The sequence below is a fragment of the Paroedura picta genome, chromosome 6 (assembly GCF_049243985.1).
Source record: "Paroedura picta isolate Pp20150507F chromosome 6, Ppicta_v3.0, whole genome shotgun sequence".
NCBI lineage: Eukaryota > Metazoa > Chordata > Lepidosauria > Squamata > Gekkonidae > Paroedura > Paroedura picta.
Genome location: NC_135374.1, coordinates 105,252,227 through 105,324,315, shown reverse-complemented (window position 1 = coordinate 105,324,315; position 72,089 = coordinate 105,252,227). Strand labels below are relative to the sequence as shown.

The window sequence follows — 72,089 nt, the reverse complement described above, 5'->3', positions numbered from 1 at the left end:
GCAGTGCTCAGTTCCCTGCCACCAAGAACAAAATGTTTGTCGGATGCATAAATGCCAACAGTGTAGTAGATATATGTTATTATTATTAGATACTAGTGGCCAAGCCCATTGTATTCAAGAATAAAATGGGTGCTAGATTGGGGGGGAGAGTAAAGAAGAAGAACTTTGCAGATGGCCTACCATTACCCCAAGGACCTGGAAAGGCTGCAGGCAGCTGTTAGGGAACTCACTGGCAGGGGCAGCTCTCATGCAGCAGGGATCTGCAGCCTCCAAGCCTCAGAGGGAAGTGGAAGGAGGAGGGGGCGGTCAGTGGTGGGGGACAGAAGGCAATTGACTGGCTGCTGGACAGGCAGGCAAGCCGGTTGGAGGAGGAGGCACTCAAGGGTGGGACAGCTGCCCTGAGTAGGTGTTAAGCGCTGAGTGGCAATTAAGCCATGAGACACGCTCCTCCTCCAAGACCTTACCAGAAATATTTAGTGAAACAGATATGCAGATATATTATTGTTTTAATAAATTGTTTTAATAAACTGACTACATTAAGGGACGCACTATTGTTTTTGCAGACTCTTGAATGTTACCAAATGTCATCCAAATGGCTTAAATTGAATAATCTTTAGTCATTCTGTAGGCTTCTGGTACTGTGACTCCTCCTAAATATTTTTACTTGATATGAAATACTCAAACCTGGCTCTCATGACTTGACTCACTCATGTTATATATTCTTGTTGTTTTTTTTTAAGATAACCTTCCTTTGAGATGGTAAATAGACCCTCTTGTGAAGGGCCATTCCCTTCAAGTATCCATAGCAGAATGAAAGCAATAAACTTACTCACTAGAAACCACAATATGGTGTGCCAAGTGAAAGCTTTCACTGTTGAACACCACTGTGCATCTCATCATACAGTATTAATACATTACTTTCACATACCCCCTCTACCACCCAAGACTAATATTTGAAGATAAACCGATTATGATATTCAAATGCTCAATTTACACTGCATGTGTTTGACCAGGATCCCTAATTACATATGAAATGTACATGGAAGGTCTCATTTCACAAGTAAAAGGAGGCATGAGTGGAATGCTCTGGAATTTGTTACCCATTTTCTGTGCATAAATTTTATTCATTTATTTATTATATTTATATACTGCCCTCCCCTGAGGCTCAGAGCCGTTTACATAGAATGTAGAACAATACAAGGAACTTAGTTTTTCCATAATGTACAGATAACCACCTCAATAATAATATTAACATTAATAACTGTAACAGAGATAACTTTAACAGTGAAAACACCTCCAAGGGATGTCTAGGGCTGAATCTGCCCTTACTTTGTTTATTCCATTGTCAGTACTGTTGAATAAAAGATCGATTTGAACTCAGGTCTTCTTCTCTCCCCCCCCCCATGAAACAGAAAAGTGTTCTGCACATGTTTAGGGAGGCTCAGAAGGGGAGGGGGGAGGCAAACACAGCTGAAGCCTCTTTCTTTGTTTTCTTGAAGAGGGAGTGAGGATTGGAGGAGCCAAGCACAGACGGAGCCTCTTTCTTGAAGGGGGGGGGAGAGAGTTGCAGAGAGCAGAGGAGGGAGAAAAAAATCCAAGACACAATTCTCTACCGACAGAAGGCTTCTGCTGAGAAATCAGGGGCTTCCCCTTTAAAGCAAGCTTGTCACCTGGGCAGCTTTGGCCAATCAGGGCTTTTCTACCATGGAGCTCCAGCAATCTGCATGATTTCTCATTGGATTCAATCCAATTCTGAAAATATTGAGGGTTATTTCCCCTCCTAAATATTTCAGGATAAAGGTAGGGTCACTCTGGATCAATCATGCTTGTTGCAGAGGGAAAATTAAAATCAGACCAAATGAAAATGGAAATCACATTCAGTGGAGATGGCAGGGACTGGAATAAAAGCTCCGTGCAGCTTACACCCAAGAGGGAGGGAGCAGGGTTTTTCTCAGCCTCAGCCAAATGCCTGGCAGAAAAGCTCCCTTTTGCAGGTCCATCAGGGCACTGATTTCCTCCGGGAGCTCATTCCACCAGGTGGCAGAAATTTACTCTCACACTTTGCCTAGAAGTATGAACTGATTATTTGCATCCCATGACATTGTATCTGAGGAAGTGTGCATGCACACGAAAGCTCATACCTTGAATAAAACTTTGTTGGTCATAAAGTTTCCACTAGACTAAATTTATTCTGCCACTTCAGACCAACATGACTTCCCACTTGAATCTTTTGTACAAGTAAACCTTCTGATTTTAAGGGGAAATCAGAAGTTTCTTGATTTGTTGCTAGGTTTAAAGTGACAACCTGGTGTTTCACAGACAACAACCGGACTATTTCAGTTAAAATCGATTTAAAATCAATCTTATTATTATTGAAATAATTAGATAAGCAATAATCAGAAATATACAGCTTACATTGGCACAAGTCGTAGTCATTAAGAACAAGTGAGCACTCCATGGGATTCCTATTGTACCTAAATTGAATTTAAAAATGTATTGCAAAGTCTAAGATTCTTACCAAGAGTTTTGTTTTGTTTTTTTGCAGAAGAAGGGCCTGTTTGCAGAGATCAATGCATTATGAGATATTATCAGATTATACAGAGTGTAGTTTTGTATCAAAGATCATATACCACCTGACTTTTACCAGCTAAAGACTGATGTTCCTCTGAACTCTCAATGATACTTTCCATCTAATTTCAGGCAGGAAATTTTGTAATTTTTTTGTATTGTTCTTTCTGGTATTCATTCTGGGCATAGAAGCATTTATTCATGATCCATTTTCACAGTGGATTACAGACTTGGCTCATTCCAACCAGCTGGATATATTGTTCAAGGCTAAATGCTATGAACTAAAGTAAGTTCAGGTCTTTTAATATTAATCAAAGTGAAACAAATGTAACAGAAATTCATATAAAACTAGTTGTGTGCATACAGTGTCATCAGGCTGCAGTTAGGGGTGGGCACGAACCGGGAAAGTGTGGTTCGTATCAGTTTGTCATGTTCGGCCAAACAAGAACCATACCCAATAGGGAATTTCATTTGTGAACTGAACTGATTTGTGCTTTGGGACCCATGTCAGTTGCTTTAAATGTGGTTGGAAGAAAGTCCAAAGAACAAGTGAGCAGCCTGCTCCCCACCACTCAGCTGTTTTTCATGCTTTCGTGGAAGTCACTGATCCTTAAAAGCACACACACACAAATCAAAGGGTAGAAATCAATAACTGAATTGAAGGTAGATTCGATTCTTTTGAAAGACAACCCCCACCCCCAATTTGGAGGTAGGAAGGTTCATAGAAAAGTTGTCAGTCTGTTAGGTTCAGACAGATTGCAGTCCAGGTAGTCAGGTGCATTAATACATTCTCCATGAAGCTATGGACACTGCAGAGTCCTGGAGATAAGGCCAAGAAGAATACTAGAGGGCTGAAAGAAAGGGGGAGGACTGCAGCTTTCCTCCAACATGTATGGAAGACTGTTCCATATTTTTAAAATAGGCTTATGAGTTTTATTTACAAGAATAATAATTGAGGTATGTAAGAGGAGGGTTTTTTTGTATTTTTGTTACACTTCTGAATATTTATGAATATTGTAATGACACATGTAATGGCATATTTAGGAGCTTTGCCACTGATGGAAATCATTGTTTCTGAAAATGAGAGTGAAATTCTGAACCTCATTCTGGCGCGGTCTACGTCTTTGCAAAAGACTTTATGACATTGGAATTGTTACATAGTATTTTATTGTATAGCCATCATCCTTCCTTTTTCTTTGTTACCTTCTCGTGGGATCAACTGGTTTTTGGTTTTGCACACCCTTCATCACTCCCATGGAGAGGAGCAGCTGACCGTCCTGAAGGTCAGCTTCTCAGACTTGGACTTTGGGGGTAATTGAGATGACTACATATGTGGGCCAGCATCCCCTCTCAGTCTGTGTTGGGAAGCTGGGCTTAAACACAGTTCCCCACATTAAAATAAAACTAGATAGAAGTAGCAGGGCCATTGACTTGCCAAAGAAATGCCCCATCAATCTCCCCACCACCATTCTGAATCCACCTGCACCAAAATAGCTCTACAGAGCCCTGGTAGGAGGGTAGCTGCATTACAGGACAATGTTGAAGGTAGTGTCCTCAAATTCACTCCGTTCATTCACCAGCCATCCCAAACAAAAAACACAGGTTGAAATTAAAACCATAACATGAAAACTTTTCTTCATCTTGGTGGCGATCAAACAGGCAGAGTAGCATAGTGAGACCTGTGTGAAACCAGAAGAACCCACAGAACCACCATAAATGATGAAGCTTAACTTGTCCTCCTTCTTTGCAGGGATAGGAGGTGAGAAACTGAGAACATGTGGTGTTGAAGGACAGCTGCAGCACCTGGGCTAGGGCTCCCCCACTGAGGCAGAGATGGTTGATGAGCTGCCGTCAAGAGAGGAGGATCAGAGTGGACACAACCCCCTCCCTTTCACTTTCTGAGGCCTTCCCTGAGGAAATGGCATATAAGGGTTCTCTGTGTTTCCCCTTGGCTTGGGAAGAAAACAAAACACCCCTAGGCGACTGTGTATTGGGTTGATGTTGATTCTGGTGGGCTACCAAAAGTGTCTTCCCATCTTGAGTGCTCTGATGGGCTTCTACTGCCCTTAGCCCCTCCTCCCCCCCCAAAAAAAAAAACACTTGTAGGATTCTGAGGTTTACCCTATCTGGTAAAATATATTTTGAGCTTAACATATACAAATTATGCTACCACCATTTATTTATTTGTGAGATGTACAGCTGTAGACATTTATAACTTTGTGCCAACTGGGAAACTTATGTGGAATTGCAACAAGAATCTTTGTAAGTTCATCGTACACTGTGTAATTGGCCAGAGGATCAGGAAATTGCCATTTTACAAAGAACAGGATGTATACCAACATGAGATGATTTAGCTGAGAATTCTCACCTTACTGCAGTGCTCCATTCGGGGGACCACTGGGTTAACTAAAATACCTTGTTATATCACAGTGTTTTCTGGATAACTGGGGGAAAGAAGGGGGGGACTAAGGAAAAAAAGAACCACCCAACAACATTAACAGCAAAAAAAAAAAAAGCCCATGGGAATGCACCGACTCCCAATTAAAATTGTTTGCTTCTCATGTAACATCCTCCAAACAAAACAGCTGCTATCAGTAGAGCTTAAGGGCTGCTGTTGTAGGTCAAAACCTCACAGCAACTACCCAGGATTTTCCACTGAAGAAAATAGAGCAGAAAGGACTAAAAAAAACTCTGCAATAACGCAGCAGAATTTGGCTGCATTTTGTAGGGGAAATATTTAGCATGTCTTTTGCAATGTATGCTCACTGCTAAACAAGTGGACAATACCCAAGGAAACCAACTTATATTTGGCAGACAAATCAAATAAATAAGGACAGCCTGCAAAACTCTTTCCTCAGTCCAGCTATGTGGCCTAAATGCATGTGTCCCCACCTGATAGATAACTGGCATTAAGGCCAATTAACCCTTGGGAAGCATCAAAGGGAAGCTTTGATTTAACACAGTGGTTCTCAACCTTCCTAATGCTGTGACCCTTTAATACAGTTCCTCATGTCGTGGTGACCCCCAACCATAAAATGATGCAAGTGTTCTTTCACAGAAATTAAACCGAAACTTCATGCAAGTGTGAAGATCCATTCTTCATGATTGTATATAATTTCCCCCCCCCCCCGGGGTTTCTCATTTCAGTCCTGCCTCTTGTCCCACCATGCCGATCTCGCTCTTTTCCGCTGCTCCAGACGGACAAATGCTCTATCTTGATCTACCCCGCAAGGCTGTTTTGTGGATGGCACCCCCCTCTGGCCAAGCTGCTTGCCCTGCTGTGACCCCTGTGAAAGGGTTGTTCGACCCCCAAAGGGGTTCTGATCCCCAGGTTGAGAACCCCTGATTTAACATGACATTTGATTGGCTCAATTACTGATGGTTTAAAAGGTATACATGTCCCAGCATCTACAGACATTTGGAGCATGGTCAAGGACATCATATTCCTCTTTTTTTAAGTCGAGGAGGACATTGGAGGGGGATTTGTTTCGAGGTGGTGACTGAAATTTGTCCTGAGACTTCATCTCAGTCCACCATTCAACTGTTTCATTATGTCCTCCTTTGGTAAGAGGCAGCGGCCCAAAGCAAACACAGCACAGATTTTTTGTTGTCTAGATCTCTAACAGCATACAGGAAGATGTCAGCCATTCATGCCAATCCGAAATGTTTACATCAAGACAGGGAGAGCCATATGGCAAACTGGGGTTGTAATGGCCACCAGTGTACCAAAACTGTCCTGTCCCTCCCCCCACAACATTGTGACTCTCAAATGTGATATTGCTTCATTAGAAGACACCCTTTTTGTTTCCTAAAATAAAAGATGCCTAGCAAGTAAGAGTCACACAGAGGATACTTTGCTGAGATGACCCAGTCTGTTGTTAGCAGGGGCAAGAGAGTTGCATGCAACCTCCAGACTTCATGGACACACTGCCAGTAGTAATTGAAGGAAGATCCCAAAAGCCTGAGTGAACCTGCAAAGACCTCCTGGATGAACTCTCATTGGCCAGTTTGTCTGTTTCTCAACATAACTTACTCCACACGGTGGTAGAATAGGGAAGCATGGATGGAGCCCTGAGCTCCTTAGAAGTTGGGTGGGGTGTTAAAAAGTGACATACACATTCACTGAACAGCTTGTGCAACTTCTTATATGGGAGATCTGAGACAGAACGGTTGTGAGATGTATGCTTATTTAGAAAATACATGTGCTGTTTCCGTGGGTGGTCACAAAGTTTAATAAATGAATAAAAGCATAAAATAATGGTAGATGCATAAAAAAATCCAGGGGCAAACAAGATGATGCCAATCACAAGCAAGCCATGCCATAAAACCAAAATAAATCATAGAATCATAGAGTTGGAAGGGGCCATACAGGCCATCTAGTCCAACCCCCTGCTCAACCCAGGATTAGCCCAAAGCATCCTAAAGCATCTAGGAAATTTGTGTATCCAACCTTTGCTTGAAGACTGCCCATGAGGGGGAGCTCACCACCTCCTTAGGAAGCCTATTCCACTGATGAACTACTCTGTGAAAATGTTTTTCCTGATATCTAGCCTATATCATTGTACTTGTAGTTTAAACCCATTACTGCACGTCCTTTCCTCTGCAGCCAAATCAGCACTGAGCAGCTCAAAATTATATTCATAAAACAGTTCCCAGGCTACAAGCAATACTCCCAGAAAATAATTATGCAAAGGACCCCATTTCCTCTATTTATTTTATTTATTATATTTATATAGGGAAGGGAAATGAACCCAGTTCTTGGACTAATGGAGGAACTAGCTGGCCACTGTATGCAACATTAGTTCAAAAGAAATTCTGTCTCAACATCCGGAAGAAGTTTGTGACAGTTATAGCAATTTCTCAGTGGAACAGGCTTCCTCGGGAGGTGTGGGTTCTCCATCTCTGGAAATTTTTAAACAGAGGCTAGATAGCCATCTGATGGAGAGGCTGATTCTGTGAAGGCTTAGGGGGGTGGCAGGTTACAGTGGATGAGTGATAGGGTTGTGAGTGTCCTGCATAGTGCAGGGGGTTGGACTAGATGACCCATGTGATCCTTTCCAACTCTATTATTCTATGATTTTATGATTCTATGAACATGATGCTGGTCTAGATGGACCACTAGTCTGATCCAGCAGGGTTCTTCTTAAAATTATTTACTCATTGAGGCTCATGGATCCTACTGGATTCCCAAATGCTCTGGTGGATTTAGGAAATTCAGACATGGTGCTGTGTTGAGACTGTGGTGAGTCTAGAATGTACAGCTTATTAAAGGTATCAACAAGTTTGCCTAGCATTGACTCATTCCATCCTTGGGACAGAATGCAAATTCCTAGTTTATCAACAAGTTGCATGGCCTGAAAAGAGCTGGGAAATGCATAGAATGGCCATGGCAGAAAATTCACATGGAATTAGACAGAATATGCAACATAGCCCAATGAGATTCTTCTGAAATGGTGAAAACTATAAATATTGTTCTCTACTATTGCTGGAACAATTAGTTCATGATTTCCCCAATAGTTTGACTTATCTTGACATCTGCCAGCTTCTAAATCTGAGCCTTAATTGACTCAGGAACAAATGTGATATTTCTGCAAAGTTTCTTTTGCATAAAATATTGAAAATGTGGGCTTATCTGAATGCTGGTTATAACATCAGAAGAAAGTTATGATAGAGGAGTATACAAAGGAAAAATATTCAAACCATTTCAAGTTTGGAGTGACCCAATTTGGACCATTAAAGTGCTGTCTGAATCCACTGCATCAGATCCGGGTCAATCAATGTTGATGTCTCTGAAATTATTTGGCCATTAAAATCAATAGAGCCATTGAAGTCAAAGGCAGTTTTCAGGTTTCCATCTTCTCAGTGGCCTGGGGAAGTGAGAGTTCGAGTTAGAGCCTTAAAACTTTCAGTGTAGCTTTAGGAGCCTCTTCTCTGATAACCACCCCAAGCATCAAGTTTGGATCAGGGGTCCAATTCTAGGGGTTCCCAAAGAGGGTGCCCCATCCTACTTCCATTGTTTCCAATGGTGAGAAAAAAATGAAGGATGTAGACAAAGTAGAGTGAATCCAGAAGAGGGCAATGCAAATGGTGAGGGGCTTGGATACCAAGACTTATGAGGAAAGGTTGAGGGAGCTTGGTCTGTTTATCCTGAAGAGAAGACAACTAAGGGGTGATATGATAACCATCTTCAAATACCTGAAGGGCTGTCACATAGAAGATGGAGCAGAGTTGTTTTCTGCTGCCCCAGGGGGTCAGACCAGAACCAATTGGTTGAAATTAATTCCAAAGAATTTTTTGCTAAACGTCTGGAAGAAGTTCCTGACAAAGTTGTTCCTCAGTGGAACAGGCTTCCTTGATAGGCAATGGATTCTCCTTCTTTGGGAGTTTTTAAGCAGAGGCTAAATAGTCATCTGACAGAAATGCTGATTTTATTAACATAGGCAGAAGATGAGTGGGTGGGAAGGAAGGGATGTGCCAGTATTTGTCTCTTGTGGCTCTTCCTTGCATACCCAGGGAATTGCTGATCACCACTCTGGGATGGTAGGTGAATTTCCTCCAGGCCAGGCTGGATTCTGGAGATTTTTGGTGGGGGGATCACTTGGGTTCACTGTAGGAGGGCAGGTAGTTGTGAGTTCCTACATTGTATAGGGGGTTGGACTAGATGACCCTGGATGACCCTTTCAATCCTATGATTCCATACTACACGTCCACAAACTTGATATCAAACTCAATACAATGAGAACCATCAGTGGATGCATTAAACTGACTCCAACCTATTGGCTGACTACAAGGGGACCTTGCTTCTTATGACTCAGATCCCTGGTACTGTGCATAAGCCTGTCGCCAGATTATACTGAAAACTGCTGTTACAGAGAGATATTTGAGGAATTAAATAATATGAATCACTATCATTAGAAGATGTTACATTGATGGACAGGTCACTGAGGAAAGATTGGTGTTTGAAAATGGGTACACTATCTGGATACTGTTTTGCCTTGACCCATATGCAACAGAATAAAAGCAACAATAGAATAGAACAACAATAGACATTTTAGAATTCTTTATTTAGAATGCCGTTGGAGTTGGGCGTTTTTCTTCTTTGTTTTGCCTCATTCTTTACCAGCTTGAGTCACCAAGTTAATTTCAATAACAGATTGATGTAGAGTACATTACACTAGTTTAGTATTAATGTTACCATGGCATGATTCTAGATCAGGGGTAGTCAACCTGTGGTCCATGGACATCTGGAGGACCACAGGTTGACTACCCCTGTTCTAGATGACCTTATCAATAGAGTCCAGGTAGGGGGAGCATCTTCAAGGCTAAAGCTGCATTAACTCACTTCACCAGCAGTAAATATGGATCCAATTTAGCCCCTAAGCTCTTGACCAAGTCAATATCAGCTGAACTCCATCAAAGGTGAGTTGGAAGTATGTCTTTCATATTACCAGAAATGCTCTTACACACATGTCCTGTGAAACTAGTGTATTAAGCCGTGGGGAAAAAGCAGAGTGAGAGGGAGGTAACCTAGCATTAAAGGATCAATTTTGCCAATGTTTTACAAGGTAATTATCCCCTTAAGAACTCAAGGCAGACATTGGTAAATTGTAAAAATAATAACAGTCTATATTAGACAGAAAATAATAAAAAGCATAAATACATCTAACACACTTAGCAAGCAATCATATAGCGAAAACTAGAGTGGAAAAAAGAGGTTCCAGTATAATTACCTTTCCATAGAGATGATAGGCAAGAGAAAGCAGGCTGCATGGGGAGCTTGCAGGGTGTTCTAGATGTGTCCCATATCCAAAATACACAAAGAGGGCTTGCTAAAGCCACTGTTTATATAGAGTTTGTGTGTGTGGGAGGGGGGGGGCTGGCCTATATGATACAAGCCAGGCATAAGGCAAGTAGAAATTTCCACTGAACCTGGTGTTGGGCAACGGCTGGCTCAAGCCGGAGATGGCTGTTGATGGCCTTAGACAAAAGGAACCGTCTTATTGACTGGATGATGGGCTTAGCCATTGGCAGAGCACCCAAGTGTGAGGAGACAAAGAAAGCGGCCAAGAGCCCCTGGCCAAAGCAGTTCTGGCCAGATCACACTATCAGCAAAACTATGGGGTGAGGGCATTTGTGCTCTCTGCCATCCTTGCATCAGTATCACATCTGAAACTCCTCCGACTTTCCTTATCAAACTGAAAGTTCGGATGCAGTCTTCCTTCCTGATGTCCCCCCTTCCACTCAACCATAACACTAATCTGGGTCTCAAGCTACTTTTCTCCCCCGCCTGGCTGCCTCTCCCCCTCCCTTTCAACTTTTGACACATTCGAGGTTCAAACGCAAGTTCAGTGGTCACCGTGGCAAGAAATTGTTTTTTTCTAGTGGGATTTCTCCGGGTGAGAAAACATTTTTCTGGGAGTACCTTATTTGTCAGACTGTATTTGTGTCGCTCTCTCCCATGCATAATGCCGATCATCTCTGGGCTCAAAGGAAGAAGGACGAAAAACCCCGCTCCTGCCCTACTGCCAAATTATTCTTCACAGCTTTCTTCTGTCCCTCCAGGGCTTCTGCGGAAGATTTAAGAAATGAAAAACCTTTACACGCTCTGCCTCAAAATGAATATCCAACCCCTGTGATCAATGAGTTGCGGCACACTCCTGTTGATAGCATCATCAGCCCGATTGTTGACACAGTCGGCAGAGGACCGAATCTTTGGGATGATGCATGTCAAATGCTGAAATCAGACTGGCTTGCTGTCCCGTACGGCAAAGGGAACAATTTGTTTACATGGCACTACTTATCGTGCTTCCTGTTGCCGAACGGATAGAGACAGATTTCCTACTAAGCTCTTTCCCTGGGCTCCTCCATGCTTCCTCGTGACCTTATGGAGTTGATTTTTGATTGGATTTATTTGATTTTTATATCGCCCTCCCGGTGGCTTGGCTCAGGGCGGTGTGCAACGACATATATAACACACAATAATGTCATTAAAATGATGACTTAAATTTTAGATTAAATTGTAAGTTAGAACTGTTAAAAACAATGAAAAATAAGTAATGGCCTTCAAGTTTGCAATGTCTGCCTCAGCAGCACAGTTTCTGGAACCCTTTCTGGTTTCACCAAAGCCAGACTATGAATAAGACTAGAAGTCTTATAACAGGAGGAGGAGGAGGAGGAGGAGGAGGAGGAGGAGGAGGAGGAGGAGGAGGAGGAGGAGGAGGAGAAGGAGAAGGAGAAGGAGAAGGAGAAGGAGAGAAGGAGAAGGAGAGAAGGAGAAGGAGAGAAGGAGAAGGAGAAGGAGAAGGAGAAGGAGAAGGAGAAGGAGAAGGAGGTTACTGCTCAATCAGAACAGCTTTATCAGTGCTGTGGCGAGCCCAAAGTCACCCAACTGGTTGCATGTGGAGGAGCATGGAATGAAACCCGGCTCACTAGATTAGAAGTCTGCACTCCTAACCACTACACCAAGCTGGCTCTTGGTGACAGGCCGAAAGTCATGCATAGCTTTGTTTTGGCTAGCTTCCTCCAAAGATGCTGCCTGCAGTGACCTGCAGCTGTCAAAGGAGCAGGTATCTGTCAGCCTGCTGAGCTACAGCTGATCCAGCATGGGGTCTGGCAACTGGTCTGAGGAGCTACTGCAGATATTTCGGGTCCTGCGCAGCCTGCTCTTTGGCTGTGCTTGAGTTGAGCACACAGGGCAGGCTGTGGAGTTTCTGCCTGAGAGTCTTGAGCCACCTGCTCTTCCAACTCCTGCTGTGGGGTCTCTGCCTGTGACATATCCCCACAGCTCAGTTCACCCCCCGATGACTCCCTGCTGATCTGTGGTGGGCTCATAACACCAATATTCTTTGACTGGGATCTTTAAACTTCTTTTCAATGTTTTTTTTTTCTTTTCTTTTTAATTTGTTGATGTATTTTCCACATTTATCAACAGGGCTCACCAGGGGATCAGACTCAGAGGATCAGGCTGCCAACTTTTGATGTCTTGGCTACTAGCCATGGCAGCTAAGTGACATTCCCCATATGCTTTAGATGTCCATGTTTACAGTACTAAAGCTGCCATTTTCACAAATAAAGTAGAAAAACTAAATTTCCCTGCTTGCAAATTCTTGGGTTTTTTTCTCCCTATGTTGATTCCTCCTTCTCAACTTTCTAGAATGATTTTTATATATCGATACTGTGGTGGGTGTCACAGGAAGAAGACGCGGCCAGCCATGGCTCTGGGTGCATGCGTGCTAGGATCAGCACACACAGAGGCAGGCTCATGGGGCACCAATTTAAGTGCCATGTGAGGCCACCTCGAGCTGCCACCCAGACAGCTTCGATCCTACCCACCCTGGTTCTGAGTGGTTTGAGGTTACTGTTCTTGTTTGTTATTATCATCACAGCTCTGGTTTAGGGCAAGGAAAGGAGCCTCTTGGAAGGGAGGTCAGTTTGATTACTGGACCCTCTGAGGCTGGGGGGTCTCTGTAAGAGGCTGGCTGTAAAATGAGTGTGGCATACCTGGCTGGGATGCCAGAGGCTAACAGCCAGGTCACCAGAGTAACCAAATGAGGTCAGCACCCATTGGTTCCCATTCAGGTCACTTCCCAGGGTAGGTGCCTCAATTGGCAAGGGACCTGCTCTCCTGGCTGGGAAAGGTGTGGGTTCTGTGGTGCCACTGAGCCCTTGGTTGGAGCAGCTGGATAGCTGTGGGGGTCAAGCTGCCTTGCCAGTGGGAGGAAACAAAAGCTGTGGCCATGTTAGCTCTAATCAGTAGTCATGTGTCTTATTCAAAGACAAAGGCCAACCTGCTAGTCAATGTATATCTCTCCTCTTGTTATTGTGAGCCTGCTCAGTAAAAAAAAAACCCAACATAAATAAAAGAGCAGCAGTTGAGAGAAACACTTTCCACAGAAAGTAGATTGCCAAGATTGGAAGCAAACATTTCAGATAGATGATTTTTGTCACCTTACCAGAGAGAGAGAGAGAGAGAGAGAGAGAGAGAGCTGTAATGGTGAAGTTAAATAACACCCTTCTCAGCATAACCCCCACTTTATTTTTTCCGCACTCCTCACAGAACCAAAACACTTGACGGCCGTTAACGCTGAGATACAAAACTCCTTTTGTCAAGAATGTGAGTTCCCCGAAGGCCTAACAGCCAAGAGATGGAAGATTCTGAGAAGACCATAGGATAAAAAAAAAAAGCAAAGTGTTACTGAGCAACAGATTTCTGCATGGCAGGACCCTCCGTTGTTCATAAAGCAGTCCAGTGATATGTCACGGTAACGTGGGACGGCTGCATAGCAACCTGACTTTGATTTGCAGTCACAAACATTGTATGAGGCAATTTATTCAGAGCCATTCATTCTGTCCTTTCTTCCTCTTGAAAGAATTGTATCCCATGTAGAATCAGCCATGAATCTTTAGGGAATTGTGGGGTGGTTCCACAAGCTTTTGTGATGAATTTGGCCATCCTTGAGTACCTGTCAGGGAAGCTTGCATCCTGATCACACGTCACAGAGATGGAGCTCCTTTTTTGGCAGACCAGTTCAAGTTGCTTGTGGATAGCCCAGATCTGTTTGCTGGATTGCTTTCTGCACACAAATGTACACAGCCCAGCAGCTTCTGTTTGTGAAATAAATTGACATCTACCTCTGCTGCTGTGCTACAACCTTCACATTTGTATAAAGGTAAACTTACACTCATGTACAAAGGAGCAATGGTAGGGAAATAAAAGCATGTCTCTCACCTTTTGGTGTCCATCAAAGTCTACCTCACATAACAAATTTAATGAAAGCTTGATTCCACCTAATGCCAAGGTGCAAAGCGACCTTGAATCATAAAGAAAAGCAATCTATCAACCGTGGTTTGACTGCCTTGAAATACTGGCTCAATAGATCCACAATGGCATAGCAAGGAGAAACAGACTTGTATCATTAATATGTTTTATATTTATTTTTATTTATTTATACTTTCAGTTTCTATTCCACCACTCTCGGCCAGCCCATGGCGGTGCACAACAAGTTTAAATGGTGCACAAATATTAAAACCATACAATAATGTTTTTTAAAAAAATAATACAAATAAATAGGTCTACTTCACCACAGAATTAATACAAATAGATTACAGAATTTACAGAATTAATACAAATAAATAGGTCTACTTCACCACCAACTCCACGATGTTATCATCTAATCAGCAGGGGGGGTGGGGTGCCTTAGTTTAGAGGAGGGGCCCATGAAGACATTTCTGTCCATTTCTTGGCCTTAACCAATTGCCTGGTGGAGGAGTTCCATCTTGCAAGCCCTGTGGAACTGAGCCAGCTCTACCAGGGCCCTGAGATCTTCTTTGAGCTCATTCCACTAGATGGTCAAGGCCAGGTGGACTTCCCTCAGGCCAGGCACAACCAACCTGCTGATATTTGAAGTGCAGAGTCCTCTCCAGGGGGGAATAGGCAGACAGGGGGGCCTTCAGATACACAGATACTGAAGACATTCTGCTCTAACTTTCCAGATAATGTTTCAAGTGGTTTCACAGAAATGTTTAATAGCATGGTGGAGGAGAAACAGCATTATGGTGCCCCCAAAACCAATGGCCAGGGAGCATAAGTCTCCTAGCAGCCCCTTCTGGAATCTACTCTCAATTTTTATCTATATTTTTTGATTAATGCAACTGTGATGATGCCTCCTACACCTTGTTTGCTAGGTGGTCCAAAAGGCTACAGTATCATTGAAGGTGACTTGTTGCTTGGGCTCAGTCCACATAATTAGACAATGCAATTTCGATTCACTTTAGAAGTAGAAAAATCCAGCTGCAAAAGCACTTTGAAAGTGCACTATCCAATATGTTAGGAATGGGTCCAGCCTCAGGAAGCCCATTCCACAGAATGTATGTAACAATTTTCTATAGAATGGGCTTCTTGAGGCAGTACAAAACTACTATCCATGCTTGAATTTGTGAAGCCCTGTAAGATGTTTGGATTCAAAAAGCTTTTTAATGAGGATCTGGGAGAGCTATCATTCATTTTGTGTTTCAGAAAAGTTTGAGAGACATTTACTTCAATGGACTTAGAAGGGTGTAACTCGGTTTAAGATTGCACTGATTGGAACCTCACCTCTGTAACATGGCTGCTTTGTTACAATGAATGGCTTTAAATGATGTCATTTGTAATATCTGATGACTGTGTTCAGTTTTTAATACAGTGGAATGAGAACAACCTTAAGCTTATGTGTAAAGGCGAGATAGATGGTCCCTACTAACTGGCAGGCTGACTAACTATCTAACTAACTAGGCTAGTTGACTATGCTTTCTCTAACATACATCTTTTATGAAGCATTGCAAGAAACTTTTTTTAAGAACTTGCAAAATCTCTTTAATATAGATTCAGGTAGATAGCTGCGTTGGTCTGTTATTATGGTATGCATGCACACTTCATCATATACATGTACACAAAAGCTTATCCATTTAATAAAATTTTGTTACTCCTATATATAGTAATGAGTGCTGAAAGTAAAGTACTGATTAGAAGGACTGAAAAGTTCCACATTATGTGCTGATTTTCTGTTTTGCTTCTCTGGTATAAAACTGAGACCAACATGGCTACTCACTTGAATCTACATCTGAGTAATGTCACATTCTCCAAACCTCTTCTTGTAAGCGAGGCCATATCCTCCATGACAGTCTGTGGCAGGGGTGGCCAAACTGTGGCTCACCAGAGGTACGTGGACTAAAATTCCCATGAGCTCCTGGGAGGGGTTCATAGGAGGGGTTCATGGGAACTATAGTCTATGGATATCTGGAGAGTCACGAATTGGCCACCCCTGATCTATGGTCTTTATCACTGAGATTGGGTAAATCTTGGAGATGTGAAATCAAATCCTGTGGAAACCTACCTCACTAGGTATTGCCCCCATGATCTGGCATTTGCTAGAGCAGGGATGACAACAATATAATGTTCAAAAAAGCTGGTCTTTGGGGCCTACACCAAAAACCTTACTTAGAAGTGGGAGCTATAATAACGGCTTTGGAATCAATGAAAGCTGAAGTGGAACTGTCCATCTTCACTGCCGCTAGAAGACAAGTTTTTTTAGGTAAAAGAACAGGGAGAGGGAAGCTCAGAAGATTTCAGCTTTATGAATCTTTAATGAATGAGATTTGGGCTCAGATGGGGAAAAATTAGAGGAGTGGGTTTCTGATGAGAGAGGGAGCGCTTTTGTAAAAGAAACTCAACACATACAGAATGATCAGCCACCTCAATGAACTTTTGTTTCTTGTGTCCAAAGAGTTGGCAGAATTAAAATATGTAAAAAGGACAAAGTGCTGGAATGCTCAAAAGGAGAAAATAATTCTATTGAGAAGAGAAACAATTTTGTACTGAAAGAAGAGAGAAAGAAAGAGAGATCCCTGACTTTCTGTCTAACTGTTCTGTGTTCTTCATTCTGTCTGATGAACTATGATCAAAAGGGCAGGAAGTCTATTGATCCAATCAGGACCACTGGAGGAGGATTATTATAAAGCATCAGGACGTTTCTATTCTAACTATGCTGAATACACATGTCTTTCATTGCTCCCTATAGGGTATTCTTCATATCTCTTTGAATCATGCCCACTACAAATCTTGCATATTTCAACACAAAACAATGCAAGTAATTGTGAGTTTACTGAATCATTGTGTATGAAGCCTGCCATGCTCTGCTTTTTAATGATCACATTGACACCAGTTTCTTTTGCAGATCATACAAGCCCATTTTGCATTTTTCAGACTGAGCTGTTTCGGTGCAGCAATGTCCGCTGCTTTGAGACAATAACAACAAAAACAGATTAAAGACTCATGGAATGAAGTCCTGCACAGTTGCCGGGAGCCAACAGTGACAACAAAAAAAGGCCCAACTGAATTGACATCAAAGAATGACAAAGACTTTGGAAAGGGAACATTCATAATTTGATCTATATTTCTTTCAGATGCCATTCAAGCCTGTGGTTTCCTAGAATTTAATCAGCTTTACCCAAACGGTGCATCACTCAGATATCTGTTGAGACAACATTAAAACAAAATGTTCTCATTTGTCCTCACTGACATTTATAAGCGCCATTAAAGTCTAAATCAGACATGACACGCAGCCATCCAGATCTTGCAGTTTATTCTGCAAAATAAATAAATAAAAATTTAAAAAATTTGCTAATTAGTCCAAATCTTTTGACCTGTAACAACAGCCAGCTTCGAAATAGGACAGTCACAAATGTAGATCCCCCCCCCAAAAAAAATTGGAAACAAATGAATTAAAATCCATGGGAAACAACTGGGCATACTGCTACAATGCCAACACCCACCATGCCTGATTCCTGCTTGTCTCCTGTTTTTTATGTCTTCCTGGAACCCTTGACCTTTTGGATTACCCTTTCTTGATTTTGCTTCTCTTCTTGCTTGACCCAGTTACCTATGACCATATGCTCAGCTGGCAGCTCTTAGACAGCCCTACACAAGAGTAGATTTATTTTGAAAGTCACATGGTTATAACATAATAGCTGCCACTTATTCACTTTTTAGCATTGCTTATAAGTTGCTGGGATATTCAAATATGGAGTCCTAGTGCTTAAGCTATAATGTCTCACTTCCTGCTCTGCCCAAAGTAGATGGTATCTCTCAGAGGTACCATACTGGCAGCATTTCAGTTTTCTTCTACACTCTATTAGGTGGCATAAGGAGCCAGGAGAGTTCCATATGGCCACCTACAAGGCCCAACCCCTGGGGCCTACTTTCTAATAACCTCATCTTCAGAATCCTTATGTGTTTCAGTCATATCAAAGCAGAAGGAGACATCTCACAGCAGAATTCTTTTATTCTTTTTCTTGGAATGGAACTAACATTATTAAGACAATTTCCCACATATTACTCCATTGTGAATTATATACTGATGACAGAAAGAGCATAATTACTCCCCTGCTAGCATGATATAAGCATTTGAACAACCCAGAAAGTACAGAGTTGTTCTTGACCAAATTCTTATTTGATGCCAAAGAGACCACTGCATCATAAGCTTTTGTAAAAATTTGTTATCTTGCTTATAGGAAATGGAATATCTTGAGTAAGGAGTTGGGTTAATGATTCAAACTTAAGTTTAAATGATCTATATTTTTACACACAATGATGTAATTAGCTGGTGTCTTTATATTGTTATTTTAACTTTTTTGTCTTATAGTTCTAACTTAACTGATAGTTGTCATTAAGAATTGATTTTAGTGGTAATTTTGTTTATTGGTGCTATTTTGCAAATGTCTAAGGCTGGTCTATCATTGTAACAATAAAATTGAAATTGAAATTTCTTGTGATGGTGGGACAACTTTCTCCAGGTGTTATAGCTAATTGCCTGAAATAGTAAGATACTGTCCGGAATAACTAACCAGCTCCAATTAATTGATGATAATGACCATGATGTCTCTTGCAAGGTGGGGCATGGAATATAAGTAGCATTTAAGAGAAGATTTAGATGTTTCTGTAAATCTTCTTTTGGGGGGAGAGATGAAATATTTAACTGGGGGAAGCATCAGCTGCTTAAAGAATAAATAGATATATTGAGAATAGAGAAACAACTTTGTAAAGAGAGAGAAGAGAGATAGTCCTATCAGACTGAATAACTATGTTCTTCACCTGAAGGCAAAGGTGGAAGTGTGTTCAAAGGATCAGGAAGTCTCCAACTGAGACAAAATACACTGGTGGAGATTATTTGAAAAATACGAGGAAGTTCCTGTCTTTAATTACATCTCTCCTCCAATGCCCTCTGTAGGATATTCTCTGTCTCCTTTGGAATCATGCACACTAAAGATCTTGCATATTTCAACACTTTTCTCCCTGTTTGGCACAGATAACAGATTCAAAGAAACTGAATGGAATGGAGAAGTAAAAGACAAGAAAAGGGAGGGGTTTAATCATCAACAACCATGAACAAGCAGAAGACGGGGGTTTGGATGTAGAAATAATAGGAGGTATCAGAATTAATCAGTGGATCCTGTAGAAACTGAAGTGTATGCTTTTTGATAGACAGGTTTTCAATGGTGTTCCTTTATAAAAACAATGTATTATTTTAGCAGCCTGGTTATTGTTTTTACACTGACATGCTGCAGGAACCGCCATTGTAACTATGAATTATACCATTGTAACTATGAAGTATAACATACCTCCAGCTCTGGCACCTGTCAGTTATTAGACTAGAGTGGGTAGGCCTTACTGGTCATGCTCACAAATTAATAAAATTATATGTTTTGTTATTTGTGACTCCCATACTATCTTGAACCTATATGCCTTTCTACAAATGCTGGAGGATCCAGAGTAAAGGAGTTTTGAGTTGGAGCTCATGTGCCCATTGGTCTGGGATTTAGGAATTCTGTGTATATAAAAGAAAACAACTAATAAAAAGAAACCCATTTCACCTCACATACCTGAAGTGAACAGTGGACTTGGTACAGTCATACAACAAAGAAAATCCTCAATCAGGGCTTGTGAAAACCAGAGAGAGATAGAAATTGTGTGAGCTTGTTCTGCAAATTGTCAGTCGGAGTAAAACACCAAGATCATTCTAGAATAAGAATTAAATATGAAAATGCTTATTAAACACATTAATATTTAAAAGGACAGTAATGAATGTTTGACAAGAGTTATATTGTTGAATCTTCCTCATGGTTTTGCTTCCCATTAAATTGGCTAAGGGAAGTGGCCATACCTTTGTTAGTGCTCACCCACTAATAGTTTGCAAATAGTTAATTACCCTTTTATAATTAATTAGCTTGCTGGATATTCAGCAATTGTGAAATTAACTTAAAAAGGTAAAGGTAAAGGTATCCCCTGTGCAAGCACTGAGTCATGTCTGACCCTTGGGGTGACGCCCTCTAGCGTTTTCATGGCAGACTCAATACGGGGTGGTTTGCCAGTGCCTTCCCCAGTCATGACGGTTTACCCCCCAGCAGCAAGCTGGGTACTCATTTTACCGACCTCGGAAGGATGGAAGGCTGAGTCAACCTTGAGCCGGCTGCTGGGATCGAACTCCCAACCTCATGGGCAAAGCTTTCAGGCGGCTGCCTTACCACTCTGCGCCACAAGAGGCTCTTTAAAATTAACTTACTGGAGATCAATTTTGGAATTTGAGAAGAGATTGTTTATTATCTAAGCAGGAGACAAACTTAGAATGAGAAATAATTTAAAATGGTATATAAATGTACTGTAATACATATAAATGCATTATAATATAGAAGCAGAATGAGAAACAGTTTTGAATAGAAGTGTATAAAAAGATAAAAAAATATCTTTTATTTTTTATTGTGAGATATAATAGACTTTCCTTTAATTTTTGGTATACTATAACTAATATGTAGAAATGATGAAACATGAAATGTAGAATATGTAGTTAGCTTCAAAGCCCGTTCCTAGGAACAGGCCTTGAAAAGGGCCCCTCCTCTGACCAGGCAGCTCACAGCCAGATCAAATGGGGCGGGCAGGGGCTGGGCAGCTCATTAGCAGGCCCAGGACAGAGCTCCTTGGCAGGTAGTCAGCAGGCCAGGAGGCCCTCATTAACAGGTCCAGCCTAGAAAGCCAAGAGGCTCTCATTAGCAAGCTCTCCACCACAACCCTTTGCCCAGGGCCCTCTCCCCTTACCTGCTGCTGGCTCTAGGCCCTGAGGCATGTCTGAGAGCAAAGAGGCTAGAGTCCAGGGATGGAGGGTGGGAGCTGCAGGGGCAGGGCACTATTCCAACTTGGACAGCAAGACATGTCCCACCATCCAGGCTGTTTCACAAATATATGGAGGAACCATGGATAAAGAAGATGAAATTAATAATATAGTTGCAAAATGGATCAGCAATGAAATCTGAAATTTAAGATACTTGAAGTAAGGACTATCATATTCTATAAAAATGCAGCAAAATTATAATGAACAGAATGTTGGGATAAATATTTTCTGATTTATATACCTTGCAATGTATAATAATCTTTGATTTATATATAATTTGTTGCATAATCCTTCTTTTCCTTTTGCATTCCTTTTATATTATTTTCTAAAATGTATATATATATATATATATATATATATATATATATATATACATAATTTTAAAAGCAAATGTGTATTCATGAACAGTAAAAGATTTTCACTTTAGAAAGATCTACTCCTATAATTATACAGTAGAGAATTCAGCTGGACAAGTCAAGCATAGAACATTTGCATTAAAAACTGAGAGACAGGGGCCATTACTTGTCCCAAGCAAACGAGAGAAAGGTACTGAGCTGTTTTCTTCCCTTTGAAGTCTCAACATGCTAAAGTATGCCTAATATATTCAGCAATCCTGAGACGCAAGTCATGCAAGGTAAAATTGTCTTTCACCCTCTTAACTATTTCAAGCTTACCATCTTTATCAAAAAGTTTGAAAGCTTTAAAATTCTCTGTTGGTTTGAATGCATTTGCTGTATAAGTTATATAATATAACATAAGGTAGCCAAACCTTATAGAGGTGTATCCTTCTTTCCCTTCTTGTATCGATGGTTATTTCTTAATTCTGTGCAAGCAAGCAAACAAGATCAAGATCAAACTAGATTCTCATGCCACTCTAATTCAAGTTCTCACTTTCAGAAAGAGCACAGAGAAGATTGTTATGGTATCATATTAATGTTCAACCAATCACTGAACCACTGCCACCACTGTTGTTTTATTAGACATTGTTACTGAGTTATGCTGTACCTATTCCATGTTCTCTTATGCTCTATGTAAACCTCCCTGAGTTGCAGGGAAAAGCGGTATATAAATTTAAGAAATCAACCAACCAACCAATCAATCAATTGATCTGAGTGGCATTTCCCTTTTCAAGTATCATCAGGATATGGAAGTTGACTATGGTTTGAAATAACATAAAGGTAAAGGTATCCCCTGTACAAGCACCGGGTCATGTCTGGCCCTTGGGGTGACGCCCTCCAGCGTTTTCATGGCAGACTTAATACAGGGTGGCCTTGCCAGTGCCTTCCCTAGTCACTACCATTTTACCCCCCAGCAGCAAGCTGGGTATTCATTTTACCGACCTCGGAAGGATGGAAGGCTGAATTAACCTTGAGCGAGCTGCTGGGATCGAACTCCCAGCCTCATGGACAGACAGCTTCAGACAGCATTTCTGCCGCTTACCACTCTGCGCCACGAGAGGCACACAACATACAAGTCCTCTAATCTAAAGACCTTCTGTGTTTCAAGTGAATTGGACCAAGATATTTTTCAGAACCCCAAGGAAGACTAGGCTCAGTTCTGTCCATTGATTCCTATTGTAAAGAAAAGCAAGTGGTGCTCAACCACAACCATTAACGACGGTGTTTATGTTTGTTTCATTTTTCTATTCCCACAGTGACCAATGCTACTGAACTGGTCTCAGGAGGACAGTTTGTAATAACAAATGAACTGAACAAAAAATAGCATTCCAATAATAAAAACTCTATATTCTCCATGCTTCATTACTGTGAGGAAAGAGATCGGCAGCTTTTCCTTTTATTCTTTGCTTTTATGCTTTGGGAGTCTGGAATGGCTGTTTTTAAATTAATGGTATCAAAATCATAGGGGAATTAGACTGCCTGTTCTCTTAAGACCACCCACTTTTCAAGAAAATTCAGTGAACCCTCAAGCAAAGTGCCCCTGGCCATTTTACTTGCAGAGGGGCAAAGGTTCATCCTCACAAAAGAGGGAGCAAAGAAGAGTGACAGCGGTCTGAAGGTTATCTCCAGAGGTGATTGGCTGGGAACTGGTCTGTTCTCCTGTCATACAAAACTTTGATTGGCAAGGAGAAATGCTCAGACAACCAGGGGAGAGTGTTCCTTCCGATTCTCCTGGACCTCTCAAAATTGTTCTATGCAATCTATCATGGTATCCTTCTGGAAAGGGTGGCTAGGTTGAGAATGGAAGGCATCATAGAATCATACAGTTGGAAGGGACCTCCTGGGTCATCTAGTCCAAATCCCTGCACTACGCAGGACACTCATAACCCTATCGCTCATCCACTATAACCTGCCACCCCCTTAAACCTTCACAGAATCAGCCTCTCTGCCAGATGGCTATCCAGCCTCTGTTTAAAAATTTCCAAAGATGCAGAACCCACCACCTCCCTAGGAAGCCTGTTCCACTGAGAAACCGCTCTGTCAGGAACTTCTTCTGGATGTTTAGATGGAATTTCTTTTGAATTAATTTCATCCAATTAGTTTTGGTCCATTCCTCTGGGGCAAGAGAGAACAACTCTGCTCCATCGTCTATATGGCACCCTTTTAAATACTTAACGGTGGTTATCAGATCCCCACCTAGTTGCCATGCTTTGGCACTGTTTCTCAGGTCCATGACATTTATGCTATGGGGTCCCACAGGGTTCCCTCTTGGCTATCATGCTACTTAATATCTACATGAAACCGCTGTGAGAAATTGTCTTGGGGATTTGGCATTACGTGTCACCAATATGCAGACGATACCCAGCTCAGTTTCTCCAAACAGGTAAGCCAGGTGGGTTTGTAGAAGCCCTGAATAGGTAGGATGGATAAGGATCAATACACAGAAACAGTCCAGACAAGATCATGGTGAAGGTTTCATGATGCCTAGCAATTAACATGTGGTGTTGACTCTTCTCGTCTAGGTGGGCTTAAATGGTAATGAGGCAAAGCTACATGAAATAAATAATGGACTGTAATGGCTAGATGGAACCTCCATGCACAGAAACAGTGTATTTCTGACTAGATGTTGGCCTTTTTAATCATCTGATTATCTTTCAAGCACTAAATGACTGGCTGCTGTTTGCTGGGGTTTTATATTCTAACCTGTAACAAATTTAACTGATCTAATTCCAGGTTTTAAACAGTCCTTAGATACTTTAAAAAAAAATGGTGTGATCCAAAATCATTTGCTCTTGAAAATCCATATTGATATACTTTTGGAGTGCTGCAATGTCCATTTTATTGGAATTCTACAACTGAAGGATTGACTGAAGTGAGCTGTATAGCATTTTATGTACCACTCATTCAGTGAGTTTGGCCATAACAGGCAGCGGCCATCCTATTCTATAATAATGTGGTTCTATTACAGAAATACCATTTTAGCAGCTTTTGGCAGAAGGAAAGTAACTTGTATGAAGGAGTAAGTTTATTGGGTGTGAAATGGAATTTCGGACCCAAAGACACAGCATATTTCAACAATTTCCCATTAATTCTATTAAGTGCGGGAGCTGTTTGGGTGAAGAATTTAATGGTTCATGTTTGAAAAGATAAATCTGGGAGAGTTTCCTGTAATTCTCTGGAAAGAATTCAGAGCTTGATATGCTTTGGTCTGGTGACCAGCTTATGTCATTGCAGCCATCTAGAAATGTGGTCAGTTTGAAAATCTGACAGGAAATATTCACCCCAAGCACATACCTCAATATACATTTATGTGTTCTAGACCTCATTGATGTGGATTCCCTCCCCCAATACCTAATATATTCCCACATTCTGTTTCCAGTCTGAGCTTTTTCTCTCAACTATGGGTGTTTGTGTACTTATCTTTGAGTGAAAACCAAGGCAAAATGTCTTATCTGTTTCAAAAGCCCATAGAATCATAGAGTTGGAAGGGGCCATACAGGCCATCTAGCACCACCCACTGCTCAATGCAGAATCAGTCTAAAGCATACAGGAAAAGTATCTGTCCAGCCTTTGCTTGAAGACTGTCAGTGAGGGGGAGCTCACCACCTCCTTAGGCAATCAATTCCACTGCTGAACTACTCAGACTATGAATCTCCCCCCCAATAGCATCCAATGTTATTCTCCCCATTGTTTAAACTTATTACTGTGGCCCTATCCTCTGCTGCCAACAGGAACCTCTCTCTGCCCTCCTCTAAGTAACAACCTTTCAAATATACATTTATATTGCTTCCTTGTGTGGTGATGGTGGCATGTATATGCTAGGGAGGCATTTAAATACAATCTTCTTATCTATTTGGGCCAAATCCACACAAAAAAATCTGGATGTAGGAGCAATTCAGCAACAAAGGAGAATAACACAAGCTGTTGTCCTGGGGAATTAACCAAACAGTTGCAATAATATCAAGCAATAGCAACAACAATAACACCCAACATTGGAACAAACATGTTAAGCATACCAAGAGCACCCCTGCATACACAATACCAAGTGCTCTGCTCAAGAAGGGGAGGTAAGAATAGGAAGGTTAAGCAATGGTGACTATAGCTACCTGTCCAAGTAATCCAGGTAAGTGGGTTGAAAATGATCTTGCTGATCAAACAGGAATATGCATTCATAAAACATATTAATACATCCCTAGCTGTTACCCTAACTACTGGGGATCACAAAACAATGGACTGTTGATAGGCCACCATGTTCTTCAGCCTGACTATTGGGGATCACAGCATGCTGAACTGCTGATAGGTCATCATTTTCCTTGAACCCAGCTACTGAGGATCGCAACAGGCTGAACTGCTGATAATTACCATTTTCTCCAGCCAGTTTATGTTAACAGAATATTTCTAAAGCGATAACTCTCGTCCTACCCTGCAGTCCCTTAGCAGATGAATTCAAAGTCTTTTCCAAGTACAACATAATTTAACGTTCTAGTTTGCTTTTTTATTTGTTCTCCTGGAGGAGTTGGGGAGGGGGGGACTGTGTCACTGAACTAAAAAGAAAGTGATCGAGCATGTTGTTGTACAAACAGTTTCCAGTAATGAGCCCAAGTCTGAGAGCTTTGTAATTCCAGCTCCTTTCTGAGATAAAACAAAATTGTCTGAAGATGAAATTTAAATGGACAACATAAACACATCTAATTAATCTCGACAAGAACACCTGGCATTTATGAAGGAAAGTAGACTTGTCTGGTCTCCAGAGTAGTTTCCCACATTACCTATTTGCCAGGATTAGACATGTTATATTTTCAGCTAGAATGACTGAAACATTTTATAATACTACTAGTATTAAAGCCTGTTGTAGCTGATGCAGGGGGAGGTAGCGGGGGGGGGGGAGGAAAATAGCAAAGAGAGAGGTAGAAAGGAAGAAGAGGAAGAAGAGGAAGAGGAAGAGTTGGTTCTTATATGCCGCTTTTCTCTACCCAAAGGAGGCTCAAAGTGGCTTACAGTTGCCTTCCCTTTCCTCTCCCCACAACAGACACCCTGTGAGGTGGGTGAGGCTGAGAGAGCCCTGATATCACTGCTCCATCAGAACAGTTTTATCAGTGCCATGGCAAGCCCAAAGTCACCCATCTGGCTGCATGTGGAGGATTGTAGAATTGAATTCAACATGCCAGATTAGAAGACCGCACTCCTAACCACTACACCAAACTGGAATAGAGTGATTAAGATAAAGAGAACTGTGACAGATGTGGGGCTGTGAGAGGTCTGAGAGAACTGGGAATGGTCCACAGTCACCCAGCAGGCCACTGCTGTCCCTAAGCAGTTTCAAATCTCCGTCCCTTCCTCTCCCCATAATATGCCCCCTGTGAGGGAGGTGAGCTTAGGAGCCAGCCCAATCAGGGTGCGGCCAGCTGCTGGCCGCTCCCTGATAGGCCCGTATTCAACTCAGACACCCCAGACACACTCCTCCCACAGGCCCATTTCACAAATGGGTTTAAAATAGCCTCCCCTTCCTCTCCCCATAACAGTCACCCGGTTTCCACCATAATGAAGGGTCCACATAGGGTGCCAAGAGGAAGCACACACTTCCCTTGGCCCCACCCCAGGCCACCTGACATTGTAAACCCCGAAGTGGCAATGAAACACCCACATCCCTTGGTCCCACCCCAGGCAACCTGGCATGCAAGCCCCATGCTTCCCCGGCCAGGTTGACCCATTTGCAAACCTGCTACCTCACGAGGAAGTCCCTAACCTGGGGAGTCCTATGTGCAGACCAAACTCCCCCCAAACAGGCTCCATCCCATGCCAAAACCGCCAGCTCTGATGAAATAGAATTCAAAACCATTTGACAGCGGTCATTTAAATATACACAGTGTTAGCAAACATAACTGGGTGGGTGGGAGGGAAGCTGTTCTGGTGGCAGGTTTGGCAAAGAGGCTGGACCCCTTGCCCATGGTGCCTTTTAAAGTATTCCTGGGCCAACAACTCCAAGCCCAAGTCATGAAAGTAGCACACAATTGCGTGCCTGCTCTATAAGCTGCCAGGCTCCTCACCCCCAGCGCATCCTCCTAATTATGAAGATGGGGTCATGCCTGACTCGTTTTCAGCTTATGGCCATACTGCGGCAGTGCTTAGCAGGGTTGGCGTTCCAGGAAAAATGTTGTGGGACCCATTTATTTCCAATAGGAGCTGCAACTCACTTGGATGGGGTGTCCTATGATAAGATTATGGGGCTAGGGAGGTGGTGATCATGAGCATACAGGGCTTATATAGGTCCTGATATGAATGTCTTAACTATGGCTTGTTCCAGGCTTGCTATACTTCCTTATCTTGAGGTATAGCATCCCCTTTTGGGCAGGCAGATATGCGAAGAGGTCCGGATGGAGACCGCACTTGGGGCTGGAAGACTAGCTGAACATCAATTGATTGGGACACCATGGTCATAAGTGAACTTCATTTGATTGTGTCAGAGGAAGTTTTCCACCGTGGAGCCCCATCAGTTCTTACAGATCACTTGTGAGAGCAAGATTTGCCTGAGATCTCTGGGCTTCAGCTTATAAACCTTATCACAGCTGACCTCAGGCTGTTAACCCAGAGGTTGCCTGGGACAATGGTGATTTGGTCCGAGCTGCTCGACAGGTGGGTATGGCAGATATACCTGGATAAGGTGAACTGGGCAAAACAGAAGGTCACAGGTTGTCTGTTGTAAGGAGGGGAAGTGAAAGGTGTCTGTAAGCTGCTTTGGGACTCCTCTGGGCAATGAAAAGTGAGGAATAAAAAACAGCTCTTATTTTTCTGCCACAATTATGGGGGGGAGCATTTGATAGTTGTTCCAACTGCCATTTGGCCTCCTAATTTTTTGTAATAGGCATTGGATTCATTACTGCTTTCACCCTTGAACTGCCATTTGAACTCATGCAAAGTGTGTTTTAATATAAAATACAGCAATTTCAAAAAAAACAACAACAACCAGGAGTTGCAGCATTCACTTCACTGGGAAGCTCTCCAACAAAGTATCATTTGATCCAGAACTTAACCAAATATCTGTTGTTGTTTTTTTTAAAAATGGCAAACAAAGAAAACTCTTAATTCATCTTGTAAATATAATGTCAAGAGTAGAATAGCTTAAAACTTGAACCACCCTCTGCAGAGCGGATTTATGACACCTATTTTATAGGCATTTCTAGTCCAGGAACTTTAATACGCTCGTTATGCATTATAGCCAGTTTCATGGATACATCATGAGTACTTTCCTATCCCAATGGGTGTGGATTGTTTTTAAAATCCTGGATGTCACACAGATGGTTTCTCTCCACTAGGACAAATAATTTGTGTCACTGTGTACTTTTATAGAACAGAACACTTGTTCTTTTGGTTATAATAGCTTCATCTTCCGTTTTGATCCCCCCCCCCCCCATGGCACCTTCCGTGGGATTAATGGATTAATAGATCTGGAAAAGTCAACATTTCACATTGTGTAGCGGGATGCATATGCTACAACTGTTGCTAGGCATGCACAAGTTAAAAAGTCGCCATTAAAGTCATTGTACAAAGAAGTTGTCTTATGCTATTTAATTTCATTGAATTAGTGAGAGATGGGAAGATTGTCTAAACCCAGTTTTGTTTGTGGGTGGATACCCTTTTCTGAAGACTGGAATCAGGATTCACAGTTAGATTCATTTTCTTTTGCTCCATTACTTTATTAAAGAAAACGAATTGAATGGGTTTGAAATTTTGAATGTGTATGCACAACGATGTTAAGTGGAGAGTGTTGACTTACAGGAGGGCATTTGGGGCTGGAATAAGATGCAACAAACCAATATTAGGTATAAACAAGGTCACAGCTTTATTACCGCCCCTTTATTACTACCCCACTGGGTCAGCCATGCTCGTTTACATGCAGCCTCATATGGAGGCCCCGAACGCCAGGGAGTCCAATTGCACACTCGATTCCCTGCCAACAGGCTCCATGCCATGCAAAGCTGCAGCTGTGACAAATCATTCACCATGAAAACATCCACTTCAGACAATATAACAAGGCTATCTTTCCATTTAAGAGCCTCTTGTGGCGCAGAGTGGTAAGGCAGCCGCCTGAAAGCTTTGCTCATGAGGTTGGGAGTTCGATCCCAGCAGCCGGCTCAAGGTTGACTCAGCCTTCCATCCTTCCGAGGTCGGTAAAATGAGTACCCAGCTTGCTGCTGGGGGGTAAACGGTAATGACTGGGGAAGGCACTGGCAAACCACCCCGTATTGAGTCTGCCATGAAAACGCTAGAGGGCGTCACCCCAAGGGTCAGACATGACTCGGTGCTTGCACAGGGGATACCTTTACCTTTACCTTTATCTTTCCATTAACAAAGGGTCAGTGGGATGGAAGCTGCTCTCTGTGGCATCCTGGGCAAGAGGCTGGAACCCACACACATGGGACCTTTTATAGGCACTGTGGACCCAACCCTGCCAGGACCCGACTGTGGACCCAACACGTGCTCTTCCTCAATGCAGTGAAAGCCGCAAATGAGCTTCTGAGTGGTCTTGTCCCCTTCCATGCACTCTCGCCTGCACCAACAGTCAGCCAAGGTAAGCCTCAGCCAGGTTTTGTAAAATTTGAAGTTTTTTTTTGGGGGGGGGGGGAGTTGTCTGTTTCACTAAAAAGACTTTTAGATGCTTGATCACTTAATGCTTTAAAATTGTTTCCTCTGTATAAGATTAAACAGAATGAAATGTTTAATTTTTTAAAAGTTTCTAATGAAGATCTGACTCCAGAAATATCCATTCATAACCATTGTAAATGCTTGAACTGTGGGGAAAGTTTCAAAGATCTAGGAGTGGTTGGCAATAAAACTTCCCCATTTGACAATCCCAGAAAAAAAATAGGGAGGGGGGGGAATCAAGGGCAAATTCATTCCCCTCTGTGCCTGTTATACAAGACAGAATTGGTGGAGATCTCAAGGAGCTAACCAAATTAACCCATTTGTATTTTTAAAATACAAAAAAATACAAAAAAATACAAAAATGTATTTTTAAAATCAGTCCTAGAGGAGATCAGCCCTGACTGCTCTTTAGAAGGCCAGATCCTGAAGATGAAACTCAAATATTTTGGCCACCTCATGAGAAGGAAGGACTCCCTGGAGAAGAGCCTAATGCTGGGAGCGATCGAGGGCAAAAGAAGAAGGGGACGACAGAGAATGGGTGGCTGGATGGAGTCACTGAAGCAGTAGGTGCAAACTTAAATGGACTCCGGGGAATGGTAGAGGACAGGAAGGCCTGGAGGATCATTGTCCATGGGGTCGCGATGGGTCGGACACGACTTCGCACATAACAACAACAACAATTTTTAAAATGCAACTAATAAACAAACGACAACTAATAGGCAGAAAACACATGGCTACAACTTACCAGGACCACTGGTTGATTCTGGAGGAGGCAGCTGGAAGAAACGTGGCAATCCATGGCCCAGAAGGCATGCAGGCCACAAAGGTGGTGCACACGTAGCCCCACGGTTGGGAAGGGGGCCTGCATGTTCCTATATTGTCTAATATTGTCTACATCACACAGCCTGGGCCTAGCCTCTCTGTCCAAGGTTCCACCAGAGCAGCTTCCTTTCCTCATACCCCGTTATTTCAATTGTATACTTATATTGTTAACTAATGGTGTTTGTCGGGATTCATGGTATTGTTACTGTTTTGGGGGTTATAATTGTAATATATGTCACAGCTGTGCTTTAGGGTATGAGAGGGAGCTGGTTGACAGGGAGTCTGGTTTCTGTACTGGGCTCCCTGAGGAGGGGGTCATTTCAAAGCAACCTGGTGGGTAGTCAAATGAGGTGGGCACCTGTTGGCTCCCATACAGGTTGCTTCCCTGGGTAGGGACTCCAGGAGGCCAGGGGCCTGCTCTTCCAGCTGGGAATGGTGTAGGCCCCAGCGTGCATCTGGAGTCCTGCACTTAGCAAACAGTTGGCTGGGAGTATTCCAGCTTCCATGTCATACTGGGCCACCCCTCCAGAGGAGGGCAGTATTAATAAATAAAGCGGTGGCCATGTTTACTGCCAATATTGGGGTCATGTCTTATTCCAGCAATAAAACCATCCTGCTATTCAATTAAAAAAAACCAAAACATTAATATGAACCCGCATCCTGGACACATTCTGAATCCTTGAACGGCTACTGTCATTTGGTTGTTGCCCTTTGACTTACACCAGAAAACCCATGCCTCTGGACATACCCAGCCTTTACAGCTGCAAACAGGAAGGAAACAGAAATGTAATTGATACATTATGCAGTTCCTCAACCATCCCTCAGTCACAGAAATCTATAGAAGATTTCTAAAGGGGCTATCATTTTGTTAATAAAGAATCTGGTTTGAGTATAATTACAACTCTGCATTTTATATCTGGAAGCTCTTTTCTGTCTGTCATTTCTTTTCTGCTCCAATCCCTCTGCACACAAGGACATCTTCACCCATATTAGGATCTATCAAGCCCTTCAGTCAGGTACTGCATCCTGTAAATACTTGACAACCTCTCTATTTTGCACTTCCTAATAGGTTTCAACAAGAACAAAAAGAACAAGGGACCCAAATCAGCTTACAATTGCTTTCCCCTTCCTCTCCTTACAACAGGCACCTTGTGAGGTAGGTGGGGCTGCTGCTGCTGCTTGGTCAGAACAGCTCCAGCAGGACTGGGATTGGCCCAAGGTCACCCAGCTAGCTGCAACTGGAGGAGAGGGGAATCAAACCCTGCTCTCCAGATTAAAGGCTGCTGCTCTTAACCATGACACCACCCTGGCTCTTGAAAAAGGGGAGTGGTTTAAGGGCATTCACATCAGCTGCAGAAAATGTCATCACTAGCCAATGCTGGGCATAGCTGGCTGACCACTTAGTCTTTTTTTGGTAGAAGCAGCTTATATTGCCCTCTCACCACTTTCTCTAAATTGGTAAGGTGACTATTCATTTCCTTTCCTGATTGTGACCGAGGTTTTAGGGTTCAAGACACTGACCTGTTAGCCACAGTCACTGCCTAGGTGTCTACTCATTGGCCAGCAAGGTATATTCAGTTAGGTGGGTCAGTAGTCATGTATGCCTGTCCTAGGATTTTCTGATCAGTTTGTGTGTGGGGGAAATTATGTGGCTCTAATTATTTCAGTTATTCCATTTGCCTTCAAATCAGTAAGGCCAAGGATTCCCGGAGCAACTCAGTCAACATATAGTTATTCCTGATAAATGATGAGTATCAGACTCCAGGCATCTGCCACATTTTTATACCTGTATGCCAGACATCAGTTGTCCTGTGTCCCAGGATAAAAAAAGTGGTGCAAACTGAGAATTTAAAAATATATCAAGATCCTAGCCAACCAGCTTCTTTCTCAGTCTGGCATAAATCTGTTCCAAGTGGCCAAGTGAATAAAAGGGAAAATGGAACTGCTTCTGTCAGCATTTTCTTTTCCTGACAAGTACACAGCACTGGCTAGGGCAAGGCAAGGCAAATAATTTGGCTGTCCTCCCTGTTCCCCTGGCCTCCATTATAAAAACTACCCAAGGCCAACTGAGAGCTAGAAATCCCAGTGTGACTGAATGGTCTACAGGTTTTCCTGAACAGACAAGAATCAAGCTATAATCTCTGGCATTTTATGGGAAGGGTTTGTTAATAAAGATACATTGCAATGCAAGCATTAATAAGAGTACATTATAATGCATTTTGGTCAATCATGCATTTTCAGAATTTCCCCCCTCCTGTTGGTAGATTGGACACCTGATACTGATACTCATGCAGGCTGTTCTAATGATGATGCAGTATATTGCTCAGTTCAGCTCTATGTGAAATATTCATCAAAATTCTTACAGCAACAAAAGGAGTGGACACACCACTTTCTCTTGTTTACTTTTTTCCATCCTTCTCTCTGGAGCTTTAAGAAACTTAAGACAGTGCGTTGTTCCATGAATTTTAAAGTAAGTGTTAATGGTAAGTTGTTTTAGGTATTTTTTTAAAGTAAAAGGCAAAAGAACAGTATTCATCCCCTATTTTTATTTTCCTTGCCATCTAAAAGGAATAAAGGTAAAGGTATCCCTTGTGCAAGCACCGAATCATGTCTGACCCTTGGGGTGACGCTCTCTAGCGTTTTCTTGGCAGACTCAATACCGGGTGGCCTTGCCAGTGCCTTCCCAAGTCATTACCATTTTACCCCCCAAGCAGCAAGCTGGGTACTCATTTTACCCACCTCAGAAGGATGGAAGGCTGAGTCAACTGCTGGGATCGAACTCCCAGCCTCATGGTCAGAGCTTCAGAGAGCATGTCAGCTGCCTTACCACCCTGTACCACAAGACACTCCTCTAAAAGGAATATACTTTTTAAAAGATTTGTGGAGTTCTTCTTCTGTTTAGACAGTTGGCTTTTAAGATATGGCCCCAAACAAGAAAATAAAAACCAGAACTGATAATAAGCTGTGATGATTTATTATCCATATATTTGCTATGAAAACTGGTGTCGTGTAACCAATAAGGTTAGAGAGAAAATGGCAGTAATTTAAAGGAGTTGAAGGTGGCAACATTCTACATCTTTTTGTCTGACTGTCCTATCTGGTTAAACAGTTTTTGCAGGTTTTTGAAGTACCAAAGAATCCTGAAAAACTTGTTTGTCTCGAACAGCCTTTTTCAGCCTTTTGACCATGGAGTAAGGTAAAGGTAAAGGTATCCCCTGTGCAAGTACTGAGTCATGTCTGACCCTTGGGGTGATGCCCTCCAGCGTTTTCATGGCAGACTCAATACAGGGTGGTTTGCCAGTAGCTTCCCCAGTCATTACCGTTTACCCCCCAGCAAGCTGGGTACTCATTTTACTGAGGTACTCATTTTACTCGGAAGGATGGAAGGCTGAGTCAACCTTGAGCTGGCTGCTGGGATTGAACTCCCAGCCTCATGGGCAAAGCTGTCAGACGGCTGCCTTACCACTCTGCGCCACAAGAGGCGCCACAAGAGACCATGGAGTAGCCCCTGAAATAATGTTTCAGGATTCAAGGAGCCCCAGAAGTGATGTCAACTGGCCACACCTCCCTGTCACACACCCCAGACGTGCCATGTCACTAGAAGTGACATCACCACTTGTGTTAAGATGCAGAATCATGGGAGATGGGGGGAGCGGGGACAGGACATGGTTTAAGGTCACACTAGGCATTAAGAGCCGCTTGTGGCGCAGAGTGGTAAGGCAGCAGACATGCAGTCTGAAAGCTCTGACCATGAGGCTGGGAGTTCAATCCCAGCAGCCGGCTCAAGGTTGACTCAGCCTTCCATCCTTCCGAGGTCAGTAAAATGAGTACCCAGCTTGCGATCGCCATTTTTTTTCCCTTGGAGCGAGTGGGAAAGCAACGAACCAGCGAGACTTCTCTGGCTACAATCCATCCACAGAAGTGCTTTAAAGCTCCCCTAAGTCCCCAAGCACAACACAGCCCCGTTTGCAAGTTCCCTTTATTTTCAGCCGAAAATCGCACCCGTGCAGGGAGGGGGGAATTTTTTTTCACTCAGGGGAGTGTGGTAACGATGAATCGCCAGCTCACACGCCAGCTAGATTGGTCTCTCCGTTGCAACGAATCAACGCATATTCGTTGCAACGTGTGTGTGTTTTAAAAACCTGTGCTTAAAGGGAAAGGGGCTTTTCTGGAGCATGATAACAACTGCCCATTGGCTGTTCGTTTGATTGATGGCCAGGGGCAGGGCCAAGCACAGAAAAAATCGCTTCCTTTCTAGCGATTCCTGCGAGACCGGAAACCTGTGGGGAATGAATGAAACGCTTCTGGATTCTACTACAAAGGCAGGTATGTGGAACACCGAGATTCCACTATTTAAAATAGTGTTTCCGCTTTGTGGAACCAATTGGCAACATTGGTCCTTGTGCAGAAACACCACCAAATCTGCTGGCCTTACTGCCCAAATTCCACCTAACTAAATCTCAAATAAAAAATACCCCCTTCCCCTGCCAATGCCACCTTTTATCCTGGGAGAAAGAGTTGGTATTGAGGAAATCAGTTTTATATGATTTAGAATTTTTTTGAATTTAAAATTTAAATTAAGTTTATTTACATTCCAACAGTGCATGTATATGTTCTATTTACCTGATGTAAACCACCCTGAGACTTTGGGGAAGGGCAGCATATAAATATAATGTATGAGTTGACCAAGTGTTCAACATCATTAAACTGCTGAGACTTCTAAGAACAGCAAGTGGATGCTGCAACAAAATGGTGGCCATGGAATGAACAATCACAAAATGGCTGTCACACAAGCTTAGTCCAATCACAGATTTATGAGATTCCCCCCCCCCAAAAAAAAAGGAGATTCCTGTGATGAAGGCAGTTGCTTTAGAATCGGTATCCACTGAAAATCTGAAGAGCCCTCCTGGGTCCTTTTGTAGCACTTTTTCCGCTAGTGAAGTAGAGAAAAGCCAGGACCTCTCTTTGCACTGAGAAAGTGTTGGTTGGGGGAAGAAGCAGATATGCTCTGAACAGCAGATTGATGCATTCCATGTTTCCCATGGGCACCACATAGAAGAAGAAGAAAGAAGAAGAAGAGCAGCTGTTTTTGGGCCCAGCTTTTTACTACCCAAAGGAGTCACAAAGTGGCTTGCAGTCACCTACTCTTCCTCTCCCAAGAACAAACTCCTTGTGAAGTAGATGGGTCTGAGAAAACTCTGAGAGAACGGTTACTTGCCCAAAGGCACCCAGCTGGTTACATATGGAAGATTTGGGAATCAAACTGAATTCTCCAGGTTAAAGGCTGTCGCTCTTAGCCATTACATCATGCTGGTTGCACATAACTGGAACAGACAATGTGGACCTTAATAGACCAATGGTCTATTTCAGAATAAGGCAACTCCTTATGTTCATGTGTGTTTCGAGGGACAGCAGTGGGACTGGCATATCATCTAAACTCTGGGAAGACAGAGCACGCTTCTCAGGTGGCAAAATCTTTGTGTCATTCTGCTGATGGCAAAACCGCTGATTGCAAAAGTGCTGCCCCACTTGCCTGAGCTGAAGATTCCTAAATATTGCCATTTTTTAAAAAAGAAGATGAGTTCTTAATAACTGCATTAATTAATTCCTTATTGTTTGGTTGGGCTTTGATCATTGAATATCCAAATGTGTCTCTCTCATCTGCAACACAGACGTAGCTTTGCGGACCTACCTTACAGGATGGTATGAAAGATGCTGGGCAAAATGAAGCAGGTGCTGCTTGGACACTCTCAAGTTCTATGTTAATGCTAAGCAGTGATTATAATTGCGCTTCTCATTATGAACGTCTTGCTTTATCACTCTTGCTGATCAACGTGAAGGAGAAGTGCAGGCAATTAGGCCCTAAATGCTTGTAAGGTATGCACAGTGATTTGGCCCCGAGTTATTTTTATGTCAGTGCTTTTGAAAAGTGGAAGAACATATTAGATGAAAACGAACAATAAGAAGAGTCAACTGAAATTGCAGGCAATTTTCAGGAAAGGTCATTGTCTGTTATTTACCATTAATTCTCTTTATCTTTTGTTGCCTAGAAGCATGGGGGACTGGGATGTCTCCCTTTCTTTTTTCTTTTTTTTTTAACAGATGGAAATTATGAGATGGTCTAGACAGAAATATGGATTCTGGACTGGTTCTATGAAATATATATGGATGTTAAATAAATCATATTTGTTCCAAAGCAATAAAAGACTGTGCGCTGTTTGTCTGTTGCGCCATGGCTTTAGGAAAATGAATTAACGGAGGCGTAGCGCAGTCTAGAATTTTTTGTTCTTTTCCAGCCAATACCTTAAACTGACCTTTTAGAAACAGCCATTTGTAACTGTTGTGCCCATGATATCAAGATTCATGCAAAATTATTTGTTACACTAGGTGCCAAGTAAATTGCATTCAGGAATACAACGGGTGCTAGATTGGGGGGGGGCAGAACTCTGTGGATGGCCTCTCCCTCCCCCCAGGACCTGGAAAGGTTTCAGGCAGCTGTTAGGGACAGCTCTCATGTGACAGGGATCTGCAGCCTCCAAGCCTCAGAGGGAAATAGAAAAAGGAGGGGGTGGTCAGGGGTTGGGGATGGAAGGAGATTGGCTGGCTGCTTAACAGACAGGCAAGCTGGTTGGAGGAGGAGGTACTCAGGGGCAGGACAGCCTCCCTGAGTGGGTGTTAAGCACGGAGTGGCACTTAAGCCATGAGACATGCTCCTCCTCCAAGGCCTTACCAGAAAACTATAGTGGAACAAATCTTTATCTGATTCCTTCAAAAAGCTCAGAGCAGAATACATTCTTTTCTTCTTCTTCATTATTTTCTTCATAACAACCCTGTGAAGTACATGGGATGACTAGTCTAAGGTTGCCCAGTGAGCTTCATAACTGAAGATCTGAATTTACGTTTCCCATTCTTGTTCCAGAGCCTACAACTATTACACTTCCGAGGTTCCTTGAACAGGCCCCTTTAATAGTGATATTGAGGTGAGGGGGGGGGGGATTTCATTTTCTGAAATTCAGGTGTTTTTTTAATTGAACCATTGATTCCTGCTCCTTATTCTCCCTTAGTCCATTGAAAACAAGGAATTTCTCTTTTGTTTCTCTTTGAAAAGAAATCTATGCACTATTTTATAACTTTAGCCTTTTCTGTTATTTTATATTGCACCACTGGGTGGTGATCTATCAGGAGAATAGGACAGTTTGAGAAGACATTGTTTGCCTCTAGGGGGTGAAATTCAGAAATTTTGCAGAACCTCCATTTATTTGTTTATTTATTTGTTTGTTTATTTATTTATTTATATACTGCCCTCCCCGGAGGCTCAGGGCAGTTTACATTGAACTTATGAACCATACATTCCTGCTCCCCTTCCACGCTTTTCAGATTTCTCCTTGATCAAAGCGTAATTGAGTAGAAACAAACTCCAAATTCCTCAAAGAGGAAAAAAAGAAAGTGGGTAAAGCCAAATTAAGAGCATTTTACTTAACAATATGGTACCTTTACATATGATTATGACCTTTATGAAAGTAGCTGAAATGTTTTTATGTGTGGTGATGCTCCATATCACAGGTACCACCTCCATATCACAGGCACCAACTCCTTACCATTTTGTTTTCTAGTTAAATGTCCACCCAATAAAAGAGTTGTGTGTTAAAAGGCCATTCTTTATACTGAAGCATCTTCTATCTTTTTGTCTCTTGCTTCTGTCCTCATTTGTTGGGTTGTAGAGCTTTTTGCCTACTTACCTCACCCTCCTGACTCCTTTCCCTCTGGTCTTGGTCTAGACAGTGCCTGTTGGCAGCACTGATTATGAGGAAAGCGGTGCCTTTGTTACATCAGTGTTACATCAGCATCTCTGACATCGTCCTAGTTACCAAGCCACACAAAGATTTACAGCATAATCCTTTGCCGGTCTGAGTCAAAGTTTGCCCCACTGAGCTAAACGGATCTCTCTCCCAGATAAGTGGAAGAGTAGGAACAAGTGAAAATGGCATTGCTTCTAGGGAGTCTTTCTGTTAGTATACCAAAATATGCCATTCTGGCTTTCTGAGCCTAATCTATCTCATGGGGCTGTGGAAAGGATAAAATAGAGGAGAGGAGAATTATGTAAGCTGTTTTGGGTCCCCACTGTGGAGAAAGTCAGCTTATGAATAAAGTCAATAAATAATAAATAAAACTGGAAAAGATGGATGGATGGATGAATGGATGGATAGAGAGAGGGAGAGAGGGAGTTGTTGGGTAGATGGGGAGGAAAAGGAAGCAGGAAAAGATGATAAGGGGGGCATTTGGAACAAGGAAACAAATGCCCCCACAAGTCCTCGATGGTCCCTCACTTGTAGAATTTGTGGATGATAATACGAATAATAATAGTTTACATGCACTAGTTCCTTAAAGTAAAAGGAAGTTGCAAAGGCAGGATTGCTTCCAACAGGAGTGTCATATTTTTTCCAGAAATCCTTTGAAACGGAACCCATGTCTTTCAGGTCTCTGATTCACTTAACATTTTGATTGACTTACTTAAGCTAAGTAATGGACTCCACATCCATTTACTTTATGAGGGGAAGGAAGTGCCAACAGCAATTAAGAAGGATGTCATATCAAAGTGGAATGAAGTATCTTGAGAATCTCAGAGTTTCTTCAAAGGGGAAAATACTTCCCCATCGCAGGTGGGAATCTTTCTTGATATGACAAGAAGTACTTAGGTGGGAGTATCTGTTTCTAGTTTGCTCACTCAAGCTGAGACTCCATAGATTCAACTTGACAAATGTGGGGTAAGAGAATCTAAATTGATTCATTTACGCTTTTTCTTCTCTTTCTTTGCTTTACTTTGTCTGAGTTTCCTTGACAAGCATACTGGAAATTATATGGGTTCATCTGACCGCAAGACAGCATTAATATTTTTATATATACTATTCACTCAGTCATTGTATTGATTTGATCTCCTTGGCTTTGATTCCTCCCATCTGTACACATATTGCCTGCTTAATACAGAAACCACAGAATTGAAAAGGTCCAGTGTGGCCAATTTCCACCATGCCTTGGAAACCACCATGCCTTGCAGAGGGCATTGCAGCACTGACATAGCTAATCCTGTAACCCCTCCTTTCTCTGCAATGAAAAGAAATGTGATAAAGACCGAGGAGCTTAAAACATAACAACAGCACTGAAAAATAACCTTGTATTGTCCTTGCTTCCCTGATTTCAGGAGGCCTCAGGACAATGTTTGCATCCTGAGGAATAATAATCTCCAGGATCTGACTCTGAGCAGAGCAATATGTTTTAACAATGATTGTTCTCTTCCTTCGCTTCTTACATTACTGTTTTGTTCAATAGGTACTTTTGGTAGAGTCTCCCATGTGAATTCTAAATGGGCACATCATGAGGCCAAAGAGGGGTGCCTCAGTGCAGAAAGTTGCCAACATTGAGGTGGGCCTCCACGTTCTGCAATGAACACTGATCTCCAGACTATGGAGATCAGTTCCCCTGGCCTAGGAAATGGCTGTTTAATTACTGTTTCTGCACTGGGAACTTTGCTGCCCTGGCTCCTGTGCAGGAACACAAATACAGAACAGGTGAGGTACACCGAGCCAAATGCTCCCTTGTGTGGAAGCAGGAAGAAGCAGGGAAACCTTCCTTACATACTCCTTCCTTATATACCCAGGGAATTTCTGATCACAACTCTGGGATAGTAGTTGAATTTCCTCCAGACCAGGCATGATTCTGGAGATTGTTGGTGGAGGGGTCAGTTGGGCATGAAATTGGGGTCACTCTGGGTATATTGTGCAGGGGGTTGAACTAGATAACCCTGAATGCCCCTTCCAACTCTATGATTCTATGACTTTGAACTGCTTTTCCAGAAGTTCTATTACAAGATTTCCTACATGAAACTCATCTCTAAATGAGAAACATTTGTATGAAATGTGCCACACCAATTATTTCACCATAATCTTACAGGGGAGATCTTTATACATGACTAAACAAGTTGTTTAGTAATTACAACTGTAATGATAACACTGATGGAAGTTGTCACCTATTTTTTTAAACCTCAAAATAAATCTGATGAATTTCAGATCAAGAAAGCCCAAGAGATTTGTGGGAAGCAATTAAAAAAAAACAGAAACAAACAACTTTGCTAAGACTAACAATATTTACCAGGTTGATTTTTCACTGAGCCTGGAGTTCCACTGACACAATTGTTTCTCCCACACAATAAGGTGGAGCCTTCCAGCCTTTTCTCCCAATCTCACCTTGTCTGATTTCTTGTTACGGCTACTCCATCCCTTGTCATTTTTGTCCATTTCGGTCCAATGATTCCCAATATGGGGGGGGGGCTCTTCACCTGGAGGTTCAAAACACTAACTCCAGGGAACAGCTGGCTGTATTCAACCCAATTAGGGTTGCCAGGTCCACTAGTTAAGACATAATTCCCCTACTTTCCAGACACCTCCCCCTCCGAGCTTGCCATAAGCCAGAAGAATGCTGCATTTTAATGTGATGTGCTGACATCATCTGGAAGTGCCATTAGTGTATTGGTGTCATCTAGGATTGACACTGATTTGGGGCAAACCTGTGACCTTTGAAGCAAAATTAGAGTGTGACCTAAAGCCAGAACATCTCCCCTATGCGAACATCACTTCTAGGTGACACTGGCATGTCATGTCACTCCCAGAATGTACCCTTCCTACCCTCCACCAACAGCGCTAATGGGCCGGGCAACCCAAAACCCAATGGCAGGATACTGGACTAGATGGACCTTTGGTCTGATCCAATGAGACTTATATTCTTGAGTTCAATGTGTTTAGCATCAACAATCATATATTGTCACTGCTAGGAATATATTTGCTATTGATAAGAACTAAATTTGATTATGAAACTTCATAGTAAAATGGTTTTCTCTATTTGTCCCTGTCTCATAACCACAAAATATATTGGTAGAGTGTTCTGGTTTGCAGAGATTGGCAAGCAACCACATCTGGTCTCATCAGTAATTTCCTCTGGTTCTTGAGATTCCCCACCGGATTTCAATTAAGCTGTGATAAAACATTTGCCAAACTTAATTTATAGTGTTCCTAAAACTTCCGAAGTTCTAAGAAACAGATATTAAGCACTTTATATAGTGCCTCTGATTATGTCAGCACATTCATTTCCTTTGTGAATTCCTGAGGGCTAGATGATGCCCATATTTATTGTGGAGCTAGCTCATGAGTAAGTGAGAGTGAGAGAGAGAGAGAGTCTGTGTGTGTGTGTGTGAGAGAGAGAGAGAGAAAGAGAGGGAGAGGGGGAGAAAGAGAGAGAGAGAGAGAATATGCTCTTCCAGCACTTGGACTCATGCCTAGAGAATAAATAGAATAAATTGTCCCTGAGAATATGGACATTGGCCACCCTTGGCTTCTTCTTTTTAATTAGCATTGCTCTGAAAAAGCCAGGAGAATAGTATTTCTATGATGGGTTTATTGATTTCTCACAGTGTCTCAGTCCTTTTTCATGTAGCCATAAAACTGTAGAGCGAAAAAAAAGCAGTGGCACATATACAAATACATTAATTATCAGCCCTACGCTAAGAGCTGGGGAAGAAAGCAAAGGTCAAGCTGCACAGAACAAAGCGTCATTCATACTGATGGGTACTAATCTTTTATCCATAGGATAAAATATTTTTAATATTCTTAATGTTGACTTTAAAATCCAGTATTCAGGTTCTAATAAGACTGTGACAATTACCACCTACTACCCCTTTAACATGCTCCAAGAAAGAAACACGGTCCTCTCATTCTCTAATTGATCTTCACGCCAGAAAGCTTTAAGGCCATGTGAAGACTTCAACCTGCATCACTCTGATCTTAAACTCTAATCACTACATACTTCTGAGGCTCCCTCAATGGCCTACATTATGACTTCATGGCTCCCAATGAAAGCAGATGGAAAACTGTCTTGCTTTGTGATGTTCCGAATTCCAAGGAATATATTTCAAAGTCCTTTGCTGATTTATTTGCTTACAAGGTGCCCACCAATGATGGGATTGTATATGAAAATGGAGCCATGAACTATTAAATGTTGGTGTTCTCAGCTTCACTGTTTCCCATTGGTGAAAGGGACAAACCGTTTTACAGAAATCCCTTCTACACAATAAACACTAAATTCCTTTAAAATATATGCTTCATACCTCTGTGCTCTATCTAACATTTAACATAGAGTAATCGCCTTTAAGATGGGGGCCTGGGATTCTCCAGGAATTACAACAGACCTGCAGACTGCAGAACTGAGATCCCCTGGAGGATGGGCTGTATGGTATAACAACCCCATTGAGACCCTCCCCTCCCCAAGCTCCACCCTTCCCAATTACTGCCCATGAATCTCTAGGGATGTATTAAATCACAGTGGGTAACCACTGATTAAACTTGAAAAGGGGGGAGGGGGCTTTCACTGGATTGATCTGTATGCCCTTTTCAGTTCTTGCTTTGGGTTTGTGGTACAATAGAATTCTGGCAGTCGGGAGTTTAGCTGTCTGTTCAGTACCACTGCTTGATCCCACTGGCCTCTACCCTTCGATTCTTCTGTTTCTCTCTTGGGTCATCAGGCACTAGAACAAATCTCCTTACTCACAGGCTCAAGAGATGGGGCAGTGAAATTCCCAGTGCATAAATTGTCAATGTCATGCTAGTGAAGAACAGGATTTCTTCTTTCTTTTCCCGTTTTTAGTGGTGTTTTTAGCAAAAAAAGAAAAAAAGAACTTGTCCTGATTTGTTCAGGAATAGAGAATAATGTCATGTGGATACCAAAAAGCACCTGAATAGTTGAAATGGAGAGAAACCTCTTGCAATCATCCAGCTCTGCAGGAGGAAAATATTTACCATAGGAAGGCATTAGGCATGGTGGGTGGAAAAAGAACTGGTTATTTATACCCCACATTTAACAACTTGAAGAAGTCCCCAAGCAATCCCCAAGGACCTTTCCCTTCCTCTCTCCACAACAGACATGCTGTGAGGCTGAGAGAGCTCTAAAAGAACTATGATTAGCCCAGGGTCACCCAGCTGGCTGCATGCAGAGGAGTGGGGAATCAAACCACATTCTCCAGATTAGAGGTCACCATTGTTTAACCACTACATCACACTGGAGAAACAGAGGCAGGAAAACTGGGGCATGGTAGTGGGTTGAGGAAGACCAAGTGATAACAAAGAGGGTAGGTGGAATGTTTACTGCTAGGAGGATTTTAGTAGAAAGGAGTCGTATGAGATGCTGAAAAATTGCCAGCCCAGGACCCCTTGGGACAGTAAAGAAGTGACAGGGATGGGATCTGAGATCCGCATATTGATTGGAAACAACTAGCCAAATATACAACTGGCAGGAAATGTATTTTCTAGTGGAGAAAAAAAAAAGTTGTTGATTGCCAGCCTTCCATTGGTAATGTGTTTTTATTGGCCCTGTAAAGCAGAATGTGAGCCAGAATGATAATTGGAACCATTTTTTAAAATAATTTGTGATTCCCCCCCCTTCAGCCTGAAACCAAATCTAAGTCCAGAACAAACATCACTATCATATTCGGTGCACATCTACTTGGGCAGAGCAGTGGCAGAGGGCCAGAGCATTTACTGCGCAGTCTGTTCCTCCTCTAAATTCAGTGGAATGCATTGCTTACTCTTATCTCTAAAAAAGAGAGACAGTGTGGTATAGTAGTTAGAGCTGAAATGCCAAACCAGGAGTCTGTGATCCATGGGAGCTCCAAAGGGGGTCTGGGGCCTGTCCCCTCCTGCCTTAATGGGCTTGGCCAGAAGTTAGAGAACCATCTGCTTACATTACTCCCCTTCCCTCCTCCAGAGCATGAACAAATTCTCTCAAAGTTTCTGCATCTGAGAGGGAGCAGAGCCTGCATACCTACTCCCACCTTAAATCACCTCCTGTTTCTCCCCTCCCTCAGTCCTCCTCAAGCCTGCCTGTTAATGCAGGTTGTGATGTCACTTCCAGGACTGCTCAAAGTCTAAAAAATTATTTCAGGGGTTCCTCCATAGTCAAAAGGTTGAAAAAGACTGGGCTAGAGAGTTTGGGGATCTAGGTTGCAATCCATGCCCTGTTGTAAAGTATATCAGGCCACCTTAGGTCTTAAACCTCATGTGAAAGGATGCTTAAAAGAACAAATGGAGAAGGAAGAACCCTGTATGTCCTACTGAGGGTTGTTGAGCAGATTTGGGGCCAGCGCTTCTACTATTGTCCAGCTCCAGCACAGGCAAAGGACTGTGCAGAACAATCACAGTTATAAAGTCCCTCCTCACCATCCAGAATGTGTCTGCAGGTGCTGGTGCCTGAGCAACTCCATGTTTTGTTTGTGCCGCTGGAAGGCTGAGCTTAGCTCAAGCATACCAAGCAGTAACCTAAGGCTGGTTGGGTTTCCCAGCTGAGCTTGGCATAAAATGGGAGGGATTTCATCATCATCATTTATATACTTCCCAAAACCAAATTCTTAGGAATGGGCTTTGAAGTTATTTAATATAATAAAAGAAAAATATACTAAAACATTAAAAAGTTTTGAACATTTAGCAGCATATACAATCAGTAGTAACACTGATTGCCATGTTACCCAGATACTGGTCACTATCAATGGATCTTTTCCAGTCTAAGATGTGCCTAGGGATGTTTTGTTGGGGAGGGTTCTTAGATGATATGAGGTCATTGGCCACAACCTAAGGCTCGAGGGAGGGGTTCCATCTTAAAGGCCTTCCCCAACTGCACCAGCTCGACCAAAAAAAAGGGGGGTGCTGTATTGTTCATGCATTTCTCCATAGCAACAGGGCAATGTTGGTGTTTATTAAAAATGCACCTATGTTGTGGCATTACCACATACAATGCAGAAGTGCCTTTTTCAAAAAATATTCATCCCATGAGAGAACTGCTGTGCTATGATTGGTGACTTGCTGCGATTGACAAGCCAAGGAGTGGAGGGAGAAGTTCATTTTGCTTTCCTTTGCAGCCTCGTCAGGAGGCAAAGAGCTGCGATGGGACAAAGGGAAAATGTGGGAGAGGTCTCCCATGAGGAGGGCTGCCTGCGTGAGGTTTACCATCCTGCTTTTGAAAGCAGGAACCCACTCGCAGTTACCACTTGCGGAGATGGTCATTGACTTCCCAAAACCCTGAAATAGATGCTTCTTGGCATAGCCTCAGTTCTCACCACTGTTTCCTAAAATGGCAGTTACACAGTAGTGTAACGTGAGTGCTATGGTCAGCTGGGGCATTAAAATCATCAACAAAACACCTCTCTGCATTTTCTAACTTACAATAAGTGATTGACAATAATAATAAAAAATAACTTTTCACTGATAATTTTACATTTTCCATTCTTCCTTGTGGTTTGTTTGTTTCCTTTCCCAAAGTGAACTGGTTTGCCTTTTAGGATCCCCCCACCCCTTTCTATTTCTATTCAGTAGTATTGAGGAGGGCTATAGTGATCCCAAAATGACACCAACATTGCAGGGAAGTAATTGCTGCTTGCCTTTTAAAGAACCTACCAGTGTCAATCCAATGGGACCAAGTGGACCATTCTACAACCTCTAGAAGAAGGTGACAGCAGTTGTCTATTTCCCCAGCCATAGGAGTTGCAAAGAACAAAAGGTCTCCACCCGAACAAAGGAGGGAGGTTAAGAGAGCTGCAAATCTGTGTGGCATGCCTCCAAAGCTTATTGACAGGAAGAGCTCTGCCTTCTCCCTTGCAAGAATCTGATTGGATGGGAGAAACACTGCTCAAGAATCTGTAGAATCAAGGAGAAACATGGAGGTATGCTATAGCCAGTTGACTGGCAGGTGGCGACACTTCCAGCAATGACATGACTCCAAATTGTTGGCAAATAACTTGGCCGCAGCCTTTTATTAACAAAACAACCCCCCCCTTGAACGGGGGGTTGGCCTTATGCAGGTAAAGGGGAGCCTGATCCCCAGCAGCCGTCCGGCTGCAACACTTTAATCTGCGGCGCTCAGGCTCCACGCCTCGCTCCCAGCCGGGAGGATGGGACGCCTTCCACCGTGGAATCCGAGGAAACGGCCACAAGGGATCCAAAGGGCGTCCGCCTGCATTGGGTCCCCCTGCCGCTTGGCCCCGGGCCCCTGGCCTCCCAGCCGGGTAGGCCGCGCCCGGGTACTGCCGGTCTCTTTAATGAGACCCCCACCTCAGGGAGTCCCGCACGCAGGCAGGCTCCCTGCCAACAGGCTCCCCGCCTAGCATAACCGCGGCTGCGACGTAAACATTTTAAACAGGGAGTGGAGGGTGGGTGTCTGTTCCCTCGAGCGGCCAGGTGCGAAGAAGGCGGGTGCGCGTGCGTCTGGCCTATTTAAGGCCGCGCACCCCGCCCCTCGCCTGCCGCGCACCGGCGCAGCCCGATGACGCCATCGGGAGCCGCGTTTCTTGCCGGGCGCCCCCCGCGGCGTCAATGGCGGCCGCGCCGAGCCGCGGCCGCTCTTTAGCAGCACCCAAATTTGAAAGAAGCATGTTTTTTTTTTGTGCAGAGTACTTTTGTTTCTCTAGGAATTCTGACCCTTAATGCCATTTCAGGAAATCAAAGCAACTACCCAAACAGTGTTTCTCTAGTCTATCTTTGGTACCAACATTTTGTTATTCATTTTGTTCAGAGTGCAGACTTCTAATCTGGTGAGCCAGGTTCGATTCTGCACTCCTCCACATGCAGCCAGCTGGGTAACCTTGGGCTTGCCACAGCGCTGCTAAAGCTGTTCTGACCGAGCAGTGATATCAGGGCTCTCTCAGCCTCACCCACCCCACAGGGTGTCTGTTGTGGGGAGAGGAAAGGGAAGGTGACTGTAAGCTGCTTTGAGACTCCTTTGGGTAGAGAAAAGTGGCATATAAGCACCAACTCTTGTTCTTCTTCAGTAATATCAGGGCTGTCTCAGCCTCACCCACCTCACAGGGTGTCTGTTGTGGGGAGAGGAAAGGGAAGGTGACTGTAAGCCGCTTTGAGACTCCTTTGAGTAGAGAAAAGAACCAACTTTTCTTCTTCTATGGTAAAACTATGGCATTTTCAAAGAGTCCAAGAGCTACCCTACATCACTGGAGTTTCCCCCAGAAAAGCAACCGGTGTTGCTGTTGGTTTTTAAAAATATTTTCCCTGCTGTCATTCTAAAAAGTGGTGAGCAAAGCCATCGGCAATATGCCACCCACCACAGCTGTATGCCTAGCAACCAAAAGTGTGGGTCGTGGGGGAAGAATCTGTACCTCCCTTAGAGTTTCAGGCCCGGGTTACTTCTGGAAGAAAATGAAGCAGAAAGATGTAGAGGTGGTACAATGGAATGCCCCATGCCAGGTAATATATTTTAGTTTTGAATGTTCTTTCCTATGAAAAAAAAATCCATACAGAAAATTCACACAACAAAGCCAAATGTTCTTCTCCCTGTCCTGGCTTGCTCAGCTCTGAATAATAATGAAATATGACTGAGTGAATAAGGAAAATAGTAATGACTAAGGCTTGTTCTTTACATGAAAACAAGTCAGAATTGAATTTGTGGGCACAGGTACAACAGGGGAAGTGGCAGTAGAACATTTGATGTGGGAGGTCTTTTCTAGCATTCCACCAGAAAACCTACACAAAAAAACCACAACCCTTTGCGCCTCGGACTCATCTATGCCTACAGATGTTCTTTGGATTCCAGCCTGAGCTCATATCTATAAAATGGAAGCTTTCTACAGTCCAGGATTGTCCAATGAGTTATTTTGCAATTTAAAAAGAACCAACACATTTTGTGAATCAACTCTAGCATGCCATCTGCTTGCATGCTGTTAATTAACCTTTCCTTGAATATTTATTTTAGAGCCTTAAACTAAAAAAAAAAAGATTTATAGACTTAGGGAGTTTGTATTCCCAGCCTTAAATGCAGGTATAACACTGGCAATAAAATTTGTTCTGCCAGTGATATATTGATTTTAACTGGATTTGTTGCTGCCGGCTTTCATAATTTCACAGGTACATCTGAAGTTTAATTCTGTGGAATCCCTCGCTACTTCCTTATAGTTCAGAAATAGTTTTTACATTTCCTGTTCTTCTCATGGTAACTTTTTTGGGGGAACCTTCTTTAGTTATAATCACGAAACATAGAATGATGAATACTTGCTTGCTAAAAGTCTAAGGGACCATTAAATTGTGTTTACAGCTGTGATAGCTTGGCAAGTGTGCACTGGTTATTTATTTTCAGAAGTCAAGAAAAAGCTTGAAATGTTGTGAAAATACTCCCAGATCCAAATTGGAGAACTCTGGATTAGCTCAACAGACAGATGCCTAAGTATTCTACATGTCTGGGCTGTAATTTGACTGATTAGAAAAACGTATCGTAGCTCATTGGTATAAAATGCATAGCAAGAGTCTTGCTGAATAACAGGATCTGATCTATGCTTCTACTATATTTATCTACTATATTTATGACTATTTCGCTTATTTTGTGGGTACAAACGTATTTTGATTACTGTGCTCCCTTAGCAGAACCTGGGATGGACACAAATCACTTGATGTGCCAAAATGCATGCCAAATTCTGGCCAGACTGGGATTTGGGGGGATGACATTCACTATGTGCATAAGCTCCAAAGAAATCTCTGAGCTTTGGAGCACATCTCTGGGCTGTTCAGGAAATGAAACCCACACTGAAACTCTGGAGCAAAAAAACAAACAATGATGGGGGTGTTTTTTCCACCCCTGGAAACACAAATAGCAACCCACCAAAGGTTGACAGGCACTGCTACCTGCCAATAACAGAATGATAACAGTGGGACTTGTGTTGTAGGATGGGTGTGTTTGTTGGTATTGTGGTTTTGAATGGAGTGGGTGTACTCATCAAAGAGCTTTGCTGCTGACTGTGATGGTGCTTAACTAGGGTATCCCATGTCCAATCCACATGCAACTAGTAAGAAGAAGAATTGTTATTTTTTATATGCCGTTTTTCTCTGTCAGGAGTTTCAAAGTGGCTTATAATTCCCTTCCTTCTCCCCACAATAGACACCCTGTGAAGTAGGTGAGCCTGAGAGAGCCCTGATATTACTGCTCGGTCAGAACAACTCTATCAGGGTTGTGATGAGCCCAAGGTCACCCAACTGGTTCTATGTGGAGGAGTGTAGAATCAAACCCAGCTCACCTGATTAGAAGCTGCCACTCATAAGTACTACACCAAGCTGGCTTGGGTATAGAGAGAGAGATCCTGGAGATGTCTGTGATTAATTTGATGCCTCTAGCTTTTACAGGTTCCATTCTATACACTCCAGCACCCAGGCCTGTGATCTCCCCCCAAAATACTTTTCTGGGGCCACCTTGTTTAAGGGTCTATAACTCAGACCAGCCAAAGTCTAAACTTTGCCAAATATAGTGCAGAGGAATATCTGAAGATGTTATGATGGTGGAGTCTCTAAGTCCCCAGGAGGCTGCTCCACTATGTCCTGACATTCCCAAACCTGTTCAGTCTGGCAAAACAGGTAGGTTCAATTTTGGTCTCAGGACACATCCCGAACCCAAATCTGAACTGGGTTGTCCCAGCTTGTGCCCATCCTTAAGCAGGACCAATAGCCAATCTCTGTTCTTGAACAAGTTTTGAGATTCCTGATCATTACAATCAAATTTTACATGTTTAGATGTACAGTTAAAACAAAATCTTATATAGGATCCTTACAAATGTAATATGTGAAGGAAGCTTTTGCATTTCCTTATTTCCCATTCAGGTGCGCCGAAGCTGGTGTTAAGTACACACCAACAAATGTAAATTGTGTCTATAACAGATATGTGCCTCATCCTGTTGCACCAGGGATTGATGATAGAACCTTGTTATGTTATCTTTATATTTGAGCTCAAACCAGCATAGGTTGACCTGGAAGTAAACCCCACCTTATCAAAAGGGAATCCCTCCCAGATAAGTGTGCACAGAACCATAGCCATACAGTTGGGACTTTTGGACTTGGCTTGGTCCTGAGTCCCTCCAGAGAAAAAGAGCTGCAGAGTAATAGAGTGTTTTGAAAGTATGCAGTGGATGAAGCACAGCACTCACAGCACTTTGAGGTTTATAAGAGAGTAATCTTTATTGTAAAAGATTATTTACAAAACATATATTTTATTTATCTGCTTCAATCTTCTTACGGAGGCAGAGTACAAAAGCTGAACGAGTACTTACAAAAGCAGCACATTGCATTCCTTTGTGGCTGGGGTGCAAGCAGACTACATGCCACACATCAGCAGATGGAGAGAGCTGAGCTTAATGAAGGATGCTGCTTCTCCTTGCTAGCAGAAGCACACACTGAACCACACATGGCTCAGAATTCCCCGCAACTTCACCAATGACCACTTGAAGCCACTAGTGAGCACACAGGCACAGTTCAACTGCTTAAACAGATTAACAACAGCCCTTTGAGGTGGACTTCAACAAATTACTTGCTGATTGCAACATATATGCAACCAGAAAATGCTTACTGTTGTAGTGTCATAAGAGTCATGTATTCATTTAGAAAATGCCTATGCTGCTTCTCCAGAGAAAAGGCGTCTGTTCTGGAGACTTGCATCTACCCATCCTGGAATGCTCCAATGTGTTATGGATATTCTTTCAACTGTCTGTGGTCATCCTCAAGCTGCTTTCCTTGAAACATTTTTTACAGTGCATTCAAGGGAAAAAAAACAACCTCGGAAGTGAGAAGAATAGTTGGTTCTTATATGCCACTTTTCTCGATTACAAGGTCTCTCAAAGCAGCTTACAATCAGCTTCCTTTTGCTCTCTCCATACAGACACCCTGTGAGGTAGGTGAGGTTGAGAGAGCCTTGATATCACTGCTCAGTCAGAACAGCTTTATCAGTGCTGTGGTGAGGCCAACGTCATCCAGCTGGCTGCTTGCGGGGGAGTGGGTTTGCCAGGTTAGAAATCCGCACTCCTAACCCCTACACCAAACTAAGCCTTGTCCCTCCGCGAGAACTACTCATTCATTTTATTTATTTATCATATGGTTTATGCATAATGTAGGCAGGAGATCTTCAGATTGTCTGGATGCCAGGCAACAGGTGTTCAGAGGTGATTTTCCATTGCTTACCTCTGCGCCATGACCCTGGCATTCTTCAGAGATTGCCCTTTCAAGTGCTAGCCACGGCCGACTATGCTTAGCTTCTGAGATCCAGGTCAGGTCCTTGAAGACTGAAAGATTTCTTATATTAATTTAAAATCTTCTGCATGAGTCCCCTTTATAAGATGTATGAAGTACATCCTCAATTAGTACGTACCTCGTTCTGGGTGAATTCCCTTTGCTTAAGCATAAAATTTGCTGTCATTAGAAGGAATAATTATGAGCATGTGGGGAAAGTACTAATATACAGTGAATTAAAAGTCAATGAAATAAAAAAAGGCTTAGGCTAAGATGTTTCTATCCCGACCCCGAAGGTATGCAAGATTATTTGTTTAGATAATTTATTTACCGAGTCTAGAATGCCCTGGAAACTACTGTAACCAACATACAAAGGGTACTTCAGGTGATTATGGTAAAAGGGACAGGAAAAAGGAACTAAATTCTTCCTCATGGCTTATGGGCCAGCTCAAAATTGCTTTACCAGAAGAAGCAGGTAATTTGAATGGATCTTTTTATGTATATTATCCAAGTTCTGCTAATATGGGCCAAATGCAAATAAAGGAATTGAAGGCAACCAATCACAGACTCTATTTCAGCCTTGATTAACTTTCTTACCATTGAGAAATCCCTGAAACATTGTTCCAGCTTTGAGAAATCCCAGAAGTGGTATGATGGTACAGAATATGTTTGGGATACATAGCTGTGTACATGCCAACCTGGGGGCCCTCCCCTTCCCAGCCCCTTCAGGTCCACCACTGGCCATTGAGGGAGATCATATCACCTGACAGATGTTTAATATATTTTTTTAAATTAACTCCCACCTAATCAGGAAATGCTTCCAGGGCTGTCAAGAAACTCCAGGGTTTCACAAAACCCTGGTTGATAAAGTCTGCTCTGGTTGTATGAACGTATGGACCAATGAACTGAACCCGTTCAGTACCAATAATGGTTTTTGGTGGCCTATCCAAACTGTATATAAGTTCATGTTGGTCCTATGTTCCCTGTTCGGTGTTTGGTTGGTGTTTGGATTCAATTAAGAGCTGTTGTTTTCAAAGAACTTCGTCCAAACCTACAGACTTAACAATCTTGTGAGCTCCAAAAGCCCTAATGTACTTGTAATGACCTTATTTGGAATGTCATGGGATTCTGAAGCCCCCTCCTCTGAGGTTTGTAAGATATCTGATAAGATTGGTTATGTGCTAATTGGAGGAAGGCGGCTCCCCCTTCACTCTGCCATCTTTCCCATAATTGGTGCAGTTAACAATATAGCTACTCTATCTTGGATTCTTAGTTCTTAGTTTATATAAACAGTCTTAAACCAGAAAAAAATAGGTAAAATAAAAAAGAGGGGGAAAGGAATAAACCCCCACCCATAAACTAAAACACTACAAATTTAACACCCAACTCTAAGATGGTGGATTTTACAGGCAGTGACACAGAACTTTACTACAATAGCTGACAGTAAAACATGGTCGATGGTTTCAAGCTGTCTATCCACATGGGCAGAATTTCTCAGAGAAAGGGATGTTTTGGTAACGGCCTTCTAGAATGGTTGGTGGCAATACAGAACACCTAGCAAACATAAAGGCTATTGTGCTCTATCATTGAAAGGTTAGCTGCTGGTGCCAAGATAAATCTAGACGTAACAGAAGAAAGAAAAGTAGGAGACCTTTCTAGGTCAGATTGATGTCCAGTATCCTTTCAATTTGACCAATTGTTTTACTTGGTTGGAGACTAACTCTAGGAGAGCTTGAGGAGAAAACCCAACCTCATAAGCTTTCCATGAGGACTGAAAATCATCCCTTAGGCTCATGGGTGACAGGCCATGCAATATATCCCACTGAAGGATGGAAGAGATCAATCCTGTTGTCTACCGTTAGCACCCCAGTTTCAAGGCAGAGCATGAAATTTGACACACAGTATTACCTTAAGGAATTTGGCTTGCATCCTTTCTAAAAAAAATTATGCCAGAGGATGAAAGTCCAAAAAGGTCCCGTTTAGAAGCTGGACCAAAGTTTTGGTAATATAGAGTTTCAGGGCTGCAGGGATAAAGAAACCAATGCTAATACAAAAAAAAAATTGATATACTATTGGTAGACCTATGGCCTAACTCAGCAGCATACTCACTATGTGCATCCCTAGCTCTGGTAGCTTGCAGGATCACCCCAAAATACTAGATTTTATTTTATATATTAAAAAAAATATTATTTGATTTATTACCCACACTCCTAGCATGCCGGCTCATCATGGGCTACATGATTAGTAACTGGTTCAATTTTATGACCATTTAGACTCTAGTGTCGAATTTTTGGCCACTTACTAAAAGCAATTACTTTTGTTTTCTGATAATTTATTTGGAAGTGCTCTTTGGTACAGTTTGAAGTGAGACTCTTGGGGGCTCTATTTAGGTCAATTGGAGTTATTAACAAAATAACTGCATCATTCACATCTAGAAGTAGGGGTATGTGCTGGTGTGCCAATTTTGATAGGTCAAGATCAGGGTCCTGAAAGCACTGCATCATATCACTGATGTAGAAGATGAACAACAGGGGAACTAATAAGCATCCTTATTTAACTCCTTTATAGGTTGGTATGGAATTAGAAAAGTGATATTGTTGACTGCATTGAACTCTGAGGGCAGTTCCTTCATACAGGGCTTGAATAAGAAATAGAAGCCTATGATCAATGGTTGTGGGTGCTAGCTTTTTCCATAATTGTGTCCTTGAAATAGAATCAAAAGCTGCTTTCAGATCCACAAATGCAGCAAAGAGAGTGGGAGGAATATCTTGGACTCTGTCTTGGTGCTTCCAAATATTATAGTTGTAGGGCTGCCTACATATAAACTTGCATTTAGACTTAAACCTGGTATGATATATTTGTATTCTTTTTCTCTATCTCATCTGCTTTTATTATTATTACTATTATTTACAATTTATTGACTGCACTCTTAGCAGGTTTAGGGGTGTTGACAACATTTAAAGCCAATATTCAGCAAATACATCCTTAACACTATTTCGCTCCCTTATATATTCGGAAAACAGCCTCCTGGGAGGAGACTGTCCAGGGCCCTGTCCATCCAGATACACCCTGATTGGCCCTCCCCCTCCAGCTCCCACCCTCCCTCCATTCCTGCTAGAAGCCTTGTGGCTGCGGCCTCCATTGGCATCCATGAGGAGAGAGGCAATGACAGGGCTTTGCACCTTCAGGTACACTCCTGCTGGGAAGGAACGGGGGGGGGGTTTGCAGCCTCCCTGTGGGCCACAAACTCTGTCACCACCAGTGTGGTGGGGGCTTTCCACTCCCTTTAGCCCAGGAAGTGCTCTCACTGTGGTGAGAGTGCTTGCCGGGCCAAAGGGACCTTCCTGAGTCAGTGCCACTGCTGGCGGGGGGGGGGGGGATTTCCACTCACTTTCACTCACTTTGCGGGCCAAAGGGAGCCATGGCCGCCCTCTCACACCCTCCTGCCTGCCACCCATAGTGCTACAATAAAAGCTATTCAAATTCATGCTAAAAATGTTCTGCTTTCTGCCATTGTATTCATTTGCCATCATTTTGCTGGCAATTTGTTTTCCCCTTTACCAAGCCATATTTGTGGCAGTGGGCAAATTGGGGGGGGGGGCTACAATGGGGATGATAGGACAAGCTAAGGGGAGAAAGTAGGGATGGAAGCCCAGAGTAACCATGATCCAAATCTCCCCAATCATTTTATTCATTTATTACTCAATCATTGGCCTGGTGGAAGAGCACCATTTTGCAGGCCCTATAGAATATTGGCAACTCTGTTAAGGCCCAGGTCTCCACTGGCAGTTAACTGACCTTTAAGACCATCTGAAGTCTGGGCCTAGTATATTTGAGGGACTGTCTTACTCATTATGCACCTTGTTGGGCACTTTGCTCTACGAAAACCAATAGGTTGGTGATTACCAATTAGTATGAGATTTGCCTTGCCTTGACCTGCCTGGTAGAAAGAGCTCCCAGAGGAGCTACAGGCCCTCAAGGAACTAATGCAGTTCATGTAAGATGGAGTTCTTCCACCAGGCTTTTAGTTGAGGCTGGGCAGAGAGTGGGGATATTGTGGAACCTCCTCCACAGTTTTTCCCCTGAACCCCTGTATCAGTAGCATTTCTTTTCCTTTGGGCGTTGGCAGCTGGAGTGGGGGTGGGGTTAGGTGGGTAGGGTGGGGTGTTTTAATTTTGTTATTGCATTATGTCTTGTTATTTGAATCTTTGATGTTATCTACCATGAACCAGCTGGCTAGGAGTGGCAGACTACAAATCAAATCAAATAAATATATACACCAGGCAGGAGCCATGGCCATGACAACTCACTTGAGGCCTAGTTTCAGGGGGAGTCATTACCAGTTCATCACACACAATGTCCTTCAGGAGTGGTTAGTTCCCAGAGCTTTACAGACAAAGGCCTCTAGGTGACTGTGGCAGCAGTTCTGAGCACTGAAAATTGTTGTTGCTATGGGGAGAGTCCAATTGACTCTTTTATCCTTAACAACAACACTGAAGCATTCATCAAAGGATGTACAAAAACAGACAGTATTTTTTCTGGTTTGGGTATAGTGAACCAAAACCTTGATACTTCCTGATATTCCAAAATCCAAATTCGTATATGGTATTCGTATCAGGAAAATATTCAGGAATACCATTATAGGCAATAGTCTTCATAGGATATAATGGATAATCCATCTGGAGGTATCTGGGCCTCAGTTGGAAACTGTTTTGTGAGGTAGAGTCACCAAATTTGTGGCATAGCAATTGGTACCTCTTCTAAAAAAACACACAAAGTTTGAAAAAGTTTGGATCAGGGGGTCCAGTTATATGGTCCCTCAAAGAAGGTGCCTCCATCCTCCATTATTTACATTGGACAGGGAAAATACATTAAAACTTTAAAAGGAATGTGATTCCTTTAAAATGCTTTAAATTCCTTTAAAATGTAAGTGCTTTTTGCAAGTATGGTGGTGGCAAGAGTGAACTTTGAGGGCATATAAGGGCTTTAGTTCGCGTTCTATGTCTTCTTCAAGCTGAGAGTTCATTTATCCTGCATTGAGCAGAGGCTTGTACCAGATGGCCTGTATGGCCCCTTCCAACTCTATGATTCAGTTATTCCAAAGGCTTTTAAATGGACTAAGAGCCCTTTAAATACACTTCAACTGTAGCTATCTGTCGTTACACCAAAATCCCCCAAATTTGGAATTTTTCAGGCTTGGCCATTTTGAAAGCTGAAGAATAGCAACAACAACAACAACAACAACAGGCTGACTTAATACCCCCAAATACTGATCTGGTATTTTTTCCAGCTTGGATTAGCCAAATATAAACCACCTATTCTTGCCTTGTGAAGAATATGTGGTATCTTCATAATCTCTTTGTTATCACTGCGGAATCTTTTTGTTTTATCTGTTAATTTTCTGCTGAGAGTCAGGCTTAGAAATGTCTGGTTGTCATGGGATTTTAGATAAGGTTTATGAAAGAATAAAATACATTTTAGGAGGAGATTTCAACAGGACAGAGAAAAAGAGAGAAAGATCTGGATTGGTGGGGATTGAGGTCCTGCTTTCCCCCCTTTTGTATGTAAGTATTCATATTGTTGTTAATAAATAACTTAATCTTACCTGGGACACAGCATGAATATGTCAGAACAAGTATTCATGGTCCTCGTTCTTGCTGTATGCAGCCGAAATAATTGGACTACTTTTGTGCTAAGCCTCGTGGCCTGAACACGCTCCCCCCTCAGAAGAGCCATTTAGGACAAGATGAGAACAGGAGTTGCAATGGATTATTTGTTCCTTTTCTCAGTGTCTCAAAAAAGCCGAGGCTTGCTGAGCCCTGGGGGAGGAGGAGGGAGGAACTGAGGCACCATCTAAAAGACACCTCTGGGAGTTACAATAATTCTCCCTATGCTAGCTGTGGTAGCCATAAAGGTAATGTTCTCATCCAATCACAGAGATTTCAAAAGGGAACTAAAAGGGGAGACGATTTGGGCTTCAGTCATTTCTCTTTAATTTGGTCATGTCTGTGCAGAGAAATATTCAGTATCACAAATTTCTAATGTGTTGACCAAACAAGGTTACTCCAAATTAGTATTTATGTGATTATTAACTTTTTTTTTGGGGGGGGGGGGTGCTGCGGATTTCCATATAAGGTTGATAAATCTTGTTTTGTTTGTTTTCAGTAATGGATAATTTAATAGCCAACTCCTGCTGGTGCCAGTAATGAAATACATCATACTGATTAAACCATAGCATGTTGGAAGAAATAAACGATGATTAAAGTATTAAAGAAAAAAAGGGGGAAAGTATTAGATGGGTATATTCATTAAGAGACATCAGTAAATGCAAATAAATAAAGGCTGAAGACCCTGTCAAAGTAGAAAACAAACAGCCTGTGTCAATCAGCAAATACATGAGGTAAATCTGTAACAGATGAGGCAAATAGCAGAAATACAAACTTCCAACTGCTCTCTTCCCAGATTTGGTCCCAATCATAGTTTAATTAAATCAGAGAATCACAGTTGTGAGCTCTCTTCAGGGAATTTTCAGCAGTAGCAACAGTAGTTACAAACTAGAACCACCATATTATGAAAGCCAACTTGTTTACTCGGCAAATTAAAAAGAAAATGCTTTGGATGAAGAAAGGTCAACCTGGCTCTGGCCATCTGTCACAGCTATCATTAGCTGCTCTGAGTGTAATGTCTCTTCTCTCCCCCCCCCCCACATACACACAGCAGAACTGCCAGAGCTTGGTGGCTGTAGAATAGGAGGTTTCACCCACCTACCATTGCTTCAACTACTGTTGCTGTTTCTGTGTTCACTACTGTAGCCATAATGTCAGTGTGAGCCCTCTTGTCCTGTTTTTTGTAATGAAGTGGGAGCCTATGAAGTATGATACAGGGATTGAGAGTGGCATACTCTAATCTAGAGAACTGGGTTTGGTGACTCTGGGCCAATCACAATTCTCTCCTAACTCTCTCAGCCTTGCCCACCTCACAAAGTGTCTGTTCTGGGGAGAGGAAGGGAAGGTGATTGTAAGCCATTTTGAGATGCATTAAGGTAGAGAAAAGTGGAGTATAAACCCCACCTCGTATTCTTAATCATACTGGAAGCTCACAGTCAATGGAGAAGAAGCTACTTCAGAACCAATGGGATGAAATTAATTGAAAAGAAATTCCGTCTTAACATCAGGAAGAAGTTCCTGACAGTTAAAGCTTTTTCTCAGGCTTCCTCGGGAGGTGGTGGGTTCTCCATCTTTGGAAATTTTTAAGCAGAGATAGCCATCTGACAGAGAGGCTGATTCTATGAAGGCTCAAGGGGGTGGCAGGTTACTGTGGATGAGCGATAGGGTTGTGAGTGTCCTGCATAATGCGGGGGGTTGGACTAGATGACCCATGAGGTCCCTTCCAACTTTGATTCTATGATTCTATTATTCTACTTTGTGGCTTGACTCCACACGAAACTTGTTTCAGTTTCTGGGAGAGGTGTCACTAGAATGGAGGTTAAGCCACAGTATGGATCCTTTCTCATGAATCACCCACTTTCTGACAAGACTGAGCAGCACTGAAAGAATCTCCAGTGCAAGCAGCTTTCACACCATTAACAGTCAGGAATAAAATCAAATTTCATGTAATGTTAAGAGAAATTCTCTTTACTTAATTCCTTCCCGAAATCCAGGAAACTATTCATTTTCCTCTTATTTTTTTAGGAATTTGGTTTTGAATCAATTCCTTTATGATCAAAAGCGAAATTAAAGAGAGGAGAGTCCAGAAGGTATGATGTTCACCCTCTCAGAATTTTACTCTGCTCATACAATGCCTGTCCAACCTTAATTTCCAGCCTTTTCAATCCTGGCCCCCATCTGGTAGAATGAACTCCTGAAGGATCACAGGACCCTGATGGAGCTGTCTCATTTCTGCTGGGCCTGCAAGATGGAGCTCTTCCACCAGGTGTATGGTTGACTCTAGGTTGGGACAGGAACATCTAGGGGCTCCCCTCACAAAACTGCAGCACCCCAACAATAAATCAACTGTTTGAGCTATAGAAACATTCAGTTGCTGCTGACTGTTAATCGGCATCTTATTATGTATTTTATAATGTTTTAACTGGTTGAATTATATTTTATTGTATTTATATGCATGTTGGAAGCTGCCACAAGTTGGTAACTTGGGAGTGGCAGCATATAAATTCAAACAAACAAATAAATTTGAGGTCCATTATGACCACTCCACACAAAGATAGGAAGGTAGGTTGGTAGTTAGGTAGGTAGATAGGGATAGGTAGGTAGGTAGGTAGGTAGGTAGGTAGATAGATAGATAGATAGATAGATAGATAGATAGATAGATAGATAGATAGATAGATAGATAGATAGATAGATAGATAGATAGATAGATAGATAGATAGATAGATAGATAGATAGATAGATAGATAGATAGATACTCATACTTGATGCTATTATGAGAAAAGTATTCAAGAATAGGCATGGAGTTCAATATGGCCAAAAGAACTTTGTGACAGATCTAATGTTTGCAGATGATAATATCATATTTGCTGATACAGATGCAGAGACTACTATATGATGTTGCCTGCATCACCCAATCTTATGGCTTAAAATAAATGTCATAACCACAGATGAATCACCAACAAATGTATACCTCAGTGGAGCCCAAAATGAGCAAGTCAAATAATTTAAATGCTTAGGTTCATTGGTGCAAGAAAATAAAGTGTCATCTATCACTGAAGCCCACAATAGGATTGGCCAAGCAACATGAGTATTTGCCACACTCAAATGGTGCCTCTGGAAGAAGACAAACATCTCTCTCAAGACCAAAGTTCATCTCTTCTGGACACTAATCATGCCAATCATCCTATATGGATCAGAAACATGGACTTTACCAAAACCTGATATAAACAAATTTGAGACTTTCCAAATGCAATGTCTGTGGCAGTTTCTGGGGGTCTCTCTATATGATCAAAATGAGAGAATTCAGACAAAATGTGACAACCTGGTACAAATTAAAGAACAAATCAAAAAGCATAAGCTGCAATGTCTGCAAAATGTCTGCAAAATGAACACCAGCAGACTGCCTCATAAACAACCAACTGAATGGAACATCCAACAACTGTTGTCAAAGAAAACATTCCTTAAACATATTCAAATGAGTAGCCGTGTTGGTCTGAAGTAGCACAATAAAATCAGAGTCCAGTAGCACCTTTAAATTTTTGCTAGTATATTCCCACTGTAATGATGATCAGTTCATAGTCTGACAAAGTGTTCTTGCACTCGAAAGCTCACGCCTTGAATAAATCTTTGTTGGTCTTAAAGGTGCTACTGGACTCTGATTTTATTCCTTAAACAGAGGAAGGAAGACCTTGGAAACCAGTGATTGACTATCCACATGGCCAAAACTACTGCCACCAATCACCAAGAGTGGAAACATATTAAAAACAAGGCAAGAAAATCCAGCAATCTATTGGCTGAGAGCACAACCTGTCCCACCAATTGCCAGCTAAAGGAGAAGAAGAAGAAGAAGAAGAAGAAGAAGAAGAAGAAGAAGAAGAAGAAGAAGAAGAAGAAGAAGAAGAAGAAGAAGAAGAAGAAGAAGAAGAAGAAGAAGAAGAAGAAGAAGAAGAATTAGCTAATCTAAAATTGACTGTGAAAAATATTGGGTCATTACTAAATCACTTTAGTATTCTATGATTATAAATATAATTAGTGTTGGATCTAGCCAGCTTTTTCTCTCAGGGTCACTTAGTTCCCTTCATCACTACAGCCTTCTTCTCATATGGCTATTGTCTGAGCGACTCCTGTGGTCCTCAGAACTATGAAAGGCTATACACCAACAGTTCCATTCAAGAAAACGTCTGAAGAAAATGAGAGGTTAGATCCCGAGAGGTAAACAGTTAAAGCTCTCATATTTTCTACAAGTAATTGGTTCTCTTGCTTCTTGTTACTACCTTACACATTTTGCTATAATTCCACACTAGGATCTCAATAATCATCCATCAATGTCCAAAGAAAGAATTCCAGCTCGCCATATTTTTGCTTGTATATATTAACAGAAAAACCTTCAATGGGCAGAGTCAGTCATTCGACAGACTCTGTAAGTAGCATCCTCTTCCCCCTTCTGTACTTGACTGCCATTGTTCTGGAAATATAAAACATTATACTATTGCTTTATGGGCACATTTTGGTATAAGCTAAAGCATAGTGCACAAACAGATAAGTGTAATTAATAATATGAAACATTAAGGTGAAACAAGGCTATGATTACCTCAACAATATAAAATATCACCGCTAAGTGTAATCGGAATAGAACATCTCAGGTTTTTAGCTTTTAGACAGTAATCTATATGCATTTTTAATGAGAAATTGTTCTTTAATATATTCATATCTTCATGCGCTACAGATGATGGGATACTTGCTCTATAAACTGATTGCGGTACTTGCAGAAATTGCACATAAAATTCTGTTTTCATATTCTGAGGTTTAATGATCTGTCGGTTTGAGCTTTTCCGAGTTGAACGGCAGTGGAATAGCAATAGAGAATTTATGAATAAATAATTTCATCGTAATGAAGAGATCTGTGTGGGTCAGGCTGCCTTTACTGATACTATGGTGTTGCTGTAAAGCTTTTTATGCTCCAGTGTTACTCAAGACGTCTACCTGATAAAAATTCAGATGGTCACGATAGCAATGCATCAAATTAAACATCTAAACTGTGTATCTCATTTAAATGCAATAAGGCAGTATTATATGTGCCTTAAAGTTTCAACTGATCATTCATATTCAATTTCCTGAAGATGCATCTTGTTTGTAAGTCTGTATCTTCCTAATTTTAAGTATTCTTTGCACCATCAATGCAGTTCTCATTCCACAGAGCCAAATTATGACGTGCTATCACACAAACACAGGCTTATATTGAGTCAGACTGTTGTTCTATCAAGGTCAATATTTTCTACAGTGCTCCTTCATGGTCTCAGACAAAGGTATTTTACATCACCTACTGCCTTCTCATTGCCACTGGAGATGTCAAGGATTGAACCTTCTGAATGTCAATCAGATGCTTTACTATTAAATCACTGCCCCTCTTAACAACTGAATATTATATTGAGGCAAGAGAAAACACAATGATACATTTCTGGGGAGTGATAGCCCTCTGAAATTTGTTTTTGGGTTTCAGATTGTTGATGAGGGCCATTTCAGATGTCTTAGCAAAGCCTACTTGACCTTGCTATGCAGAATATCTCATGGATCACCATGATTGATGCCCTGACCTGAATGACCAGGGAAACCCAATCTTATCAGATTTCAAAAGCAAAGCAGGGCGGTTTTTGATCAGTATTTGGATGGGAGACCAACAAGGAATTCTAAGATCACTATGCAGAGGCAGGTAATGGCAAACCCTCTCTCAGCAAACCACCTTGGAAAACGTGCAACATGGCCATAAGTCACCTGTGGCCTGATCACACTTTTAACACAACGCTGTTGAGCAGCTTACAGGAACTTGAAGCTCTAGCTGGGACCATTACCAACTTGAGGTTCTCAGTAGTTAAGCTGGTGCTTATGTTACATTAATAGAAATAACTGAAAAGATTAAAAAACTTATTTTCAGAGTACTTTTTAAAAAATCAAATAAAAAATGGAAGAACCTAGTTAGAAATAGTCATAGCACTGGAAAAAACTTTTTTTTTGGTAAAACATCTAGCCTGAGGTAAAAACCCAGAATCTTGAAAACATGAAGTCTTGCACACAATTTTGATTGATTTTGTTTGGTTCTAATACAAGGCATTATTGGGTTTAGTTTTTTGATTATCTTGATTTTGACTGATGTGACTACCTGCTGCTGTTTATTTTGAAAACACCTGGATACCATCCGCACTTTTCCCACTCTCAATCCTGCTAAATTCTGATCAATCTGAACCTGGATCTTGCAATCGATCTGCAATATTCCTTTTTTTCTGACTGGAAACAGCTTTCAGTCAGACCTGTACTTGAATCATTCCAATTGTCAGTCTGCTCTCTCCTTCCTCCTTGATTGAGGGGGGTGGTGAATATGTACCAGGGCCTGTAGGCAACTTTTAGCTAGAGTGTGGGGGGCAGAGAAGAGGGAGTTGTTTGGTTCTCTAGCCAGCATTTTTTTTGAGCTGTTAATTGGTCTGTTAATTGGTTTCTGTCAGGGGCAGGGTTTCTATTCCAGGCCTGGCCTTTTGCACTTCAATATTTGTATAAAGTTAAGAGGATGTTTAACAATTAACACTTTCTTTAAAAATATTTTAAGTGGGGGGAGAGAAGCACTTTTGAAAAGTGTTTACTGGTGTTTTCCCTCACATTTCCCCCAATGTCTCCTCTTCACTTTAAGAAACAAATTGCCAAGCAACCTGTTCTCCTCCCCACTTCCTGTGAATCACGTGTGGGCTGATCTTTAAGATTTTCCCATTTGAGTGCTTTTCACATTACTTAAAGAGGGCTTCTCCCTTTTAGGCATCACCAGAAAGGAAAGGGTCTGCTGCTGCTGGGAACCAACCAAATAGCAGAGACCTTAGTACAATGTTTTTGCTAGTGACATGGGTGTGGGTGGGAAAGGTAAGTCTGAAATAGGCAATGGCATCTGCACCTCAAAGAGAATGCTGTGGGTCCACATTTTCTCCTTGATGCAGAGACAATCCACTCCTGGATATGCTGGCAAATAAGTAGTATGAGTCAGAGTCACACTACAACTGTGCAAACGAGGGAAAAAAACTGACCAGGATCACAGTGGAAACCAGAGTCAGGTGCAGATGACTTTTGTTTAACAGAACCCAAACAGCTTTAAAAGCCCAGTGCAGATAAGCCCCTGGCCTGAGCTGATAAAAAATAGTCCTTCAGTGGGAGGGAAAAAATAAACCTGGGGAATGATGCTGTTTATGTGTTTTTCTCCCAACAAATAGTATCTAGATTGTTTTTTCTCTTTCTGAGTCAACTAAAATTCATCTGAAGTATTGTTAATTAATTAAGATACTTATATAGTGATTTCTAATGCAATGGGGACTGAGAGTGGCTTATATTTTTCCTCCTCCCCCCCCCTTTCTTTTCATACTTCTAACTGTGGGAATACACAAGCTGTGTAGTGTGCACGATTTAGCAGCACAAGAACATCCTGCAGGAGGACACCAGAGGAAATATACAGTTAGCATATTTTGATTAGGAGCTTTCTGGTATTGTCAAATCATTTTATCTGGTGTCCTGATTGCCTCAGTTGACTTCCTTTGTGCACATTTCATCTCTGTGGACCCTCCTGCATACGTTAGTCATACTTTCAGGACTTTCTCTCTCTTCTCTCTTTACAAAGTTGCTTCTCTTCTCAATAAAGCTGTCTCTTCTTTAAGCATTTGGTGCTCTACACCTCTTTTGCATATTTAAACTCTTCCAACAGTGACAAGAGTCCTTTGAGGTAGTTTTGGCTGATTAATAGGCAAGAATTCACGCAGCAAGTTCCCATGGCAGAGTGGGGAGTCAAAACTGGTGGGTGGGGGGAGGGCAAACCCTGGTCCAATATTTTGACCACTGCACTCTGATAATGTTCTGATGTTCATGATATTTCCTTAAGATAATAGCTTGAAACCTCTCTCACCCCTGCCCAAACAAATACTTTTTAAACACATTCTGCCCAATAAAGACTTGAAGGCTTCATGAAACAAAGAGTTGCTCACAGGTTGTTTTTTTTTTTTAAATAATGATGTTTCAAGTGACAGAAGAAGAGTCTTGTAACCGCTTGAAAACTAACAGATTTATTGTAGCATAAGCTTTCATAGTCTTGTGCCTGTCAAATACATGAAGTGAATTCTCCATCTGCCAGTTTTTTTTTCCCATATAGAGGCAGACAAGGGGGAGAAAAAAGTGAATAAATGAGCTAAAAGCTTTCATTTGTAACATTTCTACGACAATCTCCAGAGGTTTACTGATAAGCATGCTGATCATTCACAACAGCAGTAATGGATGACAACAGAGATGTTAAGCAGGTTAACACACATAAGAAGACTAAAAGCATTGTTGGACATGGCTAATATCATCAAACCTACTGATTCCTTCAAATTTAGCAGAATCCTGACAAAATCTTTCTTTGAAATTCCCTTGCTGGAGAATGCTGACTTTCACGCCATCAGCAGAATGTTTCAGAAGTCTGAAATGCACAGAGCTGACAGTTGATTCTATCAAAATTGTGTCCATTTATTCTCTTGTGCATAGACTGGTTTGTTTGGACTAATTTTAGAAATGAGATTATGCAGTCTGTCTTCTGTATGATTCATCCCAGGTTAGGAAGGGTGGTGGCGGAAGCACTATCAGGAGAGGAAGGATCCTTCTAAGGCACATAGATTTCCAAAGGAGAGATGAACATCCTTTCTTCTACCAAAGCCATGTTGTAATTTGTATTAAGCCCAAACTGAATGGGCTTCAGCCCAACTGAAATGCAAGCTTTGAGTTTTCTCCTGCACACTGGATTGGGATGTCTTAATAAAAAGTATTACATGACTCTGGCAGGTAGGCATGTTGGTCAGAAGCAGCAGGACAGAGTTCAGGTCCAGGGTTCAAGCAAGCTTCATTTCTATGGTCACCATTTCTTTAGAAAGGTGATTGTAAGCCGCTTTGAGACTCCTTTGTGTAGTGAGTACGGTATAACAACTGTGCTGCTTCTTCTTCTGCTGTTTCTTCCCAAATCACCCATCCCTTTACTTCTAACCAACCAAATTAGCAAGTCTCAGCAGCCTAGGAAGGCTCTGAGGAAGGGAAAGAAGTCCAGTTGGCTGATCTCTGCATCATGGGAAGGCTCAAAGGTGTGTGTGTGGGGGAATGCCCTTTAAATGCCCCCCTCGAGTCTTCCCAGGCAATGGTGGGCTGGCTATTTGCTGCCTGAGAAGGCTGAGGGAAGAAGCCACCTAATAGATCTAGTGTTTGGTGGCTTTGAAGGCATTTAAAGGTGTTTAGGTACCAATTACCCTCACACAGTCTCCTTTGCAAATCTTCCCTCCCCACACACAAAAAGAAAAAATGGGAACTGCAGGTAACAGCTACAGTGTAGACAGTGTGCTTAATTTCCTGAGTGCAAACATGGAACCAATCGTGACATTTCATCTTGCCTTTACCTTTCTGAAAAATGTATCTAATTCTTCTAATGCTCTGTTTTATTCTCCTGTTCTCAAGCAGAACTCCATTACTGTCATTGGCCATTAGCTTCTTTTGACGTTTCATACCTGCTCTCAGCATAATTATCCATTGTTCCTTCCCCCCCCCTTGAGTCTTATACAACACACCCTTGTGCCCATTTTATATAAATACAAATTAGAATTCAGAACATACTTTCCCATTAACATCATACACATCCCTCTCCTTTCTGCCTTTTATAACCAAATCAAGATTGACATTTACTGTGTTGAAGGAAGCACTGGGAAGGATGCTGCTATCCGAAGGCCTGAGGTAAATACACCTTATTTTATTTCACTCTTGTAAGCCTCTGTCATGGTGCCTTCATTTCATTTTTTAAAAACTTTCCCATTTGGTCACATCCCATTAAAAATAATAACTTGACTGTGACTGGGTTGTTTTGGTGCTGAGTGATCACACTGTTGAAGGAATTTCAGGAACACTCAAGAGTTTTTTTTTTTTTGGGGGGGGGGATTCCAGCAGGAGAGAACCCATTGCAGAAATCAAGGGAGAACATTTCACCTCAACCAGGGCCAGAAGCTTTCTCTGTCCTGGTCCCCACCTGGTAGAATGAGCTCTCTGAAGAGATTTGGGGTCCTGCCTGAACTTCCACAATTCTTTATGGCCTGCAAAATGGAGCTCTTCCGCTGCGCATTTAGTTGAGGTCGACCAAAATAGCATCTATTGGGCTCCCATAAAACTGGTACCCATGTACTGAATCCCAAAACAATCTTACCTCTGGAATCGCAGTTAGCATCGTTAGCAAGTTATTGCTGTCACTGGAATCATTATGGAAATGCTATAGGAAATGTTACAGAAACTTATCAGTTGAAACCACTGTTACTATTATTTTTACTCGGTTTCATAAATTACACTCTAATTATTCTAGGTCCTATGTAAACTGCCCTGAGCTGGAAGGGAGTGTGGTAAATAAGCAAGCAGACAAACAAACAAACAAAAGTTCTGTCTTGATCTGTCTTTCAGCAATTGTACCAGATCAAATGAGGCATGCTCAGGAGCTTTGACACCCTGAAAGATTTATCTATTTCCATACCATTTCTATACTCTTCTTCTTCTTCAGGTTGTCCCCTGAGCAATCTGTTTTGTTTTGTTTTTTTTCTGTAAGTGTAATGTTAATTATGTTACAATACATTATTTTCTTTATAATATAGCAATGTTATGACACGGGGATGAAATGAGCAGCTAGGTTTCATGTAGACTTCTCTATGCAGTTACTGTCCATGAAGTTCTTAATGTCCTCCCCTCTTGTTTTTCTTTGGCGGATAGGTTTTGTTGGGACACACTTGTATTGCTTTTTTATCCCCCCCCCTCTTTTCTTTCCCTTTAGCTCCCAGTGTGTTTTCTTTTTTTACAATGTTATGATGTTACAATATCACTGCATATGGGGGGGGGGGAATAAAAGGATGAAATACTTCAGGGAATGTTTCACATGCTTCATAATTATTGAACTGGTGTATTCAAGAGGAGCATGGGACAACCATGCTTTCCCCCATGATACATCCAGAATTTTTTTTACAATGTTACGATGTTATAACATTACTGCATGAGCAAAAAAACAAACAAAAACAAGACGGTTTTGCATGGGAAATTCCAGCTGCAAAAGCACAATGAAAGTGCATTATCCAACACGTGCAGAACGAGCCCAACTTATTGTTTTATTTAAAGCATTATCTTTGTAGCATTTGCATTCCCATGGACATAGTATCCTTTCTACAGTCATCTAGATGGGTCTGTAGAGCCAGTTTACCCCAGTTTTTACCAACTTCTCAGTACAGTGTCAGAGCCACACTATACTTTCATTTTTTTCATAACAATAAATACGGCCAGTTCTCACATAAAATAAAAGGTAAAAATAGTGTGGAGTTTAGTTGTCTTTGGAAAGGTATTTATGTCCGATTATAAATTGTACCCAACATGTATGGGAATGCACATCTGAATCTGCCCCATAGTGAAAGCAGTGCATCACGCGCACATATGAGATCCATGCACAGATGCGCATTCCAAAGCATGTGTAGTTCCTAACTGCAGTTGAAGTACAAATTAATGTTTGTTCATCATATGAATGGTTTGGGTGCACAGATATCTCCTCTGGAAGGCTAATATGATATTAGGTGGCATTCCTATGAGCATAGGCTCTAAAGCAAAGGAACTTATAACAACCATTCTATTCCACATTGGTTAGACCTCAGATGGAACATTGTTTGCAGTTCTGGATATTGACAAACTGGAACATGTTCAGACTTGGGCAACTAGGATGCTTGAGGTGTTGGGATCTATGCCTTATGAGGAAAGGCTGAGAGAGTTTGGTATGCATAGTTCGGAGAAGAGGAGGACATGGTGTGATATGATAGCTTTGTTTATATATAAGGCAGACATTTTAAAAGGGGGTGACGTGTTTACTGCAGCTTTAGAGTCAAGGATGAGGAACAAATTATGGATAAGGAAGTTCTATTTAAAAATTAGAAAGCATTTAATGGTGAAGGCTGTTCATAGATGAAATATGCTGCCTTGGAGGGTGGAGGAGTCTCCTTCATTTGGAAGTTTTTAGGAGAAGATTGGATGAGCACCTGTGAGGAGTGTGTGCTTTTTAAGTCTCTGAGAAGGTGGGGGGCTGGACTGGCTGGCCCTTTGTGGTCTCTTCCAGCTCTGTGTAACTGAGATTCTAGATTGGGAACACAGTAAATATTCAGACTGTTGCATCATTACCTTCCAATATCTTTTCCTACCATGTGACATGTTAAATAAAATACTTTTCACATTCAAAGCATATTTTGAATATTGGGTAATGACTGCTCTCTGTCACCATTCCACTCGTTTTTGTCTTCAACTGTTCTCCACAGAGTTGTGAATAGCATTAATTGAGAACGTTGGCATCATTTCATATTATAGTTATTCATGAATGCTCTTAATTTTTTCATCTCCACGGAATGCAGAAGTAAAAGGATGTAAATAACAATAATTGATATTTGGCATCCATTCACAGAACAATTATTGCCATCATTCAGCCGACGGTACTGATAACTACTCAATGCAAAGGAAACAGAGAACATGAAAAATTTATTTTGCTACTGATAATACATTTTGGGAAATGGCAGTGGGGGGGGATTTCAGAAGGCTAGGAAAAGCAAAGTAAATTCAGAAGTGCCAAACTTGTAGCAACTGCTTACCTAACTAAAGATAAAGGTATCCCCTGTGCAAGCACTGGGTCATGTCTGACCCTTGGGGTGATGCCCTCTAGCATTTTCATGGCAGACTCAATATGGAGTGGTTTGCCAGTGCCTTCCCCAGTCATTACCGTTTACCCCCCAGCAAGCTGGGTTTACCTAACTAGCATAATATAAAAATAGGGTTGAATCATATGAATTAGTTCCATTGGTGGTAGCACCTTCACAACATGGTGCCTTATGCTGAATCAAACCATCAATCCATTAAGGTCTACTCAGACTCATAGTGGTTCTCCAGGGTCTTAGGCAAAATTTCTTTACATTACCTACAACTTAACATGAGATGCCACAGACTGAACCTGGGACCTTCTGTATTCCAGGCAAATGTTCTACCACTGATCTATGAGCTCCTCACCCTTCTTCAGGGTGCAAAGTACCAAAACATGAGAGGCTCTTGTATTGGGGAAAGCACCTTGCATTGGAGAAAGGGACTATTGTTAACTGAACAAATCTATAAGATTTAACCCATATCATTTTATCAGTGTCAAGCGTTGAAAGAACTCACAACTAGCTTCTTAATAATAAGAAAGCTTTATTGAGAAGTACTACAAACATCAAGACTGGCGAAGTCAAATCTGACTTGAGTGCAGATTTGCTTCTTCTTATCAATACAATTCTCCCGCCCAAAACTTGAAAGTTCCCAAGGGAGGGGAGAAGGAGAGAAGAGGCACATGCAATTAAAACAGTGATACATTCTCATGACCTTGAATGGTTGATAGCAAAACCGGGCCCAGCCGAGAGGCCTCAACAAATGATAAGAGTTACAACAACATATATTTCACTTTCACTAGTTAGCATGATTACAGGACCTGAAGCAGCCAGGCGCCAAGCAATATAACTGTCATGGAAGAACTCAGGCTAATTTATGACAAGGATTCTAACAATCCTGACATCCTTCCACCCTAAAAAGAACCCTCCCCACACTAGCCCGCATCCACTGGTCGAGGGCATACAGGGAAAGCATGGTGGAAAGCCCGAAGGAGGCGGGGGGCTTTCACATTCTCCGCCTCCACCCACTCCCGTTCCCCCGAAGAGAAATCTTTCCAATCCACCAAATATTGGAGTCGACCCTTGTGCACACAAGAGTCCAAGATCTGGTTGACCTCGTAGTGGGTGTCTTTATCAATATAGACAGGCACTGGTGTTGAGACCGGAGGGTTCCACACATCCGGCGCAGGGGCTCGCCGCAGCAGGCTGGAATGAAAAACCAGATGCACATTCCTGTAAGTTTTAGGCAAACGCAATTCCATGGTCACAGCATTGATCAGTTTTACAATGGGAAAGGGCCCCACGAATTTGGGACCCAGTTTCTTGGATTGTTGCTGACAGCGTAGGTTTTTTGTAGACAGGTAGGCAAGGTCACCCACTTTCCAGGCTGGTGCAGGTGCACGTTTTTTGTCTGCCTGGGACTTATAAGCTTGTTTAGCCTCCTCAAGGCTGGAGACGATGTCAGGCCATCCTGCACTAATAG

General features: G+C 42.1%; 1 long non-coding RNA gene across 1 annotated transcript; it reads right to left on the bottom strand.

Annotated features, from left to right (window-relative positions):
• Positions 1 to 17,476: 17,476 nt before the first annotated feature.
• Positions 17,477 to 38,933, bottom strand: LOC143840757 (uncharacterized). The gene is made up of 4 exons (XR_013232381.1): positions 38,869 to 38,933; positions 22,036 to 22,089; positions 19,984 to 20,120; positions 17,477 to 18,022 (listed from the first exon to the last, which is right to left on the bottom strand). It is a non-coding gene; the product is annotated as an uncharacterized LOC143840757 (long non-coding RNA).
• Between the last annotated feature and the right edge of the window lie 33,156 nt (positions 38,934 to 72,089).